Source organism: Triticum aestivum, chromosome 3B, assembly GCF_018294505.1.
Source record: "Triticum aestivum cultivar Chinese Spring chromosome 3B, IWGSC CS RefSeq v2.1, whole genome shotgun sequence".
Classification (NCBI taxonomy): Eukaryota; Viridiplantae; Streptophyta; class Magnoliopsida; order Poales; family Poaceae; genus Triticum; species Triticum aestivum.
Window position 1 is genome coordinate 846089491 of NC_057801.1, and position 60948 is coordinate 846150438.

Genomic DNA, 60948 nt, shown 5'->3' on the forward strand with positions numbered 1-60948 from the left:
TAGACAAAGTTCCATAGTTGTATTGTTCGTTTGTTTTTCTGGTGTCTCATTGTATTTTTGTTTGTCGTCCACGACAGAAAAATCCGCCGAATGAAATATGCCGCGAGAGCTATGGTTCAAACTCGAGACCCCTTGTTGGTGCTGGCAAGCACAAACCGGACTAGAGTAAAATCAATTGAAGGAAATATGACGTAGAGGCAATAATAAAGTTATTATTTTATATTTTCTTATATCATGATAAATGTTTATTATTCATGCTAGAATTCTATTAACCAGAAACTTGATACATGTGTACATAGAGAAAACACCGTGTCCCTAGTATTTCTCTACTTGACTAGCTCCTTGATCAAAGATGGTTAAGTTTCCTAGCCATAGACATGTGTTGTCATTCGATGAACGGGATTACATCATTAGGAGAATGATGTGATGGACAAGACCCATCCGTTAGCATAGCATAATGATCGTTCAGTTTTATTGCTACTGCTTTCTTCATGTCAAATACATATTCCTCCAACATAACTGGGTGGTTATAAAGATGCTCTACAGGTATCTCCGAATGTGTTTGTTGGGTTGGCATAGATCAAGATTAGGATTTGTCACTCCGAGTATCGGAGAGGTATCTCTGGGCCCTCTCGATAGTGCACATCATATGAAGACTTGCAAGCAATGTGACTAATGAGTTAGTTGCGGGATGATGCATTATGGAACGAGTAAAGAGACTTGCCAGTAATGATACTGAACTAGGTATGAAGATACCGGCGATCAAATGTCGGGCAAGTAACATGCTGATGACAAAGGGAATAACGTATGTTGACATAGCGGTTCGACCGATAAAGATCTTCGTAGAATATGTGGGAACCAATATGAGCATCCAGGTTCTGCTGTTGGTTATTGTCCGGAGAGGTGTCTCGGTCATGTCTACATAGTTCTCGAACCCGTAGGGTCCGCACGCTTTACGTTTCATGATGATATGTATTCTATGAGTTATGTGTTTTGGTGACTGAAGGTTGTTCGAAGTCCCAGATGAGATCATGGACATGACGAGGAGTCTCCAAATGGTCGAGAGGTAAAGATTGATATATTGGAAGGTAATATTTGGACACCGGAAGGGTTCCGGAGTGTATCGGGTACAAACTGGGGAAAGGTCTGGGCCATATGGGCCAGAGGATGGAGGCTAACCAGCCCACAAGGGGCTAGTGCACCCCCCACAAAGTAGGAGGCCGAATTGGACTAGGGAAGGGGGCGCCACCGCCCTTTCCTTCTCCTAGTCCCTCTCCTTCCAGCTTTCCCCCTCGGGTAGAAGGAAGGGGGGGGGGCGAATCCTAGTGGGAGTCCAAGTGGGACTCCCCCCACTTGGGGCGCACAGAGGCCGGCCTCCTCTCCCTACCTCCTTTATATACAGGCGGGTGCCCCTATGAGACACACCAATTGCTCTTAGCCTTGTCCGGCGCCCCATCCATAGTTTAAGCCTCCGGATATATTCTCGCGGTGCTTTGGCGAAGGCCTACACGGATCACATCACCATCAGAGCTCGAGGGACGTTATTGCGCTGAACGTGTGCAGAACTCGGATGTGCCGTACGTTCGGTACTCGATCGGTCAGAACGAGAAGACGCTCGACTATATCAACAATGTTGAGCAAACGCTTCCGCTTTCGGTCTACGAGGGTACGTGGACACCCTCTCCCCCTCTCGTTGTTATGCATTTCCTAGATAGATCTTGCGTGAGTGTAGGAATTTTTTTTGAAATTGCATGCTACGTTTCCCAACATCAATCTCATGCACAGCTAGGCTACGTCGAGTCGCTGATGCGTTGTGCGATCTGATTTATTTTGCATTGCTCCAATGCCATCTAGAGTGACATGCTGTGTGCTACAGAATTTTGAGTCAGCAATGTACTACGGTTAACTTCTTTTCTCAATGGACACACACGTCCAATACTAGGGATGACTTAACATGGTAACAAGCACTTGACTGACAAAGTAAGATTTTTTCTTAAAAGAAATATCAGTGAATAAATTGTTTAGGACAATGTGAATAGTTTTTGAAAAATCATGATGAAAACTAAAAAAATAAGAATTTTATAAATATGCATTATCGATTTTTTAAATGTTATGAACATTTTTGAAGCACATGATTAAAAACTTGTAATACATCGTGAAATGTTCTCAAAATGCAACAAACATTTCATATAGGACTGTGACTAAATTTTAAAACAGGGTGAATATCTTTTGAAATGATTTGAACATTTCAAAAAAATATGTGATGTATGTATTGAAACATGGTGAATATTTTTATAACATACACTATATATGAACATTCCTCAAAGAAGCACTTGATCTTCTTTGCATCCCTCACAAGAAAGTGTCTGTACTTCCATGAGATTGATGGCGCCCCGACAAACTGATATCATTAAGTTAATCATGGATGCTATCAGCTTTGGCGCTGGCACCGAAGGAGATGGAGGTGTTGTCCGGTCTTCAAGTAGGTTAATGGAAGATTGGAGCAAACTTCTCTTGGGAGTTACTGATACATTTATTGCTGAAGCAATGTCAATTCGAGAGTTCATCATTTTTACGAAGATTGGATGTGGCTGAATGAACTCCCCTTTAATAATGTTGGTTTTTATTTTGTGCGGCATCGGTTGCTGTTATCAAAGAAGTAATAGGAAGCTAAAGAGGGTGGAGGACGTGGGGGGTAGAAACGATGCAGCGAACTCCCCTTTAATACTAGTGATATTTACATTGGTTTTTATTTTGTGTGGCATTGGTCGGGGTTTGTAAAAAAACCAATAGGAAACCAAAGGGGGGGTGAAACGTGGGGGAAAACCAGGTGGTAGGTGGAGGCGACGGAACGAACTCCCCTTTAACGATGGTGGTTTTTATTTTGTGCAGAATTAGTTGGGGATAAGAAAAAAACCAACAGGATACAAAAGGGGGATGACGATGAATGAGGTGGAGGCGACCGAAGAAACTCCTCTCTAATAGTAGAGATGATTAACTAGGTTCTCTTCACGGGTATGCCCATTTGTCCGATTGCTCATTGAGTTGTTACTGTTTGAGCAATAACTCATATTGCTGATAGGCTTGTTGGACAAGAGAGTATAAAGTTATTTATCGTCCTCCAAAAAGTGTTTGACAAGTATTTCTTGTTGAATAGCAAAAGAGAACAAGTCAGAAAATTAATCTCGGAAGAATGGTCTCTCTCCAAATTACCTTGCCAGAGCATGACAGTGCTGCCCTGCCCTTGAGTGCACTTCGCTATCCACATAAAATCTGGCCTCAACTGATAATGTGTTTCCACCAAAAAGATCCAAAATACACATTGCAATGCATTTAGCCACCCAGAGTAGCACCCTTTTTTTAAATGACATTGTATCCATCTCTAGTTATGAGCATCATGCATGTAGGACATGATCCATTGACCTATCTGGATGCATCTGTGCAATCTCGCTGAAAGTGCTTCATAAAGCTCGGTTTGTTTTGACATGGCCAATCATACACTATGCTAATATACATAATTTAATATTGTGTTGATATATTTGAAAGTGTTCGCCCATACTAAAAGCAAATTATTAATTTGAGAATATATCACAGTAATATATAAACGAGGGTGACTAATGTGGGGCGCGCGTACATGTGCCGCCCGGTGGTGTAGGTATGAAATTTTGAAGGTTATTGAAAGCTCGTATGTACTGCCTCCTTCCCATAATATAAGAAGTTAATACATCCAATACACTCATATATTTTCATGTGTTGTATCAAATGTGTGACCGACAAAATATAAATTATTTCCCAACTACTGCATTGTTAGGAATGCTTGCTTTTCTGGGCCAAAAAATATTTTGTTTTCACATCCCAATCAATTCAATCAGGTTGCAATTGAGTACGTAGTTATCCTTTGATGCTTGAGTTTTAATGTATACATACTTATCATACATGCACTTCAGAAATTCTTCATTTCAGAGATGTGCTTATCCTACCATACATACTTATTCAAACTCCAATTTACATTTCAGAATTTCTTCAAAATTTTGTCAAAACACTTGGGTACCACTTTTCTGCATGGAACTCACAATTCCGCAGAGAATACAACAAATCTCACTGCAAATCAGATTTTTTTAGAAATTAAATGTGAATGACATTTTTTACATTAAAAACATTTAAGATTGTATGTATAAATGTTCATCCCATATTAACGAAATGGGCACCCCACATTTCAAAAATGTGGTTTGCTTATTGAAAAAACTATTGAGCGTGTGTGATAAAGGATTTAATCATGCAGCGAGATGCGTAGGATGGATAAGAGAATGCCATGGCGCGATCTAGACCACCCCCTTTTCGCCTTGCAGTACGACATGGGGTTCGTGACAACTTCTCGATGGTGATCCGATGCGCGTATCTATATTTTTTGTCTTGGGTTAAATGTACCCAGGAAAAAGATAAACGTTAGGAATGCTAGCTTTTGTGCATCAAATGATATATACATGGAGCTTTGAAAAAACAAAATTTACATGGACATTTTGTTTTTTATTCTGTGCTGCAAAGGATGGGGTTAACAAAAAATATGACAGAAAATCAAAGGGGGGAGGAGAACATGGGAGGTAAAAAATAGGTGGCGGTGGAGGCAACTGAATGAACTCCCCTTTAATAATGTTGGATTTTATTATGTGCGGCATCGGTTGCAGTTAACAAAAAAACCAATAGGAAATTAAAGGGGTGTAGAACGTGGGAGGTGGAGTCAATGGAGCGAACTCCCCTTTAATAGTAATGATATTTATGTTGATTTTGATTTTGTGTGGCATTGGTCAGGGTTTGCAACAAAACCAACAGGAATCCAAATGGAGGGGTGAAACGTGGTAGAAAAAACCAGGTGGGTGATGGATCCAACGGAACGAACTCCCCTTTAATAATGGTGGTCTTTATTTTTTGCATCATCAGTTGGGGTTAAAAAAAACCAACATGAAACAAAAGGGGAAGAGGATTTGTGAGGTGGAGATGAACTCGTCTCTAGTAGTAGAGATGATTAACTAGGTTCTCCATGGGTATGACCACTTATTCGATTGCTCATTGAGTTGGCACTGTTGGTGCAATAACAAGAATTATTCCTATTGCTGGCAGGCTTGTTGGACAAGAGAGTATAAAGTTATTTATCTTCCTCGAGAAAGTGTTTGACAAAGATTTCTTGTTGAATAGTTAAAGAGAACAAGTCAGAAAATTTATCTCTTCTTTTTGGAAAAGGAGGATGACCCCCGGCCTCTGCATCTGGGCCATGCATGCAGCCATTTTATTAATTATTCAGAAAGACCTTACAAAGTAATACACAATCAAGTCTGAAGCCACCATCTTGGCAACATCTGTCCCTACTCCTATCCAGTTGATGAAGGGGTGCCAATAGTATGAGCCCAATACCAAATAGACCTTGCACCCAACCTAACATCTAAAGCCCGAGGCCCCAACCAGGTCGCTTGACGGGTTCGGGGCTCACACCGGTCCGACACACTCTCAAATTTCGCCGCCGCCGTCAACCACCTATCCATCTTCAGAGTAGGTTCTGAATCATCGACCATGCCAGGCCTGCCGTCGACACCGGCACAACACCAAACAACGCCACCTGCCTATGCGCGTGCATCAAGACAAATCCGACGCCGAGACTGCTGCACCATGCCCCCGGGACCCACCGTCATCAATGCGGTAGATGCCACATCGCACCACCTCCTAATCCATATCACCTCCAATGCCAATCGAGCATGTCCAACAGCCACATAGCTCACCAGGCGGCGTCTTCAAGAAGAGAACGATGTCAAAGACGCCAACGTCGCCCTCTGGAATTAGGGATTTCACCCGCGAGACAAAGGAGAGTGATGGAGGTATAGGCATATCCGATGAACTTCTCCTTGGAGAAGAAACGACGCCCTCGAGTATCGCCGCCATCATGGCTGACCAGGGTCAACTAAAGATATCTCCCGATCTGAATCCCACCTCCAGCTCGATCCCCATCAAGGACCAACAAGCCACACATCGCGACCAAGATCCATATGGAGGAAAGCACACCGGGCTTGGGGATGAGGCGGCCAGATCCACCATAGCCTGCGTCACCAGCCGCCGTCGGGATCCACATCCACTAGTGCGGAATCAGGCAATAGTCCCGCTTTGTATGGGCCTTTAGTGCTGATTCTGCAACCGGCACTAAAGTGTGGGGACTAAAGCCCCCCCCCTTTAGTGCCCGTTCGTCATCAAACAGGACCAAAGGTCCACCACGTGGCACAAGCCTGCGCCGTGGGGTAGGGGGCCTTTAGTCCCGGTGGGTTACACCAACTGGGACTAAAACTTGTCTATTACAACAGGCATTCACCAACTAGGCCTTTAGTGTGTGTGTGTGTGTGTGTGTGTGTGTGTGTGTGTGTGTGTGTGTGTGTGTGTGTGTATAGACACACACACACACACACGCGCGCGCGCACACTAATTTCAATACATATTGGATGAAAATGTAAATATTCCTCAAATGTCAAAATTCCTTAACTTTTTTCTATACATCTAATCATCTAGTCAAAAAAGAATATCAAAATTCTTCTGACAAATGTCAAAATTGCGATACATATATACTAAAACATACAAAAAATACATATAATTCATCTAACTTAAGAAAATGTGTGTGTGTGTTCATGCATATGTGTGTGTGTGGGCTCGGGGAGGGGCGGCCATGGCAGCACAGGGGGCGAGGGAGAGAATGTAGCTCACAACGGGGCGACCGGGCGACGACGGGGCGAGGCAAGTCAGGGGCATTAGCGGTGCGGCGAGGAGCTTGGGGCCAGAGGAGCGGTCGCGGGCAGTGTAGGGCCGGGCTCAGGGAGGAGCGGGCGTGGGGGGCATCGGGGATCGGCGCTAGGAGGCGCGGGCGGCCGACCTCGGAGGTGGCAACGAGGTCCGGCGTCGGGGAGGCGAGATGGCGATGGCGCGGCGATGTCGAATAGGTCGAAGAAAGCAGAGAAACTCAAAATTTTAAGTGTGAGAATATATATGCGGAGACCTTTAGTCTTGGTTGGATCCACCAACAGGGACTAAAGGTCACTTTTGGCGAGCCGAAGCGGCGGGAAGCGCAGGCCTTTAGTCGCGGTTGGTGGCTCCAACAAGGACTAAAGGGGGGACTTTAGTCGCCGTTGAAGCCACCAACAGCGACTAAAGATGGAGCGCTGTCAGGCGAGGGGCACGGTGGATGTTTAGTCCCACCTCGCTAGTTGTGGGGTGCCACCGCCTGTTTATAAGCCCCGGTGCAGGCACTGCATCGAGGTCCTCTCTAATGCAGGCCTTCTGGGCCTACCTCACCTGCGCTGCCCCGATGGGCCTACTGGGCCTTTCGGGCCTGCATCCTTGCCCAACTATAGGTTGGGTTTCTAGTCGTATGCAGGCTGTTGTGGCCTAGTAGGCGGGCTTTTTTTAATTTATTTATTTTTCATTTTTCTGCTTTATTTATTTTCTTTTGTTATTAAGTTGTATTTTTTGCTTTATTTAGAGTTTCTTTGTGAATATTTTTGCTTTAGGAAAAAAATTAAACTTTCTGTAAGTGCCAGTACTTTTCAAATTTGAATAGTTTAAATTTGAATTATTTTAAACGTGTGAATCACTAGTTTGTGAATAACTTTACTTCAAAAATAGATTTTTTAATGATTCTTTTTTCTTCTCTTTAATATTAGTGTGTTTTATCATTCTATTCAATTTGGAAATTCATAGGTTATTGAAAAAGTGAAATGCCTTTGTAATAGAAGAGTTTTCGTCCGAAACTTTGATATACTTTGAAAGAGATTGTCCATTTTGTACACGAAGGGCATCCAGTTTTTGCCGTAACCCTCTCAACTTTTTGCACATGCTATGTCGCTGAAATGATGAAACCATGCCGACTTTCATCCTTTTCAGAGTTCATTTGTAGTTCTTTTCAATTTCAGGGTCATTTAGCTCAAAAACATCAGCAAATGCATGAAAAATAGAAAATGAACTCAGAAAGGGTTGAAAAATGATGATGTGGCTTCGAATGGTGCATATTGATCGCACAAAAAGTCTGGAGTTGAAATAAGTTTAAGAAAATGAAATGACTTTGTAAGAGATGAGTTTTAGCCCAAAACCCTGATACTTTGAAAGAGATTGTCCATTTTGTACATGAAGTGCCTCCTTTTTTGGCGTAACCCTCTCAAGTCTTTTGCACATGCTACGTGGGTGAAATGATGATACCATGCCAACTTTCAACCTTTTCAGAGTTCATTTTTAGTGCATTTCAATTTCAGGGTGATTTAGCTAAAAAAAAATTAGTAAATGCATCAAAAATAGGAAATAATGTCAGAAAGGGTTGAAAATTGATGAGAAATTAATAACACATAAGTACCCAAACTATTACAAAGATTCCCTCCGGTTTGTCCGAAGTGGGACTTTCCAGATATATAAGTCCGGAAACTCACTAGAGAATAAATTGATGACAGTGAAGCCGGTCACATCCCGGAGCGGGATCTTTGGGTGTAAACTTTTTTTCTTCGCATGTGTCCCTTTGCACCGTAACCATGGACAATCTTAATCATTTAACTGGATGCTCGGGTCAATATTCACTGTGAAGGGAGCAATTTCATGAAACTTTTCATAATCTTCTGACATGTCTGTCTTGTCCTCCACTCCCACAATGTTTCTTTTCCCTGAAAGAACTATGTGGCGCTTTGGCTAATCATATGATGTATTCACTTCCTTATCTTTTCTTTTTCTCGACTTGGTAGACATGTCATTCACAAAGAAAACCTACGCCACATCATTGGCTAGAGCTCATGGTTCGCCTGCGTACGCAAGATTGTTGAGATCCACTGTTGTCATTCAGTACTGCGGGTCTTCTGTTACACCGCCTCCTATGAGATTGACCCATTTGCACTGAAACAAAGGGACCTTCAAATCACGTCCATAGTCAAGTTCCCATATCTCCTCTATGTGTCCTTTGGCCTATTGGTGTTTGCTGCATCAAAGCGGACACCACTATTTTGGTTGGTGCTCTTTTCATCTGGGGCGATCGTGTAAAATGTATTCCCATTTATCTTGTACCCTTTGAAAGTCAATATATTCGAAGATGGTAACTTGGATAGCAAGTACAGCTCTTTTCATCTGGAGCCACCATGGTCCACCTGCCATGGAGCTAGTCAATATTCGCTGAATAATCTCGCCTTAAAAAAGGAACTTTTCCATAATTACAGTTTCAACTCAGTAAATACAAAACAATTTATTATACTGATAATAAGGCAGACAGATGCAGTGGCAGTGACCGCTAAAATCTCAGGATACCATCATGAAAGGCATAGTACATCATTGTTTTATTAATCCTCGCCTCGGCGAATGCAAACAGGACATGAGCTATCATTTAAAAAAATGGCAGAGGGGCAAATACATGGTGAAGAACCAAGTAACAAATGGTCATGCAGCGATCACCACATTACATATGTCTTATTAGATTCAGGTGCTTACAACAATAAGCCATCAACAAATATATGAAAAACACTAGCGCAACAATATAAATTGTACGATATAACTTAGCTGCAGGGCTTGAACAGAATCACCACTAAAACCAAATGACCACAAGCAACACCTTCGGCTTGATGGCCAGCACGATAGAGAGGGGACAGAGGACTTACCCATCAGAGTATTAGCTAGTGCCAAGATCACACGCCTTCTTGAGGATCCCACTTTGCAAAAGGTGAACTCCAAGTAAGTTCCAAGTGGTGAATTCAACGTTCGGAGCGATCGCGGTCCACCTGCCATGCAGTTAGTCAATATTCGGTGAACAGTCTTATCTAAAAAAAGGGAACTTTTTAATAATGACAGTTTAAACTCAGTAAATACAAAATGATTTCTTATGTTGATAATAAGACATGTGCTGGGCAATGGTTGGAAAATTGAAATAATTCTACTACAGTGAGTTAGGTCGCTAAAATCTCAGGATCCCATCATGAATAACATAGTACATCATTGTTTTATTAATCCTAAGCGAATGCGAACAGGACAAGAAGCTCTCTTACAATAAAAAAATATGGCAAAGGGGCAAAAACATGGTGAAGAACCGAGAAACAATCGGTCATGCAGCCATCACCGCATTACATATGTCTTAGATTCTGGTGCTTACAACAATAAGCCATCAAAAAAATATGAAAATCACTGGCACGGCAATATAAAATTTGTTTGATATAACTGACTTGCTGCAGGGATCCGTTGATGAATTACAGCCGCCATGTACAATAAACAACAAGTGGTAGGGTAGAATATTTCTACCTCAACTAAACATGCACTAGACATCCAGCCTTTAGCAGTAGTGGCAGCGGATGATGGGTTAAAGCTGGAGGGGTTGGATCTTGGGTTGAAGGTGGCACACGCGACTGACTACGAACAGGGCTGCTGGAGCTCATTGTGAGCCTAAACAAATCAGACCAGGAGATACTAGACAAAATAACTAGCTAGCTTCCTGACTCAGAAACCAACATCAGTGTTGTACTAAATGCAATGAAACTTTCCCCTAATAATGAACACCATATAGTTTCATCTCTATTTTTGGTACGTTTTTGCTCACGTTGTCTGGGAAACAAATAACCTGCTATAAAAGACAGCATTACCAACGCTCAAGACCATATGAATAAAATAACAACGTCAATCAAAAAGAATGATGCCTCAAGTATCATAGAGTAGATAGTAGCATGTTTTAACTCCAAAACTAAGAAAACCCCTATCAAAAATATTAACAGCAAGCAAATAATGCATAACCACCAGACCACATATATGAACTTAAGGCAGACATAACCAGGACCCTATAACCAAACCTAGGCCAAGTAAACTTCATAAGAAGCACAACCAGTTTATAGTGGTAAACTGAAACCATGATTATAGGCTGTGAGAAATCAAATAAATTCAACGGCAGTGCTAACCAGGAACCCTATGATTAACCATAGCATGGGCATAAACAGGACGCGAAAACCACAACCAGGGCTTAAATAGCATCACCACTAAAAGCAAATCACCAGAAGCAACACCTTCGTGTCGACGGCCAGCAGGGTAGAGAGGGGACAGAGGACTTACTCATCGCAGTTGTAGCCGATGCCGAATATCACGCGGCTTCTTGAGGATGCCACTTTGCAAAAGGTGAACTCCAAGTAAGTTCAAGTGGTAAAGTCAACCGTTCGGAGCAGCCACGGTCCACCTGCCATGCAGCTAGTCAATATTCGGCGAACATTCTTGTCTAAAAAAGGGAACTTTTTCATAATTACAGTTTAAGCTAAGTAAGTACAAAATGATCTTCTTACACTGATAATAAGATAGACATATATGCAATGGCAGTGGGCAATAGTTAGAAAATGGAAATAATTTCACTAGAGCGAGTTAGACCGCTAAAATCTTAGGATTCCATCATGAAAGGCATAGCACATCCTTGTTTTATTAATCCTCGGAGAAATGCTAACAGAACAAAATCGCTATCTTGCAATAAATTAAAAACTAGCAGAGGGGCAAATACATGGCAAATACTATCTTGCAGCCATCACCGCAATAAATATGTTTTATTTGATTCTGGTGCTTACAACAATAAGCCATAAAGAAATGTATGAAAAGCGCTGGCGCGGCAATATAAAATTGTATGATATAACTGACTAGCTGTAGGCATGCAATTGATGAACTAGAGCCGCAACGTAGAATAAACAGCAAGTGGTTGGGTAGAATAAACAAGCAGGGCTGGTGGAGCTCGGTGTAGTTCAACCGATACTTTGTTAATTTCTCACTTGGATCGATCGATTTGCTGGTCTAGACAGATTTAGGGGAAATGCACAGCGAAAATCATATTAGATCAAAGTTTCAGTTTTCACACGTCCAATATAGTGCAGCAAGCAAATTGGACATAACAAGTGAGGAGGAGGAATTTGATGAATCTCTACTCATTGCATTTGAAGATATGAAACCTACTCGTACTAGTGTACATCCCCCCCAATCCTCATTACACACGGCCAATCTTGTTGATCCAGTTTCTAGTGTGTCCAACAAATCAAAATCAAAATCAAAATGAGGAAGGAACCGATCTCCACCAACCAACAAGGCACAAGGCGTGAGATTTAATTAATCCACCAGACCAGAGGCGCAGGCAGCACCAGCAGCGAACGAACCCTAGCCGAGCAGACACGGAGGAAGGAAGGAAGGAAGGAAGGAAGGAAACCAAATGAGGGAAGGTGGGCGGGCGAGAGAGTAGCTGCGTGGTGCAAATCGCGGAGCAGGTGGAGGAAGAGGAAGCTCCATGGCGGTCGGGCGCGGAACCGCCCGGACGAGCAGAGCACAAGGAAGCTGCATCCCCGTCGAGTACCTTGGATTGACGGCCGCGTCGTCGGAGGCCATGTCCCGGCGCGCGCTGGCCGTCGAGGCCCTGGGCTACCGTGGCGGATCTGGGCCGCCGCCGCCGCCGCCTGACCTCTTCTCTTCTCTTCTCTTCTCTTCTCTTGTGATGAGAGGGGAGGGGAGGAGGAGGAGGAGAGGGTGGGGGCGGCGGCGATGAGGGAGAGGAAGAGGGAGAGGGCGGAGGCCATGGCCGGCGGCGATGTGGGAGACGAGGCGGCGATGTGGGGAAGGGAACGGAATGAATGAATGAATGAATGAATCGAGGCGCTGCGTCGTTTGGGGATTCTTTTCTTTTCTTTTCTTTTCTTTTCTTTTCTTTTCTTTCCTTTCCTTGTGAGTGAATGAAAAGAAAAGAATTGATAGTTTTGCTGCTTGCTTGCGATTGGTCAATCACCCCATCCCACGGATTGCTCTCCGATCCCGCCTCCCTTGGGCCGATCCGACGGCCCTTATTGATTGACCAGTATGTACCAAGTAGAATTAATTTAATAATTAATACGTCTACACGTGCACACACGCACAAAGACTAATGGCGCTCATCCGCTGCATTCACGCAAACAAGTTCTGGACTGATGTTAAGGATCGGTTTGATCTTCATTTACCGAGGCTAGATCCATCGATATCTTGCTGGATAAGATGTTTTCAGATGGTGATAGATGCAAGATCATCCCCATTTATTAATTATACAGTTTACTCTTTGGTCTTGTCGCAATCGGTGATCGTGATGGGTATGATCCGGTGCAGGCGATTAAATGGGTGCATGAAATGTTATCCCTGCTCCCTGAACTTAAAATAAGGGCGAAGGATACATACAACATGCCGATCCCTTGTTTTTTGACCCAGTAGAGCAATCCGAATTAGATTTGGCTGGATGAAGACGTCGGTGGGACAATGGTGAGGCCACGGTATCCTGCTTGGGTTAAAAAAAAACAAATTCAAGTCTCGATCACCATAAAAAAGAAAGGAAAAGAGTTCCAAAACAACTCACATAGGATTTGTTTTGGATCCAAGTCAAAACGCGATCGACGATCCATGAGTTTTTTTGTGAAAAGGAAAAAAGGTTCATTGGACGCACCATCTCAAAGCTTGGCTCATACGTCCCCTCCCCTCAAAACAAAAAAAAAACTTGGCTCGTACGTCCAATTGATTAAAAAAAATGTTCATTGGACGCACCATCTCAAAATTTGGCTCGTACGTCCAACTCATACAGAAAAGTTTGTTTGCATGAAAGTAGGAGCGGGAGGTGTAGCCCGGTCTCATCCGGCGTTCCTCGGGGCTTGGGGAGTCTTAGACCCATTCATTGCTGAAGTTTTGGCTCTTCGATAAGGGGCGGTGTTTTGCCCACACAGCTTTTGTGGATACTCACATGTGATAAGAGAGATGGACTGATCGGAGTTAGTCTACCTTTGGAACTCGAACAACAATTCTCGCTCAATTGCACAGCTAGCACCGCGGCCTCCTTTTTTCTCAACTCACGCAAACTGAGCGTTGGCGGCCAGCGGCACCCATGGCTCTGGTGTGCTCATCGCTCTTTTGCGTTGGTCTGCTCACGAGCACCGCTGCTCTTTCGCGGGACAGGAGCTCCGAGGACGACGACGCGTCTGTCATTTCCTCTTACCATTAATTCCTCCGGCCAGAACCATTGTGCGGTATGCATCTTACGGTTGATTTGGTCATCAGCTCGTATTTACTTTACTTGCCCAAGCTTTTGACTCTCGATTTCTTCCTCCCCCAAAAGTATTAGGTGACTTGGGTTATAACCGAACAGAACCGAACCAAACCGATTTGTTGGTGGACCGAACTGTCGGGCTTGGAGGACGCGGTATGTTGCATGGTTTACTGTGATTTGTTGTCGTGCAAGGTCGTTGGTGGGTGCGAAGGAATAGTTTCTAAATAATAGGGTGTACGTAGTTATCCTTTGACGCGTGAGTTTAATGTATACAGCTCAGCGCATACCCAATCGTATCTCATTGCCAATCACCAGTTTTAATGTACGTAGCCCAGCGAAGAAGGGATTCCTCTCCGGACGCTTTGCTAGCCACCGAACAAGCGAGCAATGGCGGCGCCCAACCGGAGAGGTGGCAGCGGCCGGAAGAAGATCGTCATCCGCCGGATCGAGCAGGAGGATGCCCGGTTCGTCTGCTACTCCAAGCGCCGCCAGGGGTTCTTCAGCAAGGCCACGGATCTGGCGGTCCTGACCGGCGCCCAGGTGGCCGCCCTCGCCTTCTCTCCCCGCGGCAGGGCCTTCTCCTTCGGCCACCCCTCCGTCGACTCCGTCGTGGAACGCTTCCTGGCGGGGGAGGCTGCGGGGGCTGGCGCGAGGGAGGAGGGCGCTGCCGACGACCGCTTGCTCGCGGGGGAGGGCGCTGCCGGCGAAGACGAGAAGCTCGAGAAGCTGCAGCAGGAGTTCGACGAGCTGCGCACGGAGCTGGCCGAGTTGAAGAAGCGGACCAAGCGCACGGACAAGGCCATGGCGAAAGAGCGCTCTGCGGGGGACCAGATAGCGGCTTGGTTCGACCCCAAGGCGCGCGACATGGGAGACGAGGACATGGCGGCCTTCTTCGCCGCGCTGATGCAGATGAAGGACGCCGTCTCCGATCGCGCCAACCAGGTTCTGCTCGAGGCGATGCACGCCCACATGAGCCGCATGGCGGAGGTGGCCCCGCCGCCGCCGCCCCGGATCTTCGGTGGCAGCACCTTCGAGTACGGTAGCAGCAGCGGCACCGCCAACGACGGGATGGAGTTGCAGTTTCTGGCGCCTCCGCCACAGGAGCAGGGGTTCGAGGCCGCGATGGATATGCAGCAGATGGTGATGGCGCCGCTGCCTCCGTCTCAGGTGGTCGCCGCCCGGATGGATGTGCAGGAGATGCCTCCGCCGCCGGGGTTGGCCGCCGGGATAGATACGGAGCAGATGCAGATGACGATGCCTAAGCCGCCGGGGTTCGACGCAGGGCTAGACAAGGAGATAGATCAATGGCTTGATGTGATGCTGCCGCGTCCGGAGTTCACTGCCAGGATGGAGACGGTGCAGCAGGGGCTCCATCAAACCCACGCCGGCTTCCCGTACTGAGAGCCCGAGTCCAGTGCATATGGACACTAGTTTCGTATGCCTAGTTTACATATGCATCTTCTACTTAAGTCTTCGCGTTAATCTATTTTTTTTTTGATTTGAAATGAAGTCGTCGCGTCAATCTTTGGTACATGCTCTGCATCTACCCTGGATCTGGACGAAATTAAATATTTCGTCAATATTTTTATTTGGCCATTTCCTTTCCTTATCATGCATTAATGGGTTGTAATCTGTATTGCACCAATATGAATGAAATACAAAGGTCGACCTGTGCTGGATACATCTATCTATTAATTACTGTGTATACTATTACTAAAATAAGGGACAAACGAGCCATCACATGCACTCACATAATCTACAATTTTGACACCGTTTAACAGAATTTTTAATGGCTGAGATTTAAAAGATTCAAAAATTACATACGACTATATTTGGTACAAACAAGTCACGTCAGAGGAGGTACATCCATATGACATATGTATATGCAAATAAAAACTATACATGCAAAAACCGCATGGGGCATGTGGTTAGCAAATTCAAAATCCGTAATACAATACATGTGCAATTTTTTTTAAAAAAGATACCAACATGCAACATGAACTACACCCGGACTCTCGCCTGTAGCATGGCAGCCAATAAAACACACTCATCTTGGCATCGGGCCATGAACCAAGACGCCCAAACGTCCAAGAAAGCTAAAGTGCAGCACGCCTAAAAAATTATACAGGCCAGCGATACTTGCACGTATGAAAGTCAACTAGAAGTACTATATACTTCAATAGACATGTCTCGTCTATTAGGCAAAAATATTTTGCCCGATAGATTAGGATCATGAGTATGAGAAACAAAAAAGGCTGTGAACATACAAATAAATGGAGATATTTGAAATACAAATAAAAGTACGGGCCTTCAAAAAAAAAGATAGACTGAGGTGTCAGCATGCAATGATTACAAACTACGCACCGTTAAATGTTTATAAATAAAAACACAAGAACTGATGCATAAATCTAAATATCAACAGGAATATATGTCACTAATTCTTAATAAGATATAATCAAAATCGACGTATCTTAAAAATACACGATCTCTTGATTCTAATATAAAGGTTGAGATTAAAAGATAAACAAAAGTATTCATGACTTTAATCAGTGAGCAACGGTCACACACAAAAAGGATCGCATACATAGGCATCGAGAAATTAGCCATTTGGGTTTGCATCTATGTGGCACATATAGACAAGGAAAGGCCTACCGGTAAAAAAGGGAAATACTTTTGCTTAGGCATATATGTTCTCCCTCGGTTGTTTTTACTCCATTTATTATATTTATCCGAAGCCAAATTTTGTAAAGCTTGAATATATTTATAGGAAAAATATCAAGATCTACAATACCAAATAAATATAATATGACAAATTTATTCCACAATGGATCTAATGATGTCAATTTTGTATTTATTTTTTCGTATAAAAGTTAGTCAAACATTGAAGAGTTTGACTTGAGACAAGCTCATATTCAGAGTAAAAAGAAACTGAGGGAGTACATAATTTTGCATGAGGTCTATAGAAACTCCGCAAGGCCAGCAGTAATAGGAAGGCAACATTACCCAAGGAAAAAATGCTATAGAAAAAACATTCGCAAACTACATAGTGAAACAGCCACAAAAATCAACAAAAATGTCAGAGGGACAGATGCAAAGATCGCCAACCAATCATAAACACCAAAATCCAAGAAATTTGTCAGTTTGTGATAATAATTATATATGCAGTTTTATCATGTCGGTCGAGAATACGAGTTTTTTAATCTTTTGTAAAATACATCCTAGATAAATCTTTTATGATGTGGATAAATAAAATGATTCATTCATATATATAAAATTTGATATATTGATTTTTTAATAATTCTGATTGTGTTTTATCAAGCTGCACATTCTGGCTACAATATTTCTCCTGTAATTTTTGTTGCATATTATTGACTAATGCAGAAAAATTAAATAGGATAACATTCTCTAGACAAACTACTGCCAGAGAAAACAATGACATTCGCACCACAGAGAATAACAAGTTATGACGAGGGTGAGTGAGAGAACATTTCACAAATCTCGGCAACACTCAATGATAGTTACATTGATTTACATTGGAAAGCGAGATAGAATTGGAGTATTACGAGAAGACATCGAGCATATGGATCAGGTATGATATGGTATTCATAGAAATATGGGCAAATAAAAAAATCAAGTATAAGAAATAAATATTTACATTTTCTCTAAAATTCCAAAAAATCTTAGCAACTTTTAGGACGGGACAACGAATACGCACTTGCTGGGATTGAGCTTCATGCACATTTTTGTAGGTTACGAAGGTTTCGGCCACACCTTCCAAGTATGTAGATTTATCCCGTGTCTTGACTACCAAGTCATCGACATAGGCCTCCACATTACGCCTGATCTGAGGGCTAAGACAATTCTCATGGTGCTTTCGTACAAGTAGCCCATGTTTTTCAATCTGAAAGGCATGCATACGTAGCAGAAAGTCATTACTCCCAATGGGATAAGCAAATGAAACATATTTAATTTCATATTTATGACAATCAACTCATTCAACAATTTACTCATAAGATATAAGTGAAGCGCACGAGTAAATGACAAACTAGTCCAAAAAGATATAAGTGTAGAACAAAGAGTAGCTAAATAATTATGTAACTATATGAAGACTCTCTCTCATTTAAGAATTTCAGATCTTGGTATTGTATTCAAACAGCAAGCAAAACAAAATAAAATGACAATGCAAGGATAACACAACTCATGTGAAGAAGCAAAAAACTTAGGCTCAACCGATACTAACCGATAGTTGTTGAAGAAGAAAGGTGGGATGCCTACCGGGGCATCCCCAAGCTTAGATGCTTGAGACTTCTTGAAATATTATCTTGGGGTGCCTTGGGCATCCCCAAGCTTAAACTTTTGTGTCTCCTTAATTCCTCTCATATCATGGTTTCTCTTTTTATCAAAAGCTTCATCCACACCAAACTCAACAAGAACTCGTGAGATAGGTTAGTATAAACCAATGCAAAACCTTATCATTTTCTACTGTAACAAATCACTAAAATTATTATTCAACATTGCATACTAAATGCCTCTGCATATTCAATACTCCTATCCTCAAATATAATCATTAAACAAGGAAACATATGCAAACAATGCAACTATAAAAGCAATCTGTCAAAACAGTATAGTCTGTAAAGAATGCAAGATTCATCATACTTCCCGAACTCCAAAATTATGAAAGAAAATTCTCACTGTAATAAATTTATCAGATGTCAATATTCAAAAAGTTTCAACATTATATCATTTTCTGACTTTTCTAGGGAATTTTTGCAACAGCGGTAAACTTCCTGTTTTCAAACAGCAACATGTATACTAGCAAAATAAGCATGGTAAAGGCCATCCTTGACATTTTTATTGAAACTAAAGATGCAAAACATTATTCTAAATAATATCAAGCATATACTAACAAAATAAAATGACGCTCCAAGCAAAACACATATCATGTGGTGAATAAAAATATAGCTCCAAGTAAAGTTACCGATGAACGAAGATGAAAGAGGGGATGCCTTCCGGGGCATCCCCAAGCTTAGGCTTTTGGTTGTCCTTGAATATTGCCTCGGGGTGCCTTGGGCATCCCCAAGCTTAGGCTCTTGCCACTCCTTATTCCATAGTCCATCGAATCCTTACCCAAAACTTGAAAACTTCACAACACAAAACTTAACAGAAAACTCGTAAGCTCCGTTAGTATAAGAAAATAAAACCACCACTTAGGTACTGTAATGAACTCATTCTAAATTCATATTGGTGTAATATCTACTTTATTCCAACTTCTCTATGGTTCATACCACTTAATACTAGCCATAGATGCATCAAAATAAGCAAACAACACATAGAAAACAGAATCTGTCAAAAACAGAACAGTCTGTAGTAATCTGTATCAAAATCGCCAGAAACGCCACTCCGAGCAGTATTCTAGAATTTCTGAGACTACCGGATTACTCTCCTTCCCCACCTGACCCTCCCCCACCCCACCCCCACCCCACCCCACCTACCCCTCCCCCCTCGTCCTCACTGGGCTCTCCGGTGACGCCTCCCGCCTTGGCTGCAGGGCAGGTTTCGCCGGCGACACCGCGCCCCTCGCGCCCTACGGTCCTCGGAGCGACTCGGGGCCTGACCGAGTTCCTTCACCCCAGGCGGTAGGTACGATTTTCCGCGGAAGGGGTGGGGATTAGGGCTGCACTGGAGGAGGCGGATGGCGGGGGACGGGGAGCGGCGGCGGTCGGTGGTCGACAAGATGAGTGCAGCGGGAGACCGAGATGTGGCGCAGATGCGGAGATCCAAGCCCTGGTGTTCGCGAGGAACCAAGCAGAGAGAAATCTGTGCGATGCCAAAACGAGTTTGGCTCTACATGCAATGTCGAGGACCGATGCAAACGAGCAAGAGAGGATTTTCGCCATGGCGCCAGTGTTGACGGTGGATCTGATTTTGCTGTGGGCGAAGTGGAGATTGTTCAGAAGGGATTGAGCGGGGATCGGACTGGGGAAATTGGGATTCGAGTCCTGGATCCCAACCTTGAGGATAATCTAGGGAGTTCATTGCCATTGCTGGTGCTTCGCGAGCACGGGGGCTTCAAATTCGAGCTGGGCACGGGGAAGAACTTGGTCAGGAGGGATCTGCGCCCAGGTGACTTACAGGCGGGCCCCGCTATCTGTGAGTGGGAGGAGGTGGATGCCACCTACTTTGGACAGCTGTGGGGGGAGCATATATCAACACCCTCCCCTCCACAAACCGTGCGGCGCGGCGACCATAAGAAGATGGCGAGCCTTAGAGCAGGGGGAGCCACAGTCTGGATACGTAGGGATCTGTGGGAGGAGAAGAAATTCTGGCCTGAGGATTGTTTTCCAGCGGCTGATAGAGATTTGAGATACAGAGATCCGATCGTTTTCAGCTGCTCCGCCTCAGATTCCAGAGGGTTGAGTTTTTCTAGAGATTTGCGGGAGAAGAAGGAGATGGCAGCTGAGTCGTCTCTTTCATATCAATACAAATATAGTATATACTAGTCATCTACCCGTGCAGCTGCACAACCTAGATTCTATAGGGATACATAGTTATGAAGTAAATTTATTTATGTGTGGTGCAAGTGTTTAAATTTCAGATATCATATGAATGGACAAATGCTAAGTTATTCAAACAATCATAAATAATAAACACATGTATTTTAACCTTCATTATAGGGAAGAGTACATATGTGTTCCCATCCACATTGTGCAAACTACCATTGTTTATGTGAATGAAGACGTCATGTCCTAGTCCCGAGATAAACCTCCTTACAAAGTTTATGCCACTTACTAAGGGATGGAGAGATTATTAATTAATTCAAGCTATATGGCAAGATACACATCTTCCCGTCTTATTTGATATGCATTGTAGCAAATATACATACACCTACCACTCAATAAAATTTGAAATGTGAGAGGTATAAGTTCCATGTTTTTTTTTCAAACATGGTGTATATGTCAAATATTTGCATATACAAAATTATTAGAAGAGTTGGAGTTGGGAGCATACGTGTTCCATTTAGTGTTGGATTTCATTATTTGTGTTATACAAATATCTATGCAAAATCCTTCATGTTTTTCCGTGAATCAGAATATTTCCTTTCTTAGGGAATCATAATCTTACCTATTAATTCATTCTTATTCACACAAATATCGTCCTTTCGACCATACAAATGTTAGGTCCAGCATCACATCCGACAACACAAGAACATTATTACCTACAAAACAGCCAGTAAACCATGCCAATGGAACATCAGATATTTAACGCCCCCTGTCTCGCTAAGTTAGGTCCTGCCAGTGATTCAATACATACAAAGCCTGTTTCACATAAATTATGAACTTGTGAAAGCAATGTATAAGCATAAATATATATTCCGGCCGGACCAGCTACACATGCCACTTAGTTAGACGCCCACCCACGTATATACCGAATGCTTGATTAACATTGCAATTAGCACCCTTATGTTTTTGTTTTCTCACGAATAGCACCATAAATTTTGCAACTAACACCCTAAAGCTTTTGTTTCCTTACAAAGAAGGACAAAATTTTGACAAGTCGAGGGAAATTTCACCAGAAATTTCGGCAGCATAACGCCATGATTTTGCACAGTTAACTTCACTTGTGAGGTCTCCTCAAAAAATAAACTTCCCTTGTGATAACCACGTACGCAATGTACCAACATGTCTGACTCTATTGTTTATGTTAATAATGAATCACACGGTCTCTAGCTCACACAGATCCCCCAATAATAATCCTGCAACTTGAACATGCTGACTTTGGCGTCATTAGCCAAGAGTTTTACAAATTGAACATGCTGACGCGTTGGCGTCATCTTCCTTCTCTGGCCCAATCATGTATTGTTGGCAGCGAAGATGAAGTCAGAACTTGCATATACTTCTCCTCCTGTACAGTCTACATTGAGCCAAGCTTCGCATCACCCTCAACGCCTTGCTGAATATGTTGCAGCACCAAAAGTTCTGCAATTAACACCCTAATGCTTTTGTTCTCTTACAAACAACACCAAACATTTTGCAATTAACACCCTAATATAAAGCTATTGTTTCCTTACGACAAGTTGGGGAACTTGTACTAGAAATTTCGGCAACATAATGCCATGAATTTTGGAGCCACCCTTTGCACAATTAACTTCATTTGTGATAATTATGTTCATCATGGGACTGGATTGGCACTTTGTTAGTAGTCCATTCGATTTTGAATCTGTGCTAGGTGTCACATAAATCCAGTCTAAAGAGCTAGCCATATGTATTCAGATGATGTTTTGTCTAGCTAGAATGGTGACTGAATTGGCACGCATTGGTGCTAGTCTTCGTTCAATCATCATTGTGACTAGTTGAACCTATTCATAGGATAGTTGCTGAACTTGCATATAGATCGTCAGTGTGAATGATCTGATGGGTGTGGCAAGCTATCACAAGTTCACAGGCAGTTTTGATTTCTAAAACAAAGCAATCAGTTTCCAACCAACCCTCTACAGAATTTCGTATAGTGGCGCGTGGTCTAATTAAGTGCGGTCAATTTCTCTCCTGTGTGCTTTAATACTAGTACATACAATACATCGTGCTGCTACGGTAGCACTGCAGAGGCGCTACTAATGCTACAATGTCTATAGGCATGGCCACTACAGTGGGGCTACAGTGCAGGTATTTCATTTGTTCTTTCACAGGAGACATGCTAGAGTAGTAAAGTATATGCCATGTTTTTGCTACCGTCTTCAGAACAATATATTTTTGCTACGGATTACTAGGTGATACCAACAAACGGGTTCAAACTCATAACAAAGTGAAAAAGTTATACTGCAAAATCGGGGGAACTCGCAAAAAGAATCTGGCAGTGATTTCTAAAATGACATTGCAAATTGTTAAAATAACATGGTATTGATCACTAAATAACCAAGTAGTTGAATCAAATAATTTGACAGTTATCCACAAAACAAGGTAATTACTTTCTTTTAATAATTATTTTATCAATTGATTTGTGGTTGTAGATACTGACAGATGGCCCTCGTTACCTCTGAAGTTTGAGCTACAAATAGTTCAATCACTGTTTATACCTATAAAGTTAGGACATGTGGCAACTGGGAAACATCTTTTACCAGTGCAAAGAAGCATTGAACAAATTCTGATACATATATTATTTTTACACTAACCTTTGCTCCATCCATATCTTGCCTAGCGTCTTGTTGTCCAGCGGCTTTGTGTTGGCATCTCTTCCATCAGAAGGTTCACAAGAAAACTCATCAGATCGAGTGGTGCCATGCCAAGATTTCCTTAAGGAAGTTTAGATCGAGAAAAGATGCGCTCTTACAGTCAAAGTGCTAGGAAGCAGCCACAACAAGCATGGTCGAGGCATCCAAGACACGGCGTGGCCACTCGGCGAGACAAGATGTTGGTGCCGCTCGATCTAAAACTCATGTGACGAGACAAGGCAAGGCAAGATCTTGGTGGCCACAGGAAGTGCCTCGCCGATGGAGCATCTCTTGACATTGTGTGAGGAAGGAGATAGGAGGTGGTAGCGACAAGGGAGGGGCGACTTGTGGGGCGCGGGCAACAGATCAGAAAGGGTTGTCGATTTATATTTATAGAGAAGATCTTGCACCGGTTGGCTAACAATGAGCGCGGAGAGACATTGGTTCAGAGGGCGATCCGCGTGAAGATCACGTCAGCCAATGGATGGGAACGGGGAGGAGGAGGCGGATCGACAACAACAATTGAAGGAGGATGCATTGGTTTTGGGAGCGCCTGGTTTTGTGGAGGAATAAGTGCGAGATAATTAATGTAGGATTTGTTATGTTTCCTAACAAACACGATAAGTACTAGTACTGGAGTTATTAGCTAGCTAGGAAATACGTAGATAAGATGGAAACTACCTGGCGTTATTTGAGGGAGGGACGGATCCGATCTTTCTTTTGCAACTGCTTCCCGACACTGAAAAAAAAAGAACAGATCGGTCATGCCTGGACTAATTAGATTAGAGAAGAGAACAAATGGATCACTTTTTGTATATTTCAACGCTGTGCTCCAAATTAGAATACCTAATGCCCACTTAACTTGATTGAACTGAACCATCAAATCAAGGTAGTAATTCTCAGATGATTAATATAGGGAGAACACATAATCTTGGCAAGTCCAAGCTGATGCAATGTGCAAGGCGTCAATGAAAACAGTTTCGACAACGGTATTAGATCCCAAAGATAGTAACTTCTTCTTCATTTCTTTCGTATTATATGAAACAAAAAGTCGTCAGGAAGGAAGACTAGACACTAGAACGCTAGTATAATGCGGCTTCCAACATCCAAATAAATCATACAAACATCAAGTAAAAGGTGCCTCCAGTTTTTAGTGGTAAATTGAAAACACAGTTGCTTTTCCAAAATCATCACACTTGCCGGTATAGTGATGTATATATACTCAAAGTACATACATACAAACATACTAGATAGATAGATAGATACATAGATATATTTTTCATGCACCAGTTCCAGTTTTAATGTACTCAATTGAATGAATGAACGAGCTGACATTCATTCTTTTCATGGAGAATTAACCATTTGAGCCAACAGAAAAAGCACACATTCATTCAACCAATCCAATCAAATATGTTGTCTGCTACTTGTTGACATTGACCAAAGATACCAAGTTTCTGCGGCACAATACAAACTCCCTAGACCATTCCACCAACAGTCACCCAACGGAAAAGTAAAAATAAACACAAAAATGCCTATATCTTGTCTTCGAGATTCGCCAGGGCCTTCTTGCAGTTTAGCATGTATATTCCCTCGAGAGGATCTTGGTCCATTCAGTGCCCACACCACACAGACGTTTGAACCATAAGATTGGGATCTCTTGGTTCATCCAGTGGCTTCAGGGTTCATCTTGCCTCTTGATACGTCGAGACAGCCATTCGGCCGACACCCAGAGAACGGAAAAATTAACATGGCTTTTTTCCTTTTTCTTCACCTTCTCAAGTCCTGCGCAGCAAAATGCAATGCATAGATTCAGAAACCAGAGCAATGGGTGACCAACTATTGACTGATACTACTAGGTCTTGGCAACAGAAATTTAAGACATAAAAGTCTAGCATGCATGAAAGTAATTTTGTCATCAGAAACTTCACAGGAGGATTAATTCCTAGAACGGGAAGACTACGTATATTATATTGGGTCTGGCTGCTCCTGGGCAGGGAAGACCTCAAATCTTGGGTCTATCTATCTACTCCTAGTCAAATATATATGCAATCAATACAGACTATGCAATTAGTCCATGAAAACACATCGCATCACCGACACTAGTGCAGCAGCGACCATTTGGTGAACAACAAGAGTGTGATACTATTGTCGACAAACAGTAGTAACTAGGCTAAAACTAGCAACTAGTCCACTGAACAGCGAGTCGATTGTACAAATATCCTGAAATAGTACAGCGTTATCAAGAAACAACTAGCATCAAAGTAAAATTTTCCTATACATGAATATATGGTCACTTGTTAACACCATTAGGAGATCACTGGCCATGTAGCAAATAGTATCTAAACCACAACCTGTGCATTGTGCATTACAAATTCAATCAAGACGACGGGTTCACTTCTTAACACCTCACTGGTTAGTTGTGACATGGAGAGAAGCTCTCACCACGGGTTCTCGGATAGCCTAATAACAATTAGGAGGTTCTCGCCGCAGCTGCCGTGGTGCCGGTTGACGATGAGTGGGGTCAGCCAGCCATAGCGGCCCACTCAGACGCCATGATGATGACGTGGGGCTGGCCGTCGATGATGTCGACGCAGCTAGCAAGGTCATTCCACAGGTGGTACACCGAACTCCCCCTGAAATGGAGTGCGAGCCAGCCATCCTCGGTGTGCTTGCTTGCATGAACTGAATCCACCAAATACAACGACGGGGAGGTCTCCGTGACTGCAGTTGTGGCGCAAAGAATCATGGTTATATTCAGGAGGTCAAAGAAGCAGGGTGATACTACATTCTCTGGTCGAAAACATAAACACGAGGAGGATCTCGAAAGCGCAACAAGTCAAGAAGCACAAAGAAACCAGAACCAGATCAAAACATATGGAAGAGATGAAGGTATAGAGTCTCAAATATGTTCAACTCCTTTTCCCAAAATGCAAAGGCTCAGATTTTACACAACAGTTTTTTCAGTCATGAATTTTCAGAAGCAGAACTAGCATGTTTGTAGTCACAACCATGGTCAAACCAGAACACACAAATCTAAAGGAAGTCCATTGAATCCCGCGGCCATGCATCGTTCAATCCCATCACTACAGATGGATGTTCATCCTAATTTCGAATGATATTTGTATGCACCTCCTAGTCCCAGGGTAACCATAAGACCGATTAAGATTTGCTGGGGATGAATTGGGGGTACCTGTGCTTGAGTGATCTTTGTGTTGGTGAAGAGAAGAGGCCCTTCTTCTCATCCTCCGATGAACCCATCAGCTCATATAGATCGCCATCTTCTTTGATTATTCTGCTTATTCCTCTTAGAGATGGATGGACGGATACTCTGCAGGACACCATCCATGCTTATTTGGACAACTTGGCTGGGTTGATCTTCGATCACTGCAGTAAACAGTTTTATTGCCAAGAAAACAGGGTCAAGTGGCTGCATACAGAGAAAGTATCCTAAAGCATCTCTACACAAGACTTAACGGTTCAAGCAACAAATAGGACAACACATAGAAATGGTGGATTTCGCATAAAAGATAGCTCTCTCTAAATACTTGAACCATGTGCAAAGAAGCTAACCTACGCAGTTGTAGCCGAGGCCAGACATCACTACTTCCATGGTTGCGGCTTGGCGAGCAAAATCACAAAAACCACCGGTCCCATCCATCATCTTGGATATGATAGGTCCCACACAGGTTGGCCTAGTGCTAGGCAAAGTTGCTCATCGATCCCTGCTACAGTTTTTTTCAAACAAACAGAGGGTCAGCAATTGGCTGCAATAAGGGAATGTAGAGGAGGAGAACAATGTAGTATCTATGCTACAACAGCTCATCTACACACACCTTAACAATAAGCAGCAAAAAGGCAAGATATAAAATGGTGGTTCAGTATAACACCTTCATGTATTTACAAGTTAATAATTGAGAGAATGAAGGACCATCAGTACATAACATAGGAGGTTCCGAGTGCACTGACTGAGTGAGTGAATTATTAACAAAAAGAAAGAGATGTGCAGGTTGCTCTCTTCAGAACTGCACATTGTATTTACAAGTTAGTAATTGAGGGAATGGACGAGGTTTCGAGTGCACTGAGCGAGCGAGTGAATTGTTAACCGAAAAGTTTAAACCAACGAGGAACATTGGAGACTATGTCGATTAACAGTAGCAACTAGGCTAAAGCTAGAAACTAGTCCACAGTGAACAGGAGCACGGTGCGAGTGTCTAGAAACTATGCTAGTCGCAGAGCAGCAATAACTTGAAAAAAAAACATCTTCGTGGGAGGGCAGAGCAGAGCACTGGCGGAGCTACCTGTTACAAAAATAGGCCATGGCCCGCCCAGCCCATAGAGTATACGGCGGAGGATTGTGAGTAGACTATGCTGTGAAAGAAAGCAATAGTGGATTTCCTTTGTACTGGCCTGCCCATCTTTCGTATTGTAGTTCCGCTACTTGAGTAGAGAGCCACCTGGTGCGGTGAGTCGGCGTCATCATCGCCTCGATGTTGAGGTGCTAGTGCCAAGATCACACGCCTTCTTGAGGATCCCACTTTGCAAAAGGTGAACTCCAAGTAAGTTCCAAGTGGTGAATTCAACGTTCGGAGCGATCGCGGTCCACCTGCCATGCAGTTAGTCAATATTCGGTGAACAGTCTTATCTAAAAAAAGGGAACTTTTTAATAATGACAGTTTAAACTCAGTAAATACAAAATGATTTCTTATGTTGATAATAAGACATGTGCTGGCCAATGGTTGGAAAATTGAAATAATTCTACTACAGTGAGTTAGGTCGCTAAAATCTCAGGATCCCATCATGAATAACATAGTACATCATTGTTTTATTAATCCTAAGCGAATGCGAACAGGACAAGAAGCTCTCTTACAATAAAAAAATATGGCAAAGGGGCAAAAACATGGTGAAGAACCGAGAAACAATCGGTCATGCAGCCATCACCGCATTACATATGTCTTAGATTCTGGTGCTTACAACAATAAGCCATCAAAAAAATATGAAAATCACTGGCACGGCAATATAAAATTTGTTTGATATAACTGACTTGCTGCAGGGATCCGTTGATGAATTACAGCCGCCATGTACAATAAACAACAAGTGGTAGGGTAGAATATTTCTACCTCAACTAAACATGCACTAGACATCCAGCCTTTAGCAGTAGTGGCAGCGGATGATGGGTTAAAGCTGGAGGGGTTGGATCTTGGGTTGAAGGTGGCACACGCGACTGACTACGAACAGGGCTGCTGGAGCTCATTGTGAGCCTAAACAAATCAGACCAGGAGATACTAGACAAAATAACTAGCTAGCTTCCTGACTCAGAAACCAACATCAGTGTTGTACTAAATGCAATGAAACTTTCCCCTAATAATGAACACCATATAGTTTCATCTCTATTTTTGGTACGTTTTTGCTCACGTTGTCTGGGAAACAAATAACCTGCTATAAAAGACAGCATTACCAACGCTCAAGACCATATGAATGAAATAACAACGTCAATCAAAAAGAATGATGCCTCAAGTATCATGGAGTAGATAGTAGCATGTTTTAACTCCAAAACTAAGAAAACCCCTATCAAAAATATTAACAGCAAGCAAATAATGCATAACCACCAGACCACATATATGAACTTAAGGCAGACATAACCAGGACCCTATAACCAAACCTAGGCCAAGTAAACTTCATAAGAAGCACAACCAGTTTATAGTGGTAAACTGAAACCATGATTATAGGCTGTGAGAAATCAAATAAATTCAACGGCAGTGCTAACCAGGAACCCTATGATTAACCATAGCATGGGCATAAACAGGACGCGAAAACCACAACCAGGGCTTAAATAGCATCACCACTAAAAGCAAATCACCAGAAGCAACACCTTCGTGTCGACGGCCAGCAGGGTAGAGAGGGGACAGAGGACTTACTCATCGCAGTTGTAGCCGATGCCGAATATCACGCGGCTTCTTGAGGATGCCACTTTGCAAAAGGTGAACTCCAAGTAAGCTCAAGTGGTAAAGTCAACCGTTCGGAGCAGCCACGGTCCACCTGCCATGCAGCTAGTCAATATTCAGCGAACATTCTTGTCTAAAAAAGGGAACTTTTTCATAATTACAGTTTAAGCTAAGTAAGTACAAAATGATCTTCTTACACTGATAATAAGATAGACATATATGCAATGGCAGTGGGCAATAGTTAGAAAATGGAAATAATTTCACTAGAGCGAGTTAGACCGCTAAAATCTTAGGATTCCATCATGAAAGGCATAGCACATCCTTGTTTTATTAATCCTCGGAGAAATGCTAACAGAACAAAATCGCTATCTTGCAATAAATTAAAAACTATCAGAGGGGCAAATACATGGCAAATACTATCTTGCAGCCATCACCGCAATAAATATGTTTTATTTGATTCTGGTGCTTACAACAATAAGCCATAAAGAAATGTATGAAAAGCGCTGGCGCGGCAATATAAAATTGTATGATATAACTGACTAGCTGTAGGCATGCAATTGATGAACTAGAGCCGCAACGTAGAATAAACAGCAAGTGGTTGGGTAGAATAAACAAGCAGGGCTGGTGGATCTCGGTGTAGTTCAACCGATACTTTGTTAATTTCTCACTTGGATCGATCGATTTGCTGGTCTAGACAGATTTAGGGGAAATGCACAGCGAAAATCATATTAGATCAAAGTTTCAGTTTTCACACGTCCAATATAGTGCAGCAAGCAAATTGGACATAACAAGTGAGGAGGAGGAATTTGATGAATCTCTACTCATTGCATTTGAAGATATGAAACCTACTCGTACTAGTGTACATCCCCCCAATCCTCATTACACACGGCCAATCTTGTTGATCCAGTTTCTAGTGTGTCCAACAAATCAAAATCAAAATCAAAATGAGGAAGGAACCGATCTCCACCAACCAACAAGGCACAAGGCGTGAGATTTAATTAATCCACCAGACCAGAGGCGCAGGCAGCACCAGCAGCGAACGAACCCTAGCCGAGCAGACACGGAGGAAGGAAGGAAGGAAGGAAGGAAGGAAACCAAATGAGGGAAGGTGGGCGGGCGAGAGAGTAGCTGCGTGGTGCAAATCGCGGAGCAGGTGGAGGAAGAGGAAGCTCCATGGCGGTCGGGCGCGGAACCGCCCGGACGAGCAGAGCACAAGGAAGCTGCATCCCCGTCGAGTACCTTGGATTGACGGCCGCGTCGTCGGAGGCCATGTCCCGGCGCGCGCTGGCCGTCGAGGCCCTGGGCTACCGTGGCGGATCTGGGCCGCCGCCGCCGCCGCCTGACCTCTTCTCTTCTCTTCTCTTCTCTTCTCTTGTGATGAGAGGGGAGGGGAGGAGGAGGAGGAGAGGGTGGGGGCGGCGGCGATGAGGGAGAGGAAGAGGGAGAGGGCGGAGGCCATGGCCGGCGGCGATGTGGGAGACGAGGCGGCGATGTGGGGAAGGGAACGGAATGAATGAATGAATGAATGAATCGAGGCGCTGCGTCGTTTGGGGATTCTTTTCTTTTCTTTTCTTTTCTTTTCTTTTCTTTTCTTTCCTTTCCTTGTGAGTGAATGAAAAGAAAAGAATTGATAGTTTTGCTGCTTGCTTGCGATTGGTCAATCACCCCATCCCACGGATTGCTCTCCGATCCCGCCTCCCTTGGGCCGATCCGACGGCCCTTATTGATTGACCAGTATGTACCAAGTAGAATTAATTTAATAATTAATACGTCTACACGTGCACACACGCACAAAGACTAATGGCGCTCATCCGCTGCATTCACGCAAACAAGTTCTGGACTGATGTTAAGGATCGGTTTGATCTTCATTTACCGAGGCTAGATCCATCGATATCTTGCTGGATAAGATGTTTTCAGATGGTGATAGATGCAAGATCATCCCCATTTATTAATTATACAGTTTACTCTTTGGTCTTGTCGCAATCGGTGATCGTGATGGGTATGATCCGGTGCAGGCGATTAAATGGGTGCATGAAATGTTATCCCTGCTCCCTGAACTTAAAATAAGGGCGAAGGATACATACAACATGCCGATCCCTTGTTTTTTGACCCAGTAGAGCAATCCGAATTAGATTTGGCTGGATGAAGACGTCGGTGGGACAATGGTGAGGCCACGGTATCCTGCTTGGGTTAAAAAAAAACAAATTCAAGTCTCGATCACCATAAAAAAGAAAGGAAAAGAGTTCCAAAACAACTCACATAGGATTTGTTTTGGATCCAAGTCAAAACGCGATCGACGATCCATGAGTTTTTTTGTGAAAAGGAAAAAAGGTTCATTGGACGCACCATCTCAAAGCTTGGCTCATACGTCCCCTCCCCTCAAAACAAAAAAAAAAACTTGGCTCGTACGTCCAATTGATTAAAAAAATGTTCATTGGACGCACCATCTCAAAATTTGGCTCGTACGTCCAACTCATACAGAAAAGTTTGTTTGCATGAAAGTAGGAGCGGGAGGTGTAGCCCGGTCTCATCCGGCGTTCTTCGGGGCTTGAGGAGTCTTAGACCCATTCATTGCTGAAGTTTTGGCTCTTCGATAAGGGGCGGTGTTTTGCCCACACAGCTTTTGTGGATACTCACATGTGATAAGAGAGATGGACTGATCGGAGTTAGTCTACCTTTGGAACTCGAACAACAATTCTCGCTCAATTGCACAGCTAGCACCGCGGCCTCCTTTTTTCTCAACTCACGCAAACTGAGCGTTGGCGGCCAGCGGCACCCATGGCTCTGGTGTGCTCATCGCTCTTTTGCGTTGGTCTGCTCATGAGCACCGCTGCTCTTTCGCGGGATAGGAGCTCCGAGGACGACGACGCGTCTGTCATTTCCTCTTACCATTAATTCCTCCGGCCAGAACCATTGTGCGGTATGCATCTTACGGTTGATTTGGTCATCAGCTCGTATTTACTTTACTTGCCCAAGCTTTTGACTCTCGATTTCTTCCTCCCCCAAAAGTATTAGGTGACTTGGGTTATAACCGAACAGAACCGAACCAAACCGATTTGTTGGTGGACCGAACTGTCGGGCTTGGAGGACGCGGTATGTTGCATGGTTTACTGTGATTTGTTGTCGTGCAAGGTCGTTGGTGGGTGCGAAGGAATAGTTTCTAAATAATAGGGTGTACGTAGTTATCCTTTGACGCGTGAGTTTAATGTATACAGCTCAGCGCATACCCAATCGTATCTCATTGCCAATCACCAGTTTTAATGTACGTAGCCCAGCGAAGAAGGGATTCCTCTCCGGACGCTTTGCTAGCCACCGAACAAGCGAGCAATGGCGGCGCCCAACCGGAGAGGTGGCAGCGGCCGGAAGAAGATCGTCATCCGCCGGATCGAGCAGGAGGATGCCCGGTTCGTCTGCTACTCCAAGCGCCGCCAGGGGTTCTTCAGCAAGGCCACGGATCTGGCGGTCCTGACCGGCGCCCAGGTGGCCGCCCTCGCCTTCTCTCCCCGCGGCAGGGCCTTCTCCTTCGGCCACCCCTCCGTCGACTCCGTCGTGGAACGCTTCCTGGCGGGGGAGGCTGCGGGGGCTGGCGCGAGGGAGGAGGGCGCTGCCGACGACCGCTTGCTCGCGGGGGAGGGCGCTGCCGGCGAAGACGAGAAGCTCGAGAAGCTGCAGCAGGAGTTCGACGAGCTGCGCACGGAGCTGGCCGAGTTGAAGAAGCGGACCAAGCGCACGGACAAGGCCATGGCGAAAGAGCGCTCTGCGGGGGACCAGATAGCGGCTTGGTTCGACCCCAAGGCGCGCGACATGGGAGACGAGGACATGGCGGCCTTCTTCGCCGCGCTGATGCAGATGAAGGACGCGTCTCCGATCGCGCCAACCAGGTTCTGCTCGAGGCGATGCACGCCCACATGAGCCGCATGGCGGAGGTGGCCCCGCCGCCGCCGCCCCGGATCTTCGGTGGCAGCACCTTCGAGTACGGTAGCAGCAGCGGCACCGCCAACGACGGGATGGAGTTGCAGTTTCTGGCGCCTCCGCCACAGGAGCAGGGGTTCGAGGCCGCGATGGATATGCAGCAGATGGTGATGGCGCCGCTGCCTCCGTCTCAGGTGGTCGCCGCCCGGATGGATGTGCAGGAGATGCCTCCGCCGCCGGGGTTGGCCGCCGGGATAGATACGGAGCAGATGCAGATGACGATGCCTAAGCCGCCGGGGTTCGACGCAGGGCTAGACAAGGAGATAGATCAATGGCTTGATGTGATGCTGCCGCGTCCGGAGTTCACTGCCGGGATGGAGACGGTGCAGCAGGGGCTCCATCAACCCAACGCCGGCTTCCCGTACTGAGAGCCCGAGTCCAGTGCATATGGACACTAGTTTCGTATGCCTAGTTTACATATGCATCTTCTACTTAAGTCTTCGCGTTAATCTATTTTTTTTTTGATTTGAAATGAAGTCGTCGCGTCAATCTTTGGTACATGCTCTGCATCTACCCTGGATCTGGACGAAATTAAATATTTCGTCAATATTTTTATTTGGCCATTTCCTTCCTTATCATGCATTAATGGGTTGTAATCTGTATTGCACCGATATGAATGAAATACAAAGGTCGATCTGTGCTGGATACATCTATCTATTAATTACTGTGTATACTATTACTAAAATAAGGGACAAACGAGCCATCACATGCACTCACATAATCTACAATTTTGACACCGTTTAACAGAATTTTTAATGGCTGAGATTTAAAAGATTCAAAAATTACATACGACTATATTTGGTACAAACAAGTCACGTCAGAGGAGGTACATCCATATGACATATGTATATGCAAATAAAAACTATACATGCAAAAACCGCATGGGGCATGTGGTTAGCAAATTCAAAATCCGTAATACAATACATGTGCAATTTTTTTTAAAAAAGATACCAACATGCAACATGAACTACACCCGGACTCTCGCCTGTAGCATGGCAGCCAATAAAACACACTCATCTTGGCATCGGGCCATGAACCAAGACGCCCAAACGTCCAAGAGAGCTAAAGTGCAGCACGCCTAAAAAATTATACAGGCCAGCGATACTTGCACGTATGAAAGTCAACTAGAAGTACTATATACTTCAATAGACATGTCTCGTCTATTAGGCAAAAATATTTTGCCCGATAGATTAGGATCATGAGTATGAGAAACAAAAAAGGCTGTGAACATACAAATAAATGGAGATATTTGAAATACAAATAAAAGTACGGGCCTTCAAAAAAAAGATAGACTGAGGTGTCAGCATGCAATGATTACAAACTACGCACCGTTAAATGTTTATAAATAAAAACACAAGAACTGATGCATAAATCTAAATATCAACAGGAATATATGTCACTAATTCTTAATAAGATATAATCAAAATCGACGTATCTTAAAAATACACGATCTCTTGATTCTAATATAAAGGTTGAGATTAAAAGATAAACAAAAGTATTCATGACTTTAATCAGTGAGCAACGGTCACACACAAAAAGGATCGCATACATAGGCATCGAGAAATTAGCCATTTGGGTTTGCATCTATGTGGCACATATAGACAAGCAAAGGCCTACCGGTAAAAAAGGGAAATACTTTTGCTTAGGCATATATGTTCTCCCTCGGTCGTTTTTACTCCATTTATTCCGAAGCCAAATTTTGTAAAGCTTGAATATATTTATAGGAAAAATATCAAGATCTACAATACCAAATAAATATAATATGACAAATTTATTCCACAATGGATCTAATGATGTCAATTTTGTATTTATTTTTTCGTATAAAAGTTAGTCAAACATTGAAGAGTTTGACTTGAGACAAGCTCATATTCAGAGTAAAAAGAAACTGAGGGAGTACATAATTTTGCATGAGGTCTATAGAAACTCCGCAAGGCCAGTAGTAATAGGAAGGCAACATTACCCAAGGAAAAAATGCTATAGAAAAAACATTCGCAAACTACATAGTGAAACAGCCACAAAAATCAACAAAATGTCAGAGGGACAGATGCAAAGATCGCCAACCAATCATAAACACCAAAATCCAAGAAATTTGTCAGTTTGTGATAATAATTATATATGCAGTTTTATCATGTCGGTCGAGAATACGAGTTTTTTAATATTTTGTAAAATACATCCTAGATAAATCTTTTATGATGTGGATAAATAAAATGATTCATTCATATATATAAAATTTGATATATTGATTTTTTAATAATTCTGATTGTGTTTTATCAAGCTGCACATTCTGGCTACAATATTTCTCCTGTAGTTTTTGTTGCATATTATTGACTAATGCAGAAAAATTAAATAGGATAACATTCTCTAGACAAACTACTGCCAGAGAAAACAATGACATTCGCACCACAGAGAATAACAAGTTATGACGAGGGTGAGTGAGAGAACATTTCACAAATCTCGGCAACACTCAATGATAGTTACATTGATTTACATTGGAAAGCGAGATAGAATTGGAGTATTACGAGAAGACATCGAGCATATGGATCAGGTATGATATGGTATTCATAGAAATATGGGCAAATAAAAAAATCAAGTATAAGAAATAAATATTTACATTTTCTCTAAAATTCCAAAAAATCTTAGCAACTTTTAGGACGGGACAACGAATACGCACTTGCTGGGATTGAGCTTCATGCACATTTTTGTAGGTTACGAAGGTTTCGGCCACACCTTCCAAGTATGTAGATTTATCCCGTGTCTTGACTACCAAGTCATCGACATAGGCCTCCACATTACGCCTGATCTGAGGGCTAAGACAATTCTCATGGTGCTTTCGTACAAGTAGCCCATGTTTTTCAATCTGAAAGGCATGCATACGTAGCAGAAAGTCATTACTCCCAATGGGATAAGCAAATGAAACATATTTAATTTCATATTTATGACAATCAACTCATTCAACAATTTACTCATAAGATATAAGTGAAGCGCACGAGTAAATGACAAACTAGTCCAAAAAGATATAAGTGTAGAACAAAGAGTAGCTAAATAATTATGTAACTATATGAAGACTCTCTCTCATTTAAGAATTTCAGATCTTGGTATTGTATTCAAACAGCAAGCAAAAAAAATAAAATGACAATGCAAGGATAACACAACTCATGTGAAGAAGCAAAAAACTTAGGCTCAACCGATACTAACCGATAGTTGTTGAAGAAGAAAGGTGGGATGCCTACCGGGGCATCCCCAAGCTTAGATGCTTGAGACTTCTTGAAATATTATCTTGGGGTGCCTTGGGCATCCCCAAGCTTGAACTTTTGTGTCTCCTTAATTCCTCTCATATCATGGTTTCTCTTTTTATCAAAAGCTTCATCCACACCAAACTCAACAAGAACTCGTGAGATAGGTTAGTATAAACCAATGCAAAACCTTATCATTTTCTACTGTAACAAATCACTAAAATTATTATTCAACATTGCATACTAAATGCCTCTGCATATTCAATACTCCTATCCTCAAATATAATCATTAAACAAGGAAACATATGCAAACAATGCAACTATAAAAGCAATCTGTCAAAACAGTATAGTCTGTAAAGAATGCAAGATTCATCATACTTCCCGAACTCCAAAATTATGAAAGAAAATTCTCACTGTAATAAATTTATCAGATCTCAATATTCAAAAAGTTTCAACATTATATCATTCTCTGACTTTTCTAGGGAATTTTTGCAACAGCGGTAAACTTCCTGTTTTCAAACAGCAACATGTATACTAGCAAAATAAGCATGGTAAAGGCCATCCTTGACATTTTTATTGAAACTAAAGATGCAAAACATTATTCTAAATAATATCAAGCATATACTAACAAAATAAAATGACGCTCCAAGCAAAACACATATCATGTGGTGAATAAAAATATAGCTCCAAGTAAAGTTACCGATGAACGAAGATGAAAGAGGGGATGCCTTCCGGGGCATCCCCAAGCTTAGGCTTTTGGTTGTCCTTGAATATTGCCTTGGGGTGCCTTGGGCATCCCCAAGCTTAGGCTCTTGCCACTCCTTATTCCATAGTCCATCGAATCCTTACCCAAAACTTGAAAACTTCACAACACAAAACTTAACAGAAAACTCGTAAGCTCCGTTAGTATAAGAAAATAAAACCACCACTTAGGTACTGTAATGAACTCATTCTAAATTCATATTGGTGTAATATCTACTTTATTCCAACTTCTCTATGGTTCATACCACTTAATACTAGCCATAGATGCATCAAAATAAGCAAACAACACATAGAAAACAGAATCTGTCAAAAACAGAACAGTCTGTAGTAATCTGTATCAAAATCGCCAGAAACGCCACTCCGAGCAGTATTCTAGAATTTCTGAGACTACCGGATTACTCTCCTTCCCCACCTGACCCTCCCCCACCCCACCCCCACCCCACCCCACCTACCCCTCCCCCCTCGTCCTCACTGGGCTCTCCGGCGACGCCTCCCGCCTTGGCTGCAGGGCAGGTTTCGCCGGCGACACCGCGCCCCTCGCGCCCTACGGTCCTCGGAGCGACTCGGGGCCTGACCGAGTTCCTTCACCCCGGGCGGTAGGTACGATTTTCTGCGGCAGGGGTGGGGATTGGGGCTGCACTGGAGGAGGCGGATGGCGGGGGACGGGGAGCGGCGGCGGTCGGTGGCCGACAGGATGAGTGCAGCGGGAGACCGAGATGTGGCGCAGATGCGGAGATCCAAGCCCTGGTGTTCGCGAGGAACCAAGCAGAGAGAAATCTGTGCGATGCCAAAACGACTCTGGCTCTACATGCAATGTCGAGGACCGATGCAAACGAGCAAGAGAGGATTTTCGCCATGGCGCCAGTGTTGACGGTGGATCTGATTTTGCTGTGGGCGGAGAGGGAAGCATGCTCAACATCGAGAGTACAGAGGGCGAAGTGGAGATTGTTCAGAAGGGATTGAGCGGGGATCTGACTGGGGAAATTGGGATTCGAGTCCTGGATCCCAACCATGAGGATAATCTAGGGAGTTCATTGCCATTGCTGGTGCTTCGCGAGCACGGGGGCTTCAAATTCGAGCTGGGCACGGGGAAGGGAAGAACTTGGTCAGGAGGGATCTGCGCCCAGGTGACTTACAGGCGGGCCCCGCTATCTGTGAGTGGGAGGAGGTGGATGCCACCTACTTTGGACAGCTGTGGGGGGAGCATATATCAACACCCTCCCCTCCACAAACCGTGCGGCGCGGCGACCATAAGAAGATGGCGAGCCCTAGAGCAGGGGGAGCCACAGTCTGGATACGTAGGGATCTGTGGGAGGAGAAGAAATTCTGGCCTGAGGATTGTTTTCCAGCGGCTGATAGAGATTTGAGATACAGAGATCCGATCGTTTTCAGCTGCTCCGCCTCAGATTCCAGAGGGTTGAGTTTTTCTAGAGATTTGCGGGAGAAGAAGGAGATGGCAGCTGAGTCGTCTCTTTCATATCAATACAAATATAGTATATACTAGTCATCTACCCGTGCAGCTGCACAACCTAGATTCTATAGGGATACATAGTTATGAAGTAAATTTATTTATGTGTGGTGCAAGTGTTTAAATTTCAGATATCATATGAATGGACAAATGCTAAGTTATTCAAACAATCATAAATAATAAACACATGTATTTTAACCTTCATTATAGGGAAGAGTACATATGTGTTCCCATCCACATTGTGCAAACTACCATTGTTTATGTGAATGAAGCCGTCATGTCCTAGTCCCGAGATAAACCTCCTTACAAAGTTTATGCCACTTACTAAGGGATGGAGAGATTATTAATTAATTCAAGCTATATGGCAAGATACACATCTTCCCGTCTTATTTGATATGCATTGTAGCAAATATACATACACCTACCACTCAATAAAATTTGAAATGTGAGAGGTATAAGTTCCATGGTTTTTTTTTTCAAACATGGTGTATATGTCAAATATTTGCATATACAAAATTATTAGAAGAGTTGGAGTTGGGAGCATACGTGTTCCATTTAGTGTTGGATTTCATTATTTGTGTTATACAAATATCTATGCAAAATCCTTCATGTTTTTCCGTGAATCAGAATATTTCCTTTCTTAGGGAATCATAATCTTACCTATTAATTCATTCTTATTCACACAAATATCGTCCTTTCGACCATACAAATGTTAGGTCCAGCATCACATCCGACAACACAAGAACATTATTACCTACGAAACAGCCAGTAAACCATGCCAATGGAACGTCAGATATTTAACGCCCCCTGTCTCGCTAAGTTAGGTCCTGCCAGTGATTCAATACATACAAAGCCTGTTTCACATAAATTATGAACTTGTGAAAGCATGGTATAAGCATAAATATATATTCCGGCCGGACCAGCTACACATGCCACTTAATTAGACGCCCACCCACGTATATACCGAATGCTTGATTAACATTGCAATTAGCACCCTTATGTTTTTGTTTTCTCACGAATAGCACCATAAATTTTGCAACTAACACCCTAAAGCTTTTGTTTCCTTACAAAGAAGGACAAAATTTTGACAAGTCGAGGGAAATTTCACCAGAAATTTCGGCAGCATAACGCCATGATTTTGCACAGTTAACTTCACTTGTGAGGTCTCCTCAAAAAATAAACTTCCCTTGTGATAACCACGTACGCAATGTACCAACATGTCTGACTCTATTGTTTATGTTAATAATGAATCACACGGTCTCTAGCTCACACAGATCCCCCAACAATAATCCTGCAACTTGAACATGCTGACTTTGGCGTCATTAGCCAAGAGTTTTACAAATTGAACATGCTGACGCGTTGGCGTCATCTTCCTTCTCTGGCCCAATCATGTATTGTTGGCAGCGAAGATGAAGTCAGAACTTGCATATACTTCTCCTCCTGTACAGTCTACATTGAGCCAAGCTTCGCATCACCCTCAACGCCTTGCTGAATATGTTGCAGCACCAAAAGTTCTGCAATTAACACCCTAATGCTTTTGTTCTCTTACAAACAACACCAAACATTTTGCAATTAACACCCTAATATAAAGCTATTGTTTCCTTACGACAAGTTGGGGGAACTTGTACTAGAAATTTCGGCAACATAATGCCATGAATTTTGGAGCCACCCTTTGCACAATTAACTTCATTTGTGATAATTATGTTCATCATGGGACTGGATTGGCACTTTGTTAGTAGTCCATTCGATTTTGAATCTGTGCTAGGTGTCACATAAATCCAGTCTAAAGAGCTAGCCATATGTATTCAGATGATGTTTTGTCTAGCTAGAATGGTGACTGAATTGGCACGCATTGGTGCTAGTCTTCGTTCAATCATCATTGTGACTAGTTGAACCTATTCATAGGATAGTTGCTGAACTTGCATATAGATCGTCAGTGTGAATGATCTGATGGGTGTGGCAAGCTATCACAAGTTCACAGGCAGTTTTGATTTCTAAAACAAAGCAATCAGTTTCCAACCAACCCTCTACAGAATTTCGTATAGTGGCGCGTGGTCTAATTAAGTGCGGTCAATTTCTCTCCTGTGTGCTTTAATACTAGTACATACAATACATCGTGCTGCTACGGTAGCACTGCAGAGGCGCTACTAATGCTACAATGTCTATAGGCATGGCCACTACAGTGGGGCTACAGTGCAGGTATTTCATTTGTTCTTTCACAGGAGACATGCTAGAGTAGTAAAGTATATGCCATGTTTTTGCTACCGTCTTCAGAACAATATATTTTTGCTACGGATTACTAGGTGATACCAACAAACGGGTTCAAACTCATAACAAAGTGAAAAAGTTATACTGCAAAATCGGGGGAACTCGCAAAAAGAATCTGGCAGTGATTTCTAAAATGACATTGCAAATTGTTAAAATAACATGGTATTGATCACTAAATAACCAAGTAGTTGAATCAAATAATTTGACAGTTATCCACAAAACAAGGTAATTACTTTCTTTTAATAATTATTTTATCAATTGATTTGTGGTTGTAGATACTGACAGATGGCCCTCGTTACCTCTGAAGTTTGAGCTACAAATAGTTCAATCACTGTTTATACCTATAAAGTTAGGACATGTGGCAACTGGGAAACATCTTTTACCAGTGCAAAGAAGCATTGAACAAATTCTGATACATATATTATTTTTACACTAACCTTTGCTCCATCCATATCTTGCCTAGCGTCTTGTTGTCCAGCGGCTTTGTGTTGGCATCTCTTCCATCAGAAGGTTCACAAGAAAACTCATCAGATCGAGTGGTGCCATGCCAAGATTTCCTTAAGGAAGTTTAGATCGAGAAAAGATGCGCTCTTACAGTCAAAGTGCTAGGCAGCAGCCACAACAAGCATGGTCGAGGCATCCAAGACACGGCATGGCCACTCGGCGAGACAAGATGTTGGTGCCGCTCGATCTAAAACTCATGTGACGAGACAAGGCAAGGCAAGATCTTGGTGGCCACAGGAAGTGCCTCGCCGACGGAGCATCTCTTGACATTGTGTGAGGAAGGAGATAGGAGGTGGTAGCGACAAGGGAGGGGCGACTTGTGGGGCGCGGGCAACAGATCAGAAAGGGTTGTCGATTTATATTTATAGAGAAGATCTTGCACCGGTTGGCTAACAATGAGCGCGGAGAGACATTGGATCAGAGGGCGATCCGCGTGAAGATCACGTCAGCCAATGGATGGGAACGGGGAGGAGGAGGCGGATCGACAACAACAATTGAAGGAGGATGCATTGGTTTTGGGAGCGCCTGGTTTTGTGGAGGAATAAGTGCGAGATAATTAATGTAGGATTTGTTATGTTTCCTAACAAACACGATAAGTACTAGTACTGGAGTTATTAGCTAGCTAGGAAATACGTAGATAAGATGGAAACTACCTGGCGTTATTTGAGGGAGGGACGGATCCGATCTTTCTTTTGCAACTGCTTCCCGACACTGAAAAAAAAAGAACAGATCGGTCATGCCTGGACTAATTAGATTAGAGAAGAGAACAAATGGATCACTTTTTGTATATTTCAACGCTGTGCTCCAAATTAGAATACCTAATGCCCACTCAACTTGATCGAACTGAACCATCAAATCAAGGTAGTAATTCTCAGATGATTAATATAGGGAGAACACATAATCTTGGCAAGTCCAAGCTGATGCAATGTGCAAGGCGTCAATGAAAACAGTTTCGACAACGGTATCAGATCCCAAAGATAGTAACTTCTTCTTCATTTCTTTCGTATTATATGAAACAAAAAGTCGTCAGGAAGGAAGACTAGACACTAGAACGCTAGTATAATGCGGCTTCCAACATCCAAATAAATCATACAAACATCAAGTAAAAGGTGCCTCCAGTTTTTAGTGGTAAATTGAAAACACAGTTGCTTTTCCAAAATCATCACACTTGCCGGTATAGTGATGTATATATACTCAAAGTACATACATACAAACATACTAGATAGATAGATAGATACATAGATATATTTTTCATGCACCAGTTCCAGTTTTAATGTACTCAATTGAATGAATGAACGAGCTGACATTCATTCTTTTCATGGAGAATTAACCATTTGAGCCAACAGAAAAAGCACACATTCATTCAACCAATCCAATCAAATATGTTGTCTGCTACTTGTTGACATTGACCAAAGATACCAAGTTTCTGCGGCACAATACAAACTCCCTAGACCATTCCACCAACAGTCACCCAACGGAAAAGTAAAAATAAACACAAAAATGCCTATATCTTGTCTTCGAGATTCGCCAGGGCCTTCTTGCAGTTTAGCATGTATATTCCCTCGAGAGGATCTTGGTCCATTCAGTGCCCACACCACACAGACGTTTGAACCATAAGATTGGGATCTCTTGGTTCATCCAGTGGCTTCAGGGTTCATCTTGCCTCTTGATACGTCGAGACAGCCATTCGGCCGACACCCAGAGAACGGAAAAATTAACATGGCTTTTTTCCTTTTTCTTCACCTTCTCAAGTCCTGCGCAGCAAAATGCAATGCATAGATTCAGAAACCAGAGCAATGGGTGACCAACTATTGACTGATACTACTAGGTCTTGGCAACAGAAATTTAAGACATAAAAGTCTAGCATGCATGAAAGTAATTTTGTCATCAGAAACTTCACAGGAGGATTAATTCCTAGAACGGGAAGACTACGTATATTATATTGGGTCTGGCTGCTCCTGGGCAGGGAAGACCTCAAATCTTGGGTCTATCTATCTACTCCTAGTCAAATATATATGCAATCAATACAGACTATGCAATTAGTCCATGAAAACACATCGCATCACCGACACTAGTGCAGCAGCGACCATTTGGTGAACAACAAGAGTGTGATACTATTGTCGACAAACAGTAGTAACTAGGCTAAAACTAGCAACTAGTCCACTGAACAGCGAGTCGATTGTACAAATATCCTGAAATAGTACAGCGTTATCAAGAAACAACTAGCATCAAAGTAAAATTTTCCTATACATGAATATATGGTCACTTGTTAACACCATTAGGAGATCACTGGCCATGTAGCAAATAGTATCTAAACCACAACCTGTGCATTGTGCATTACAAATTCAATCAAGACGACGGGTTCACTTCTTAACACCTCACTGGTTAGTTGTGACATGGAGAGAAGCTCTCACCACGGGTTCTCGGATAGCCTAATAACAATTAGGAGGTTCTCGCCGCAGCTGCCGTGGTGCCGGTTGACGATGAGTGGGGTCAGCCAGCCATAGCGGCCCACTCAGACGCCATGATGATGACGTGGGGCTGGCCGTCGATGATGTCGACGCAGCTAGCAAGGTCATTCCACAGGTGGTACACCGAACTCCCCCTGAAATGGAGTGCGAGCCAGCCATCCTCGGTGTGCTTGCTTGCATGAACTGAATCCACCAAATACAACGACGGGGAGGTCTCCGTGACTGCAGTTGTGGCGCAAAGAATCATGGTTATATTCAGGAGGTCAAAGAAGCAGGGTGATACTACATTCTCTGGTCGAAAACATAAACACGAGGAGGATCTCGAAAGCGCAACAAGTCAAGAAGCACAAAGAAACCAGAACCAGATCAAAACATAAGGAAGAGACCAAGGTATAGTCTCAAATATGTTTAACAGCTAAATCAGTTATGAAATGGCTCAGATTTTCTATCAGGCTAACACAACTTCTCAAAAATGCAATGGCTCAGACTTTACACAATAGTTGTTTCAGTCATCAATTTTCAGAAGCAGAACTGGAATGTTTGCTTAAAGTGTTTATCATCACAATCATGGTCAAACCAGAACACACAAATCTAAAAAGAAGACCATTGATTTCACAGCATGCATCGTTCAACCCCATAACTACAGATTTATGGTCATCCTAATTTCAGATGATATATGTTAATATGTATGCACCTCCTAGTCCCAGGGTAACAATAAGATAGATCAAGATTTGCTGGGGGGTGAATCGGGGGGTACATGTGCTTGAGCGCTGGGGTGTGGTTGCTCTTTGTGTTGGTGAAGAGAAGAGGTCCTTCTCCTCCTCCGACGAACCCATCAACTCATATAGATCACCATCTTCTTTTATTCTTCTGCTTCTTCCTCTTAGAGATGGATGGATCAACTGCAGGATTCCATCCATGGAGTGCTTATTTCAACAACTTGGCTGGGTTGATCTTCGATCACTGCAGTAAACAGTTTTATTGCCAAGAAAACAGGGTCAAGTGGCTGCATACAGAGAAAGTATCCTAAAGCATCTCTACACAAGACTTAACGGTTCAAGCAACAAATAGGACAGCACATAGAAATGGTGGATTTCGCATAAAAGATAGCTCTCTCTAAATACTTGAACCATGTGCAAAGAAGCTAACCTACGCAGTTGTAGCCGAGGCCAGACATCACTACTTCCATGGTTGCGGCTTGGCGAGCAAAATCACAAAAACCACCGGTCCCATCCATCATCTTGGATATGATAGGTCCCACACAGGTTGGCCTAGTGCTAGGCAAAGTTGCTCATCGATCCCTGCTACAGTTTTTTTCAAACAAACAGAGGGTCAGCAATTGGCTGCAATAAGGGAATGTAGAGGAGGAGAACAATGTAGTATCTATGCTACAACAGCTCATCTACACACACCTTAACAATAAGCAGCAAAAAGGCAAGATATAAAATGGTGGTTCAGTATAACACCTTCATGTATTTACAAGTTAATAATTGAGAGAATGAAGGACCATCAGTACATAACATAGGAGGTTCCGAGTGCACTGACTGAGTGAGTGAATTATTAACAAAAAGAAAGAGATGTGCAGGTTGCTCTCTTCAGAACTGCACATTGTATTTACAAGTTAGTAATTGAGGGAATGGACGAGGTTTCGAGTGCACTGAGCGAGCGAGTGAATTGTTAACCGAAAAGTTTAAACCAACGAGGAACATTGGAGACTATGTCGATTAACAGTAGCAACTAGGCTAAAGCTAGAAACTAGTCCACAGTGAACAGGAGCACGGTGCGAGTGTCTAGAAACTATGCTAGTCGCAGAGCAGCAATAACTTGAAAAAAAAACATCTTCGTGGGAGGGCAGAGCAGAGCACTGGCGGAGCTACCTGTTACAAAAATAGGCCATGGCCCGCCCAGCCCATAGAGTATACGGCGGAGGATTGTGAGTAGACTATGCTGTGAAAGAAAACAATAGTGGATTTCCTTTGTACTGGCCTGCCCATCTTTCGTATTGTAGTTCCGCTACTTGAGTAGAGAGCCACCTGGTGCGGTGAGTCGGCGTCATCATCGCCTCGAGGTTGAGGTACGACCCAATGATGTCCTCGGCAACATCAGGAGCATGACTATAAACCACACTAAAGCCATATATCTAAATAATCTAGGAGATTGTCATCCACGAGAATAGTCTAGCATGAATCCTAACATGTACAGCAATTCTCAACCAACGTGTTGTCAAGTGCTATGGACGAATAGCATTGCCATTAACAGGAAAAAATCATATCTCTCGTGGAGGCAGAAAGGAATCCTCTATATAATCATGGACAGCACAACATGGTAGCAATGAAATCTTGCGAAGCACAAGTATTGTGACATATTCAACAAGACAAATAACCACAGTAATAAGATTGTGGTGGCTGGAAGACCACCACCAGAGTCAGCAACCAATAGCCGGACCGAGAGAGAGAGACCATGGACTCGCCTTACTGAGGAAGAGGCAGCCGCTGTTGCGGAAGTCGAGGTTTTAGAGGTTACATAACCTCGAAGGATCGGCTATACAAAAATATGTTGCTTACATAACCTGAAAGAAGGGGAAAGGGTTTAACAAAACAAGGCTATAGACAAAATTTTATCAGGAAACTCTGACTGAGCTAGAACAATGGCACATGTACTATGCACATGCACATATACAGATTTACAACTAATAATATCAACACATTGATCTTAAACAGAACAGGGGCATCATGCATACCCTGAGCTTTGAAATGAGTCAGAGACGCCCTACTAGGAACAATGAGTTAGGCAATATGACACAGTCCAGCCGACAGCAAAGAGTTGGTGCAAACTATCTACTCTGAACAGAAAAAATAAAATAGAATAGAATACCATAGATGACTGCCTAGAAAGAAACTTATTTTGCCTATAAACAAGTCATGAGTGTATATGTATGCCATTGTTGCAAAACTAAAGTGCATTTGACGTGTATATCAAATTCATTTGTACCATAGGAGGTGCTTCGTGTTGGCTTGGTTACATGTTTAAACATGCAAAGCAACTCAATGATCAGTAGACGGGACTGTTTTTATCTTGCAATAAACAAAATCCAAGTTGGAAAAATGAAATATGCTTACGAAACTTATATGTTTTCTGCTCTACTTTCAACCGATATTTTGCAACCCAAGTCATTGACCATTTTTCTGACTAAACATCACCGACAAACAAAAGAGACCCTACCACTTCTGTTCGGGTTGAGATTGAAGAAGAGTATATCCAGTTATAAATAATGTATGCAACAAAATGTTTCGGGACAAAATTATCTCATTGGCAACCATTTTCTGGATTCTAAGCATTTCGCAACCATGAAGTCATCCCATTCGTATATCTCCTAACAGAAAAAAATAAAGAATCGTATGTTTCGTGGAGGCAAAAAGGAATCCTCTATATGATCACGCATAGGCAGCAGAACATACTAGACAAGGAATCTAGCAAAGAACAAATACTGTGACAACAAGACAGATGATCACAGCAACAATATTCCAACGAAATGAATGTGGGCTGCTATTAAGTCTTTGCAGGTGCACCACAATGAACTGCTATGTAGTCTTGAGGTAAAAAATCCACTAAAACCTCGAAATCGAGAAGCAAAAATGTTGCATCACAGATCATAAAACCCTTGGAAGTCACCATGGCACGATGGCCAACACAAAACAAAGTTAACCACGACTGATGGCCATGGACATGCAGACAACATGAAAGAGAGAGAGCAGAAGAGGGAACCATTTAATTACCAGCTATGCGGTCCTGGAAGAAGAATGAGGGCCACCGGATGGGCAAGTCAGGAGGAGTCGGAGAGGAAGAAGAATCCACAGTGCACACCACAAAGTGGCTCTGTGGCTCTGTCATGCACCTACGTGCGTATCCCGCTGCTGCCTTACGTCTCCGTCATGACACGGTGCATCCCCACGATTGGCATGACCGTACAGGGCTTGCCGGCTCCCAAAACTCCTCTCATAAGCATGGTTTTCGAGTCGCGGCTCATGCGAGTCGCTCTGGGGCAGCAACTCGGAAGAAGTCGAGCCTGCGTTGTGACTAGTCGCGACTCAGAGTCGCGAGTCGACACTAACCCGAGTCGAACATATTTTTGCGACTCATAGACTAGTCGTCGACTAGTCGCGACTAGTCGAGCGACTCGAAATCCATGCTCATAAGTTTGTAACTGGGCTCTGTTTTTTTAGTTTCCTGCACTAATGTTGAAATATGTAAATATCTGTCCGAAATCAAAAGGAGGTCATTTGACTGCCCTTTTTGGTAGCTCTAATTGACATAGATTTCATGTATGAACTTTCCAATTATGAGGTCGCTTTCATGATGAAATCCACCATAAACTAGAGTTGTTATGCCAGCAGTTTCATACTTTGGTTTTAACATGGGTAAAGTCGCGATGGCAATAGCCCTGCTAGTAATAATGAAATTTCCCCCTAAAAACGAATACCATATAATTTTATCTCTGTTTTTGGTACGTTTTTGCTCAGGTTGTCCGCAAAACAAATAACCTGCTATCCATGACAACATTACCAACGCTCAAGATCATATGAAAAAAACACCACGTCAAGCAAAAAGATTCACCACAGCAACCATCTACTCCTCATACTGTCAAACAAACACACACAAACAGTTATCCCTAACCACTTCTAATCTAATCCTTCTAACCAAACAACAACATAGTTATCCAACCAAACCAAACAACAAAAATAGGCTATCCCTAACGACGTGGTTGGGAATATCCTAGAGCAAACCAACCTCGCCCTCCAACCAAGTGCCACCTAAGTATAAATTGCACAACACCTACACAACACATGCCTCTTGGTTAAAGAATATGCCTCGAGTGCCTTGGAGTACACAGTAGCATGATTTAACTCCAAAACTAAGCAAGCAAATCATGCATAAATGAAGGGGAGCCTTGGCGCAGCGGTAAAGTTGTTGCCTTGTGACCATGAGGTCACAGGTTCGAGTCCTGGAAACAGCCTCTTGCAGAAATGCAGGGAAAGAATGCGTACAATAGACCCAAAGTGGTCGGACTCTGTCCCGGACCCTGCGCAAGAGGGAGCTACGTGCAGCGGGCTGCCCTTTTAAGCAAATCATGCATAACCACTAGACCAAGGACATGGTCTTAAGTTAGAAATAACCAGGAACCCTATAACCAAACCTTTCATAATCACAGTTTAAACTCAATAAATACAAAATGGTTCCCTATACTAATAATAAGGCAGATATATGCAGTGACAGTGGCAATGGTTAGAAAATGGGAATAATTCTACAACACTGAGTTAGACCACTAAAATCTCAAGATTCAATCTATGAAAGGCATAGTACAGCATTGTTTTATTAAGCCTCTGCGAATGCTAACAGGACTATAGCTATCAACAAATTAATGAAAAGCACCGGCGCATCAATATAAAATTGTACTCACTCCATCCGAAAAAACTTGTCCCAAGCTTGTCCCTCAAATGGATGTATCTAGCACTAACTTGGTGCTAGATACATCCATTTGAGGGACAAGCTTTTTCGGATGGAGGGAGTATGCTATAACTAGCTGCTTGCGTCCAATTGATAAACTACCTCTACTAAACATACACCAGACATCCCGCCTTCAGCTAGCACCTAGCAGCAGTGGCAACGGAAGATGTGTTGAAGCTGGACAAGTGGATCTTGGGTTTGGCACACGCGACTGACTATGAGCAGGGCTGGTGGAGCTCATTGTGAGCCTAAACATATCAGATGAGGAGATACTAGACATAGTAACTAGCTAGCTTCCTGACTCACAAACCAACATCAACGATGTTGTAGCTGCAATGGAACTTCCCCCTAAAAATGAACACCATACAATTTCATCTCTATTTTTGATACATTTTGCTCAGGTTGTCCGGGAAACAAATAACCTGCTATCAACGACAGTGTTACCAACGCTCAAGCCCATATGAATAAAATCACAACGTCGAGCAAAAAGAATTATGCCTCAGTGCCATGGAGTAGACAGTAGCATGATTTAACTCCAAAACTAAGAAAAGGCCCTATCGAGAATATTAACAGCAAGCAAATCATGCATAATGACTGGACCAACGACATAACAACCGTACATAACCAGGAACCCTATAACCAAACCTAAGCCATGTAAACTTCATAGCAACCGCAACCAGTTTATAGTGATGAACTGAAACCATGATTATAGGCAGCGAGAAATCAAATAAAATCAATGGCACTGATAACTAGGAAGCCTATAATCAACCAAGGCATGGCATATACAGTATGCCAAAACCACAACCAGGGCTTGAACAGCTTCACCACTAAGAAGCAAATCACCACAAGAAACACCTTCGACTCGATGGCCAGCACAGTAGAGAGGGGACAGGGGAATTACTCATCGCAGTTGTAGCCGATTCCGTATATCACACGCCTTCTTGAGGATGCCACTTTGCAAAAGGTAGACTCCAAGTAAGTTCAAGTGGTGAATTCAACTTTTTGGAGCCACCATGGTCCACCTGCCATGGAGCTAGTCAATATTTTGCTGAACAATCTCACCTAAAAAAGGAACTTTTTATAATTACAGTTTAAACTCAATGAAAACACGTTCTTATACTGATAATAAGGCAAATAGCAAAAACAATTCTGGTGGGAGAGATGATTCTGGAGGGTTTTGCTGATTTTTGAGCCATTTAGAGGGATATGTGGAGGATTTCGCGGCAGCAGCCACAGCGTAGCGGCGAGGCTCCCGGGCAGCTATAGCGCAGCTATCGCGGCTATTTCACGGGCTATTTTAATCTATGCTAAAATCTCAGGATTCCATCATGAAAGGCATAGTACATCATTGCTTTTTTAATCCTTGCCTCGGCGAATGCAAACAGGACATGAGCTATCTTACAATAAAAAAATGGCAGAGGGGCAAATACATGGCGAAGAACCAAGTAACAAATGGTCGTGCAGCGATCACCGCATTACAATTTTCTTATGAGATTCTGGTGCTTACAACAATAAGACATCAACAAATATATGAAAAGCACTGGCACATCAATATAAAATTGTGCAATATAACAGACAGCTGTAGGCATCCAATTAATGAACTACAGCCACCATATACAATAAACAACAAGTGGTAGGAGTTTTCCAGTTTTGAGGTTGCATTCATGATAAAATCCACCATAAACCATAGTTTTATAGCAGCAGTTTTGTACTTTGGTTTTAACATGAGTACGTCATGCAAAAACCACAACCTGGGTTTGCACAGAATCACCTCTAAAACCAAATGACCACAAGTAACACCTTCGGCTGGATCGACAGCATGATAGAGAGGGGACAGAGGACTTACCCATCAGAATAGTAGCCAGTGCCAAAATCACACGCCTTTTTGAGGATATACCAGTTTTCAAAAGGTGAACTCCAAGTAAGTTCAAGTGGTGAACTCAACCGTTTGGAGACACCGCGGTCCACCTGCCATGCAGTTAGTGAATATTCGGTGAACAATATTATCTAAGAAAGGGAACTTTTTCATAATGACAGTTTAAACTCAGTAAATACAAAATGATTTCTTACACTGATAATAAGACAGACATGTGCTGGGCAATGGTTGGGAAATTGAAATAATTCTACTACATCGAGTTAGGCCGCTAAAATCTCAGGATCCCATCATGAATAACATAGTACATTATTGTTTTATTAATCCTAGGCGAATGCGAACACAGGACAAGTGCTCTCTTACAACAAAAAAAATGGCAGAGGGGCAAATACATGGCAAAGAACTGAGTAACAAACGGTCATGAAGCCATCACCGCATTACATATGTCTTATTAGATTCTGGTGCTTACAACAATAAGCCATCAAAAAAATATGAAAATCACTCGCACAAACATATAAAATTGTATGATTTAACTGACTAGCTGCAGGCATCCATTGATGAACTACAGCCGTCATGTACAATAAATAACAAGTGGTAGGGTAGAATATTTCTACCTCAACTAAACATACACTAGACATCCAGCAGCCTTCAGCTAGCACCTAGCAGTAGTGGCAGCGGATGATGGGTTAAAGCTGGACGGGTGGATCTTGGGTTGAAGGTGGCACACGCGACTGACTACGAGCAGGGCTGGTGGAGCTCATTGTGAGCCTAAACAAACCAGACCAAGAGATAACAGACATAATAACTAGCTAGCTTCCAGACTTAGGAACCAACATAAGCGATGTACTAACTGCAATGACACTCCCCCCTAATAATGAACACCATATACTTTCAACTCTGTTTTTGGTAAATTTTAGCTCTGGTTGTCCGGGAAACAAATAATCTGCTACCAACGACAGTGTTACAAACGCTCAAGAGTCAAGACATATGAATAAAATCACAACGTCAAGCAAAAAGAATTATGCCTCAATAACCTGCTATCAATGACAGTAGCATGATTTAACTCCAAAACTAAGAAAACCCCTATCAAAATATTAACAGTGAGCAAATCATGCATAACCACTAGACCACGGACATGAACAGCATCACCACTAAATGCAAATCACCAGAAGCAACACCTTCGTCCGATGGCCAGCACGATAGAGAGGGGACAGAGGATTTACTCATCGCAGTTGTAGCCGATGCCGAATATCACATGCCTTCTTGAGGATGCCACTTTGCAAAACGTGAATTCCAAGTACGTTCAACTGGTAAATTCAACCATTTGGAGGCTCGGTCCACCTGCCATGTAGCTAGTCAATATTCGGCGAACATTCTTATAAAAAAAGGGAACTTTTTCATAATTACAGTTTAAGCTCAGTAAATACAAAACGGTTTCTTCTACTGATAATAAAGCAGATATATGGAGTGGCAGTGGGAAATGGTTAGAAAATTCTACTAGAGCGAATTAGACCACTAAAATCTCAGGATTCCATCATGAAAGGCATAGTGCATCATTGTTTTATTAATCCTTGGGGAATGCTAACAGGACAAGAGCTATCTTGCCATAAAAAAATGGCAGAGGGGCAAATACATGGCAAAGAACCAAGTAACAAATCGTCATGCAGCCATCACCGCATTACATGTCTTATTAGATTCTGGTGCTTATACAACAATAAGCCATCAACAAATATATGAAAAGCACTGGCGCGTCAATATAAAATTGTACGATATTTCTACCTCAACTAAACATACACTAGACATCCAGCCTTCAGCTAGCACCTAGCAGTAGTGGCAGCGGAAGATGGGTTAAAGCTGGACAAGTGGTCTTGGGTTTAAGGTGGCACACACGACTGACTATGAGCAGCGATGGTGGAGCTCATTGTGAGCCTAAACAAATTAGACCAGGATATACTAGACATAATAACTATCTAGCTTCCTGACTCAGAAACTAACATCAGCTTTGTACTAAATGCAATGAAATTCCCCCTAAAAATGAACACCATATATTTTCATCTCTGTTTTTGATACGGTTTTCCTCAGGTTGTCTGGGAAACAAATAACCGGCTATCAACGACTGTGTTACCAACGCTCAAGACCATATGAATATAATCACAACATCAAGCAAAAAGAATGATGCCTCAAGTGCCATGGAGTAGACAGTGGCATGATTTAACTCCAAAACAAAGAATACCCCTATCAAAATATTAACAGCGAGCAAATCATGCATAACCACCAGACCACGGACATGAACTTATGTTAGACATAACCAGGAACCCTATAACCAAACCTAGGCCATGTAAACTTCATAGCAACCGCAACCAGTTTTATAGTGATAAACTGAAACCATGATTATAGGCAGCGAGAAATCAAATGAAATCAACGTCACTGCTAACCAGGAAGCCCGTAATCAACCAAGGCATGGCATATACAGGATGCCAAAACCACAACCAGGGCTTGAACAGCTTCACCACCAAGAGGCAAATCACCAAAAGAAACGCCTTTGGCTCGATGGCCAGCACGGTAGAGAGGGGACAGGGGACTTACTATTCGCAGTTGTAGCCGATTCCAAATATCACACACCTTCTTGAGGTAAACTCCAAGTAAGTTCAATTGGCGAATTCAACCGTTTGGAGCCACCATGGTCCACCTGCCATGGAGCTAGTCAATATTCGCTGAATAATCTCACCTTAAAAAAGGAACTTTTCCATAATTACAGTTTCAACTCAGTAAATACAAAACAATTTATTATACTGATAATAAGGCAGACAGATGCAGTGGCAGTGACCGCTAAAATCTCAGGATACCATCATGAAAGGCATAGTACATCATTGTTTTATTAATCCTCGCCTCGGCGAATGCAAACAGGACATGAGCTATCATTTAAAAAAATGGCAGAGGGGCAAATACATGGTGAAGAACCAAGTAACAAATGGTCATGCAGCGATCACCACATTACATATGTCTTATTAGATTCAGGTGCTTACAACAATAAGCCATCAACAAATATATGAAAAACACTAGCGCAACAATATAAATTGTACGATATAACTTAGCTGCAGGGCTTGAACAGAATCACCACTAAAACCAAATGACCACAAGCAACACCTTCGGCTTGATGGCCAGCACGATAGAGAGGGGACAGAGGACTTACCCATCAGAGTATTAGCTAGTGCCAAGATCACACGCCTTCTTGAGGATCCCACTTTGCAAAAGGTGAACTCCAAGTAAGTTCCAAGTGGTGAATTCAACGTTCGGAGCGATCGCGGTCCACCTGCCATGCAGTTAGTCAATATTCGGTGAACAGTCTTATCTAAAAAAAGGGAACTTTTTAATAATGACAGTTTAAACTCAGTAAATACAAAATGATTTCTTATGTTGATAATAAGACATGTGCTGGGCAATGGTTGGAAAATTGAAATAATTCTACTACAGTGAGTTAGGTCGCTAAAATCTCAGGATCCCATCATGAATAACATAGTACATCATTGTTTTATTAATCCTAAGCGAATGCGAACAGGACAAGAAGCTCTCTTACAATAAAAAATATGGCAAAGGGGCAAAAACATGGTGAAGAACCGAGAAACAATCGGTCATGCAGCCATCACCGCATTACATATGTCTTAGATTCTGGTGCTTACAACAATAAGCCATCAAAAAAATATGAAAATCACTGGCACGGCAATATAAAATTTGTTTGATATAACTGACTTGCTGCAGGGATCCGTTGATGAATTACAGCCGCCATGTACAATAAACAACAAGTGGTAGGGTAGAATATTTCTACCTCAACTAAACATGCACTAGACATCCAGCCTTTAGCAGTAGTGGCAGCGGATGATGGGTTAAAGCTGGAGGGGTTGGATCTTGGGTTGAAGGTGGCACACGCGACTGACTACGAACAGGGCTGCTGGAGCTCATTGTGAGCCTAAACAAATCAGACCAGGAGATACTAGACAAAATAACTAGCTAGCTTCCTGACTCAGAAACCAACATCAGTGTTGTACTAAATGCAATGAAACTTTCCCCTAATAATGAACACCATATAGTTTCATCTCTATTTTTGGTACGTTTTTGCTCACGTTGTCTGGGAAACAAATAACCTGCTATAAAAGACAGCATTACCAACGCTCAAGACCATATGAATGAAATAACAACGTCAATCAAAAAGAATGATGCCTCAAGTATCATGGAGTAGATAGTAGCATGTTTTAACTCCAAAACTAAGAAAACCCCTATCAAAAATATTAACAGCAAGCAAATAATGCATAACCACCAGACCACATATATGAACTTAAGGCAGACATAACCAGGACCCTATAACCAAACCTAGGCCAAGTAAACTTCATAAGAAGCACAACCAGTTTATAGTGGTAAACTGAAACCATGATTATAGGCTGTGAGAAATCAAATAAATTCAACGGCAGTGCTAACCAGGAACCCTATGATTAACCATAGCATGGGCATAAACAGGACGCGAAAACCACAACCAGGGCTTAAATAGCATCACCACTAAAAGCAAATCACCAGAAGCAACACCTTCGTGTCGACGGCCAGCAGGGTAGAGAGGGGACAGAGGACTTACTCATCGCAGTTGTAGCCGATGCCGAATATCACGCGGCTTCTTGAGGATGCCACTTTGCAAAAGGTGAACTCCAAGTAAGCTCAAGTGGTAAAGTCAACCGTTCGGAGCAGCCACGGTCCACCTGCCATGCAGCTAGTCAATATTCGGCGAACATTCTTGTCTAAAAAAGGGAACTTTTTCATAATTACAGTTTAAGCTAAGTAAGTACAAAATGATCTTCTTACACTGATAATAAGATAGACATATATGCAATGGCAGTGGGCAATAGTTAGAAAATGGAAATAATTTCACTAGAGCGAGTTAGACCGCTAAAATCTTAGGATTCCATCATGAAAGGCATAGCACATCCTTGTTTTATTAATCCTCGGAGAAATGCTAACAGAACAAAATCGCTATCTTGCAATAAATTAAAAACTAGCAGAGGGGCAAATACATGGCAAATACTATCTTGCAGCCATCACCGCAATAAATATGTTTTATTTGATTCTGGTGCTTACAACAATAAGCCATAAAGAAATGTATGAAAAGCGCTGGCGCGGCAATATAAAATTGTATGATATAACTGACTAGCTGTAGGCATGCAATTGATGAACTAGAGCCGCAACGTAGAATAAACAGCAAGTGGTTGGGTAGAATAAACAAGCAGGGCTGGTGGAGCTCGGTGTAGTTCAACCGATACTTTGTTAATTTCTCACTTGGATCGATCGATTTGCTGGTCTAGACAGATTTAGGGGAAATGCACAGCGAAAATCATATTAGATCAAAGTTTCAGTTTTCACACGTCCAATATAGTGCAGCAAGCAAATTGGACATAACAAGTGAGGAGGAGGAATTTGATGAATCTCTACTCATTGCATTTGAAGATATGAAACCTACTCGTACTAGTGTACATCCCCCCAATCCTCATTACACACGGCCAATCTTGTTGATCCAGTTTCTAGTGTGTCCAACAAATCAAAATCAAAATCAAAATGAGGAAGGAACCGATCTCCACCAACCAACAAGGCACAAGGCGTGAGATTTAATTAATCCACCAGACCAGAGGCGCAGGCAGCACCAGCAGAGAACGAACCCTAGCCGAGCAGACACGGAGGAAGGAAGGAAGGAAGGAAGGAAGGAAACCAAATGAGGGAAGGTGGGCGGGCGAGAGAGTAGCTGCGTGGTGCAAATCGCGGAGCAGGTGGAGGAAGAGGAAGCTCCATGGCGGTCGGGCGCGGAACCGCCCGGACGAGCAGAGCACAAGGAAGCTGCATCCCCGTCGAGTACCTTGGATTGACGGCCGCGTCGTCGGAGGCCATGTCCCGGCGCGCGCTGGCCGTCGAGGCCCTGGGCTACCGTGGCGGATCTGGGCCGCCGCCGCCGCCGCCTGACCTCTTCTCTTCTCTTCTCTTCTCTTCTCTTGTGATGAGAGGGGAGGGGAGGAGGAGGAGGAGAGGGTGGGGGCGGCGGCGATGAGGGAGAGGAAGAGGGAGAGGGCGGAGGCCATGGCCGGCGGCGATGTGGGAGACGAGGCGGCGATGTGGGGAAGGGAACGGAATGAATGAATGAATGAATGAATCGAGGCGCTGCGTCGTTTGGGGATTCTTTTCTTTTCTTTTCTTTTCTTTTCTTTTCTTTTCTTTCCTTTCCTTGTGAGTGAATGAAAAGAAAAGAATTGATAGTTTTGCTGCTTGCTTGCGATTGGTCAATCACCCCATCCCACGGATTGCTCTCCGATCCCGCCTCCCTTGGGCCGATCCGACGGCCCTTATTGATTGACCAGTATGTACCAAGTAGAATTAATTTAATAATTAATACGTCTACACGTGCACACACGCACAAAGACTAATGGCGCTCATCCGCTGCATTCACGCAAACAAGTTCTGGACTGATGTTAAGGATCGGTTTGATCTTCATTTACCGAGGCTAGATCCATCGATATCTTGCTGGATAAGATGTTTTCAGATGGTGATAGATGCAAGATCATCCCCATTTATTAATTATACAGTTTACTCTTTGGTCTTGTCGCAATCGGTGATCGTGATGGGTATGATCCGGTGCAGGCGATTAAATGGGTGCATGAAATGTTATCCCTGCTCCCTGAACTTAAAATAAGGGCGAAGGATACATACAACATGCCGATCCCTTGTTTTTTGACCCAGTAGAGCAATCCGAATTAGATTTGGCTGGATGAAGACGTCGGTGGGACAATGGTGAGGCCACGGTATCCTGCTTGGGTTAAAAAAAAACAAATTCAAGTCTCGATCACCATAAAAAAGAAAGGAAAAGAGTTCCAAAACAACTCACATAGGATTTGTTTTGGATCCAAGTCAAAACGCGATCGACGATCCATGAGTTTTTTTGTGAAAAGGAAAAAAGGTTCATTGGACGCACCATCTCAAAGCTTGGCTCATACGTCCCCTCCCCTCAAAACAAAAAAAAACTTGGCTCGTACGTCCAATTGATTAAAAAAATGTTCATTGGACGCACCATCTCAAAATTTGGCTCGTACGTCCAACTCATACAGAAAAGTTTGTTTGCATGAAAGTAGGAGCGGGAGGTGTAGCCCGGTCTCATCCGGCGTTCCTCGGGGCTTGAGGAGTCTTAGACCCATTCATTGCTGAAGTTTTGGCTCTTCGATAAGGGGCGGTGTTTTGCCCACACAGCTTTTGTGGATACTCACATGTGATAAGAGAGATGGACTGATCGGAGTTAGTCTACCTTTGGAACTCGAACAACAATTCTCGCTCAATTGCACAGCTAGCACCGCGGCCTCCTTTTTTCTCAACTCACGCAAACTGAGCGTTGGCGGCCAGCGGCACCCATGGCTCTGGTGTGCTCATCGCTCTTTTGCGTTGGTCTGCTCACGAGCACCGCTGCTCTTTCGCGGGACAGGAGCTCCGAGGACGACGACGCGTCTGTCATTTCCTCTTACCATTAATTCCTCCGGCCAGAACCATTGTGCGGTATGCATCTTACGGTTGATTTGGTCATCAGCTCGTATTTACTTTACTTGCCCAAGCTTTTGACTCTCGATTTCTTCCTCCCCCAAAAGTATTAGGTGACTTGGGTTATAACCGAACAGAACCGAACCAAACCGATTTGTTGGTGGACCGAACTGTCGGGCTTGGAGGACGCGGTATGTTGCATGGTTTACTGTGATTTGTTGTCATGCAAGGTCGTTGGTGGGTGCGAAGGAATAGTTTCTAAATAATAGGGTGTACGTAGTTATCCTTTGACGCGTGAGTTTAATGTATACAGCTCAGCGCATACCCAATCGTATCTCATTGCCAATCACCAGTTTTAATGTACGTAGCCCAGCGAAGAAGGGATTCCTCTCCGGACGCTTTGCTAGCCACCGAACAAGCGAGCAATGGCGGCGCCCAACCGGAGAGGTGGCAGCGGCCGGAAGAAGATCGTCATCCGCTGGATCGAGCAGGAGGATGCCCGGTTCGTCTGCTACTCCAAGCGCCGCCAGGGGTTCTTCAGCAAGGCCACGGATCTGGCTGTCCTGACCGGCGCCCAGGTGGCCGCCCTCGCCTTCTCTCCCCGCGGCAGGGCCTTCTCCTTCGGCCACCCCTCCGTCGACTCCGTCGTGGAACGCTTCCTGGCGGGGGAGGCTGCGGGGGCTGGCGCGAGGGAGGAGGGCGCTGCCGACGACCGCTTGCTGGCGGGGGAGGGCGCTGCCGGCGAAGACGAGAAGCTCGAGAAGCTGCAGCAGGAGTTCGACGAGCTGCGCACGGAGCTGGTCGAGTTGAAGAAGCGGACCAAGCGCACGGACAAGGCCATGGCGAAAGAGCGCTCTGCGGGGGACCAGATAGCGGCTTGGTTCGACCCCAAGGCGCGCGACATGGGAGACGAGGACATGGCGGCCTTCTTCGCCTCGCTGATGCAGATGAAGGACGCCGTCTCCGATCGCGCCAACCAGGTTCTCCTCGAGGCGATGCACGCCCACATGAGCCGCATGGCGGAGGTGGCCCCGCCGCCGCCGCCCCGGATCTCGGCAGCCCTTGGAGTTCGGTAGCAGCAGCGGCACCACCAACGACGGGATGGAGTTCCAGTTTCTGGCGCCTCCGCCACAGGAGCAGGGATTCGAGGCCGCGATGGATATGCAGCAGATGGTGATGGCGCCGCTGCCTCCGTCTCAGGTGGTCGCCGCCCGGATGGATGTGCAGGAGATGCCTCCGCTGCCGGGGTTGGCCGCCGGGATGGATACGGAGCAGATGCAGATGACGATGCCTAAGCCGCCGGGGTTCGACGCAGGGCTAGACAAGGAGATAGATCAATGGCTTGATGTGATGCTGCCGCGTCCGGAGTTCACTGCCGGGATGGAGACGGTGCAGCAGGGGCTCCATCAACCCAACGCCGGCTTCCCGTACTGAGAGCCCGAGTCCAGTGCATATGGACAATAGTTTCGTATGCCTAGTTTACATATGCATCTTCTACTTAAGTCTTCGCGTTAATCTTTTTTTTTTGATTTGAAATGAAGTCGTCGCGTCAATCTTTGGTACATGCTCTGCATCTACCCTGGATCTGGACGAAATTAAATATTTCGTCAATATTTTTATTTGGCCATTTCCTTTCCTTATCATGCATTAATGGGTTGTAATCTGTATTGCACCGATATGAATGAAATACAAAGGTCGATCTGTGCTGGATACATCTATCTATTAATTACTGTGTATACTATTACTAAAATAAGGGACAAACGAGCCATCACATGCACTCACATAATCTACAATTTTGACACCGTTTAACAGAATTTTTAATGGCTGAGATTTAAAAGATTCAAAAATACATACGACTATATTTGGTACAAACAAGTCACGTCAGAGGAGCTACATCCATATGACATATGTATATGCAAATAAAAACTATACATGCAAAAACCGCATGGGGCATGTGGTTAGCAAATTCAAAATCCGTAATACAATACATGTGCAATTTTTTTTAAAAAAAGATACCAACATGCAACATGAACTACACCCGGACTCTCGCCTGTAGCATGGCAGCCAATAAAACACACTCATCTTGGCATCGGGCCATGAACCAAGACGCCCAAACGTCCAAGAAAGCTAAAGTGCAGCAC

At 43.3% G+C, this 60948-nt stretch overlaps 1 protein-coding gene, 1 non-coding gene and 3 pseudogenes across 2 annotated transcripts; 3 read left to right on the plus strand and 2 right to left on the minus strand.

Moving 5' to 3' along the window:
- The first annotated feature begins 14418 nt into the window (after nt 1-14418).
- LOC123067076 (agamous-like MADS-box protein AGL28) lies at nt 14419-15454 on the plus strand. The gene has a single exon (XM_044490025.1). The coding sequence runs from the start codon at nt 14441-14443 to the stop codon at nt 15452-15454; it is 1014 nt and encodes a 337-aa protein (XP_044345960.1). The 5' UTR covers nt 14419-14440.
- Nucleotides 15455-26188: 10734 nt separating this feature from the next.
- On the minus strand, nt 26189-26271 carry LOC123073047 (uncharacterized; annotated as a pseudogene).
- A 6234-nt stretch (nt 26272-32505) lies between these two features.
- LOC123067077 (agamous-like MADS-box protein AGL28) lies at nt 32506-33727 on the plus strand (annotated as a pseudogene).
- Nucleotides 33728-44353: 10626 nt separating this feature from the next.
- Nucleotides 44354-44449, minus strand: LOC123073037 (small nucleolar RNA Z223). The gene has a single exon (XR_006435563.1). It is a non-coding gene; the product is annotated as a small nucleolar RNA Z223 (small nucleolar RNA).
- Nucleotides 44450-59232: 14783 nt separating this feature from the next.
- On the plus strand, nt 59233-60517 carry LOC123067078 (MADS-box transcription factor 47-like; annotated as a pseudogene).
- The last annotated feature ends 431 nt before the right edge of the window (nt 60518-60948 follow it).

Excerpts from the sequence above, each read along its gene's own strand:
- LOC123067076 (XM_044490025.1), top strand. The coding sequence starts at position 14,441 with ATGGCGGCGCCCAACCGGAGAGGTGGCAGCGGCCGGAAGAAGATCGTC.